The sequence below is a fragment of the Coptis chinensis genome, chromosome 7 (assembly GCF_015680905.1).
Source record: "Coptis chinensis isolate HL-2020 chromosome 7, ASM1568090v1, whole genome shotgun sequence".
NCBI classification, from domain to species: Eukaryota; Viridiplantae; Streptophyta; class Magnoliopsida; order Ranunculales; family Ranunculaceae; genus Coptis; species Coptis chinensis.
In genome coordinates, this window is record NC_141462.1 from 13797849 (window position 1) to 13864638 (window position 66790).

At 36.3% G+C, this 66790-nt stretch overlaps 6 protein-coding genes and 1 long non-coding RNA gene across 10 annotated transcripts; 5 read left to right on the forward strand and 2 right to left on the reverse strand.

Moving 5' to 3' along the window:
• Positions 1-2101: 2101 nt before the first annotated feature.
• Positions 2102-11309, forward strand: LOC147486141 (RNA helicase family protein). Its single transcript, XM_086570957.1, has 16 exons — positions 2102-2644; positions 2731-2882; positions 3650-3749; positions 3833-4048; positions 4181-4276; positions 4769-5044; positions 6691-6894; positions 7009-7140; positions 7768-7860; positions 8155-8369; positions 9003-9162; positions 9322-9595; positions 9676-9868; positions 9954-10140; positions 10400-10768; positions 10918-11309. Exons 1-16 carry the CDS (start codon positions 2375-2377, stop codon positions 11044-11046), a joined length of 3066 nt encoding a protein of 1021 aa, XP_086427083.1. The 5' UTR covers positions 2102-2374; the 3' UTR covers positions 11047-11309.
• A 5912-nt stretch (positions 11310-17221) lies between these two features.
• LOC147486142 (uncharacterized) lies at positions 17222-18034 on the forward strand. Its single transcript, XM_086573662.1, has one exon. It carries the CDS (start codon positions 17222-17224, stop codon positions 18032-18034), a length of 813 nt encoding a protein of 270 aa, XP_086429788.1.
• Positions 18035-18115: 81 nt separating this feature from the next.
• Positions 18116-19708, forward strand: LOC147486143 (uncharacterized). Its single transcript, XM_086573663.1, has 3 exons — positions 18116-18530; positions 18858-19282; positions 19400-19708. Exons 1-3 carry the CDS (start codon positions 18116-18118, stop codon positions 19706-19708), a joined length of 1149 nt encoding a protein of 382 aa, XP_086429789.1.
• Positions 19709-22752: 3044 nt separating this feature from the next.
• EMB2016 (mRNA methyltransferase EMB2016) lies at positions 22753-43951 on the forward strand. 3 transcript variants are annotated; one of them, XM_086570955.1, is made up of 28 exons: positions 22753-22991; positions 23076-23164; positions 23254-23377; positions 23766-24437; positions 24532-24900; positions 24994-25098; positions 25225-25407; positions 26269-26410; positions 26535-26716; positions 26799-26884; positions 26984-27032; positions 27295-27361; positions 27452-27933; positions 28021-28120; positions 30988-31121; positions 31459-31526; positions 31657-31873; positions 32222-32437; positions 32552-32707; positions 32804-32857; positions 32946-33157; positions 33272-33335; positions 34429-34757; positions 40049-40229; positions 40311-42728; positions 42810-42881; positions 43096-43136; positions 43541-43951. In XM_086570955.1, exons 1-27 carry the CDS (start codon positions 22917-22919, stop codon positions 43114-43116), a joined length of 6867 nt encoding a protein of 2288 aa, XP_086427081.1. In that variant the 5' UTR covers positions 22753-22916; the 3' UTR covers positions 43117-43136; positions 43541-43951. The 3 variants fall into 3 exon arrangements, with proteins under 3 accessions (XP_086427081.1, XP_086427080.1, XP_086427082.1); XM_086570954.1 differs by lacking the exon at positions 43096-43136; XM_086570956.1 differs by lacking the exon at positions 43096-43136 and having other exon boundaries at positions 33275-33335.
• A 4150-nt stretch (positions 43952-48101) lies between these two features.
• Positions 48102-49306, forward strand: LOC147486145 (uncharacterized). The gene has a single exon (XM_086570958.1). It carries the CDS (start codon positions 48125-48127, stop codon positions 49097-49099), a length of 975 nt encoding a protein of 324 aa, XP_086427084.1. The 5' UTR covers positions 48102-48124; the 3' UTR covers positions 49100-49306.
• Positions 49307-50838: 1532 nt separating this feature from the next.
• LOC147486146 (zinc finger BED domain-containing protein DAYSLEEPER-like) lies at positions 50839-53330 on the reverse strand. Its single transcript, XM_086570959.1, has 4 exons — positions 53317-53330; positions 51749-52116; positions 51347-51657; positions 50839-51256 (listed from the first exon to the last, which is right to left on the reverse strand). The coding sequence occupies exons 2-3, from the start codon at positions 52079-52081 to the stop codon at positions 51433-51435; spliced, it is 558 nt and encodes a 185-aa protein (XP_086427085.1). The 5' UTR covers positions 52082-52116; positions 53317-53330; the 3' UTR covers positions 50839-51256; positions 51347-51432.
• A 1487-nt stretch (positions 53331-54817) lies between these two features.
• Positions 54818-58657, reverse strand: LOC147486147 (uncharacterized). Of its 2 annotated transcripts, none has more exons than XR_015201161.1 (6): positions 58506-58657; positions 57943-57995; positions 57000-57076; positions 56553-56698; positions 56352-56431; positions 54818-55054 (listed from the first exon to the last, which is right to left on the reverse strand). It is a non-coding gene; the product is annotated as an uncharacterized LOC147486147 (long non-coding RNA). The 2 variants fall into 2 exon arrangements; XR_015201160.1 differs by lacking the exon at positions 57000-57076 and adding an exon at positions 57077-57138 and having other exon boundaries at positions 58193-58511.
• Positions 58658-66790: the final 8133 nt, after the last annotated feature.

Here is a 66790-nt window from a genome sequence, read left to right on the forward strand (position 1 = left end):
AATTTTCAAACAACCAGAATAAACATAATGACTTTAAACCAAGGCCAAAAATTTCGGACGACAAATCGATATGTTACTAAAATATTTCGTTTTTTAAGCAATCCAAAATCGAAAGAATTGACATTTCGCAACCGAATATTTAAGCCTTTTTAGCCCGATATATATCGGCAAATCCGAAATATATCTTTATTTCAACAATATAATCGATATTTTCGACTTATTAGACATATATCTTTTGACTTTGTTGACTTTGACCGATGTTTGACTGATTTTTTTTTTATTTTTCCGATATATATCACTATATATTGACGATGTTTCCTGATATATGGACACAAATTTTTTTTGACCAACCAACAAAAAGAGATATATCGTCTGATATATCAATATTTCCAATATATTTCATTTTTTGAAGGGTCCGAAATATCGCCCGATTTCAAACTTTAAACAGAAAAACCAACATTTATTCAATTCATTGCAAAATTTATACTTTCAAACAAGAATGTTGAGTTTGCAATCTTCAAGCAAAATATTCAATTTGTGATTAAAATTTTGAGATTCATGTGGATGTAGGGTTTTTTCTCTCTTTGTTGAAATTGAAATGGTGTGGTGAACTCGGATTGTAAATTGCAGGAACTATATGTTGACCTAACACGTGTATTACAAAAATTAACATGTTGTAATGTGGTGTTACACATCTTATTAAGTTTACTATACGAAAGTAAATAAATAAAAAACAAATTTCACTTGAGCATTGAGATGACATTTGATTGCGCGATTGCTTGATATAGTTAAAGGTATGTTATATAAAAGTATCAAAATGAAATTCTTTCCACTCTGAAGTTGAAAATCAGATTGGAAAGATTGCGTTCCAAAAATGACTACCGCTATACTAAAACAAACACAAATTTTAGAATTGTGGATGATTTAAATAAAAGTGAAGAAATAACATTGTAGATAAATATTCCAAAGTAAGATTTTTTTTAGATAGATGAGCACACTTGTTTTTGGAATGGGGAGTTTTCAAACAAAAAAATTATGTACTTAACTCATCAAACTTCTCCATAACAACAATTAACAACGCATAAGAAAATTCTCTGATGTAATAAAAACCACGAGCTAACAACTAGAACTTTTCTTAGAGCAACTCTAATTGTCTCACTCAAATTTGTGTGACCCATATAGTCTGTCAAAATTCTTTCCCTCTCTAAGTTGAAACAACAAGCATACCCGCCACGGTAAATCTCCATTTTAAGTTTGTTAAAGTATTTCAAGTAGGAAGATGATTATATGAACTCCACTAATAAATGAACTCCACCACTAAAAATAATTAATTAGTAACTGATTTTTGTTGGAGATGTTCTCTACACAATAGAAATCAGCCTCACAAAAAATCAATTCATTTGAAGATGTACATCCTTGTAAAAAATTGTTTGGAATGTCATGGAATTATCTAATGGTCCAAATTATTATAATTTCGATATAAATTTTGACATGGTTAAACAAAAGATGATCTTGGACATACCCATAAAAAAAACTCCCATACCCCCAACAACCGTCTCAATCCAATAATATCACCCAAATTAATTTGGAGTATTTTCAATAGGGGAAAAAAAAAAAAACATGCCTTTATTTTCGGCAATCTTTTTCTTCTTCCATTCGTCAAAATTTGATTTCGATTTTTTTTTCCATCCTCATTAAGTTGGTATTCATTCCTCATTACTTTGGTATGGTTGATTCAAATCAAATGTGGGTGCTTGCATGTTTGAGAGAAATATTGCTAAAGAAGGTTATTAGAGAATAAATCAAGATCATTTTTTTTTTTTTATAAAAGAAGAAGAACATGTTATTGTTATTTTTCATTTACAAGTGAAAAACTTAGAGTATCTAGGGTTTAGTATTGAGTCCTTAATAGTCCCACGATGTATATATTATAATAACTTAATTGTTTTGTCTTGGGTACTCCCTAATAAAAAAAGAATAATTTTTAGGAACATAAACGTGTCTATAACAATTTTATTTATTTATGGGTGTGTCTAAAATCACATTTATTTATGGGTGTGTCTAAAATCACACTTAAACAAATTCAACTGAGCTAAATTTTGGGAGTGTTCTTTATTATAAGATACATCCCTCCACCCAAAAAACAGCCCTCAATTCATCTTATAAGTTCACACTTTTAGAGATGGATTAATTTTGGACTCACTATTTTTTAGGTGGAGTTCACATAACCATCCTAATTAACGTATTTTAAACCGGGACCATTTAATCCTTCGTTCCAGTCTCACACTTGACGCTGCTTCTTTCATTCCCTCCGAAGTTAAAAAAAAAAAAAAAAACCTCCAATGCATTCGTGCAAGAAAGAGTCCACATCTCAATGCACTTAAAACACTCCCAACACATTTACTCTTCCATTTATAAAAAATTCCCCAAACCATTTTGCCACTTAACCTTTTCAGTTCTGTCCCAAAACACCCATAACATGTCTTACCGTCCCAACAACCAAGGTGGCGGCCGTCGAGGCAGCGGAGGACGCGGTGGTCGTGGGGGAGTTGGCGGTGGACGAGGAGGAGGTGGTGGGCGTGGTGAGCAGAGGTGGTGGGATCCGGTTTGGCGAGCTGAAAGGCTAAGACAAGTTAGAGCTGAGGTATGATTTAAAAAATAATAATAATAATAATAATCTTTATTTAATATTTGTAACTAATTATTTCGATGGGTCTGTTGGTTTGATAGAATCCAGTGGAAGTGTTTGATGAAAATGAGTGGTGGAGTAAATTGGAAGAAATGAAAGGTGGGAATGAGAATGAGATTATAGTGAAGCGGAATTTTGGGCGGGATGGACAACAAGCTATGTCTGATATTGCTTATCAACTAGGGCTTTACTTGTAAGTTTTAAATTCAATTTTGATTTTTAATCTTTATGATATAGCATGTTTGGTTTGTAAATGAAGTGCTAAGAGGCATAGTTATACTAGTTTTTAAAGGATGTAGAGTTATTTAGCTAATAAACAATTGAAAGTAAATTACACTTAACAAAATGACACCTTGGTGAAAAGAACAATGTGTATTGAGGGTCTGTTACGTTGAGGTGCGAGACGTTCCTTTTGGACAGTTTGTCTTTATGTGATGAACGTGAGCTTGCTTGTTTGTGTTTTTTGTTGAATATGGATGTTTTCGTTTCCTTTTTTCCTTGTATAGTGAACTATGCATGAAACCTTTAGATACTGAGAGGGTATATGAATTTAATTAAATGAGTTTTAGATGGTGTGCTATATCCTTCCACTGGGAGGTGGTTTTCAGAGGTTTCACGAGAAGTTGTACCTAGCCATGTTTTCGACCATATCATTTGGTCTAAATGTGTGAAAATTTGCACTTTGTTGTGTTATCATATAGTGAGATGGAGTGAGATAGGTGACTCTGTAAAATTTCACCGAGTTGCCTCCCTTTCTTTTGTCAACTATGACAAGGTTGCTTAAAAAACAAACTTTTTAGTGTCTTTTTTGTGGTCTTATGTGCTTGTGTTTTTAAGAATACACTGTTATTGAGTAATTTGAAGCACTTGCCTGTTTTTGAGATGGTTATTTCCCTAATTGGCCATATTTCTTTTTCTTCTGATTGCAACTTTTTGTGATATGCCATTTGTGAAAGTAAGCCATGCATACAACAAAGGGAGGACACTTGTTGTCAGCAAAGTTCCATTGCCAAACTATCGCGTAGATCTTGATGAACGTCATGGATCAACACAGAAGGAGGTGCAAATTGTGTAAAGTACTAATTACTTCAATTTTCTTAGGCATCAGAGTTACACTTTTACTTCATATGATCCTTCCTGCAGATTCGGATGTCTTCCGAAACCGAGATAAAAGTAGGAAGTCTATTGGCTAGTTCGTCAGGGGCAGCACCTGTTAATGGTTCCTCTAGTTCCTCAATTCAGGGAGAAAAACAAACATTACCAGCTCTAGATGAAGCAAATTCTGATCCTTTCTCTTATTTAGATACCGCCAAGGAGAAGCTTAGTGCTGAACTAAAGGAAAAGCAAGATAAAATGATGGTATGTTTGGTGATTCAACTCAACATCAAATTTAACGATTTGCCTTTAAATCCAGAAATGTTATCCCCTTGAACAGGTAGCTGAGTATTTCATATATTTCTATTGTTTTTGTGACCATAATCATTTTGGCAGGCAAATGGAAGCTCAAAAGCGATGCTGTCTTTCAGGGAAAAGCTACCTGCATATAAAAAGAAAGCTGAGTTCTTGAAAGCTGTTGCTGACAATCAGGTATTGTTGCTAATTTAGATAAATGCAGGGTTCTTGACCTTTCTTGGTGACAACTATTTTCGTTGACTGTTCTTAAATGCACACATATACTACATTCTGAGAACCAGCTTTAAAAAAATTCAGTTAGTTTTCCACAATGATGTAAGCTGGTTCAGTTATATGTAATCAGAGTATTTGTTTATTCCCATTGCCTAACAAGTTCTCTTGTTATTTTTCCATTTTATTTATAGCTATTAGGTTCTTAGCTATATTTTTAAATGGTAATCATGTTGGGGTTTAAAAATGTAAGGCCTGGGCATACATTTTAAAGACATGTAACAGCCCAAATCTGAAATCCGGCCATAGAGTATAGATGACCTGTACCTTTCAATGAAGGAGGCTTCTCACTAATTTTACTGATGTAATATATGGTTAGATTTAGGCTTTTCACTAATGTTACTGATGTAACATATGTGTTTGGTACCCATGCTTATGGCTTGCTTGGTAATATAGGTTTTAGTAGTCTCGGGAGAGACTGGTTGTGGAAAAACTACACAGCTTCCGCAATTTATTCTGGAAGAGGAAATATCGTGTCTTCGTGCTGCGGATTGCAACATAATATGTACTCAACCCCGTCGTATTTCTGCTATCTCTGTCTCCGCTAGGATTGCAGCTGAAAGGGGAGAGATTATTGGCGATACGGTTGGCTACCAGATCCGTTTGGAAGCAAAGCGCTCAGCACAAACTCGTCTTCTATTTTGTACCACTGGAGTGGTTCTGAGGCAGTTGGTAAGTAAATGTTTCTTTATTACATTATTTTTCTATGCATCATGGTAGAGCTAGTCCTTTGTTCCTTTCAGTATGAACTTAGATTGAACTCGTATGGATGTCCAGTGATGAGCTAGATCTGCACCGCTTTGCTCTATTGTTAATTCATAAGTCAAAGACAAAAAGAAAATGAGTTTTCAGATCTTTTCTGCTGTTAAATTGATTAAGTACATAACCAGATTTTAAATGCTATTAAGGATCATGGTTGTAGTGAAAACTTTAGCAGTGAGTTGTTGGTATGGTGGACCTTTCACATCGCTTGAACTCATGGTGTCTGTTCAAAAGTCGATTATTTAAACTAGTTTAGAAGTTTAACTTGGTAGTGTTTGTTGTTGTGAATATGTCAAACTTATATTTTTTATTATCACACTTTTCTTGTCAATTTATTTGCACAGTTGTACATCTTAAAACCAATTGGTGATGAGTGGAGAGGCCCATGAACTTTTATACTATAATGCCCCATGTGGGACTGTACTAAACATTTCAATAGTTCAGTTACTTAATTCACAAGCAATCTCATGTTTGTTCGTACACCACCATATAGAGAAAATATATATTGGAAAATAGTCACTATCTCAAAAAAAATCAGATTGCTGTCTTTTCCATGTACAAGACACTGTCTTGTAGTTAATGAACTATTTTGCTTGTAACACACTTTCTACAGCTGGGATTTTATTTTGTCATGTTCTTTTCTTCCTTGAGTTCCAAAAATTTCTATTTACTCATAGTAGTTTCTCCTTCATCTTGCATTTTTCTTTTGTCGTCTGTCGATATAGTTATTGTTTTATTGAATAAATATAATCTATGTAAACTTAAGAGTGAATACCAACGCATACAAAATTCATCTGTCAATACTCAATAGACAACAATATAAGAATCTTTTGCTCTACTGTTGATCTCCTTAACTACTGATTTACAAAATGTCGGCTAACGTGAAACCGTGTTTAATACTTGTCCTCATTGGCTCATTCTAAAGTAGGATGCAGGCAGAAGTGCTAAAGGAGATCTTTTTAACTAGGCCCATATTTAATTACATATTCAACTGCAATTGTCTAATGTCCTTAATAACTAGATATGTTATGGTTAAGGTGATTTAGAAATGCTATTAAATTCTTAACAGGTGTTGTTGTACTTTAATCTCATGTGAATTGATTTACGTCTTGCCATCTTGCTGTAAAGAGCATTATGATACTTCGTAACTTTCTATTTCAACAAGATTAATAACTAGAATAACAAAAGGTGCAAGTGTATCACTGCCTTTCCTTCTCAAGTTCTTGTACTTGCACGGGAATTGCTGCTCTTAGCCCTCATTCGTGGAGATTGTTGAGGTTGATAGGATATCTGATCAAAGATTTGTTTCTTTCCTATTGTATTATTTCTCAAACACTTACTACTATTGAATGACTGTCAAGGAAGCGATCTATGTTAAACAAGCTTAGGGGAAGTTGGGTTAGCATGTGACCATTCTAGAAAATCTTGCCATGCTTTTTTTCCTTTGATAATTATCCTCATGCAATAATCTCTTCCTGCTGATTACTAGCACTAATGGGTTCTGGTCATCACTGGTAATATATATTGATTTCTTTGAACTGGTTGTGAAACTACAGGTTCAAGACCCAGATCTGACTGGCGTTAGCCATTTACTTGTCGACGAGATCCATGAACGGGGCATGAATGAGGATTTTTTGCTTATAATATTGCGTGACCTTCTTCCTCATCGTCCAGATCTACGTGTTATTCTGATGAGTGCTACCATAAATGCGGAGAGGTTCTCCAAATACTTTGGAAATGCGCCGACCATTCATATACCAGTAAGTTGTGACCTTTTTTTTAGTGATTGGTTATGCAGTTCAGGTGATTTTGTTGAACACAATGACTAGATACTTTTTTCGTCAACATATTGATATATTGATATGTTTCTCCAGGGATTTACGTTTCCTGTGACAGAGTTATATCTAGAAGATGTGCTGGAGAAAACACATTACCATATTAAATCAGAGTTTGAGCAGAGGAGACGATCAGAATCCAAAAAAGATCCTTTGACTGAGTTGTTTGAGGTATGCCTAATTTTCTAGATTGCAAAGGTACAGACATGTATAGTGTACATATGTATCCACCACTGTGTCCCTGACCTACAAAACTTTTCAATTTCCATTGACGTGTAATGAGTGTATTAATATGTCTGAAACACAACATAAGACACTTTCTTAGTTGGTGAGCTTGCACAAGTTTTCTTTTTTGTGATCATGTTGGTGCAAAATCACTTTGAAAAGAACCATTCTGAGATTGTAAAGAAAGTAGTGAATACCGGAGTAGGGAAGAAACGAAAGCAAAACCAAGTTGAGAAGATAGTTGATGCTATTGAAATATTGTCTTATGGGAGACACTTTCAAGATAGTTGATGTTAACTGTAGACTCCTCTGCCTTGATTGCACTTCATTCATAATTGCCTATATAAATACAACCTTTGACCCAAAATTAGGGAGGGAAAGCAAAACAAGAAGCAGTGGGAGTAATTCTTTTTCATTTTTCCCTTTTCATTGTTTGTTTTTAGTAGCTATTTCATGATAAAGTAATGTCGAATTCGTTGTCTTATCGGAAGGTGGAAGAAAATAATTTAGTTATGTTTCTAAACACTTTCAAAGTATTTATTGCTATATTGATTTCGTTTTTTATTTTTGTAGGAAGCTGATATTGATTCTCACTACAAAAAGTACAGCAAACTTACCAGGCAATCTCTTGAAGCATGGTCTCCTACAAAGCTTGATTTGGGCCTGGTAAGTAGCCTCAGAACGTTCTGTCAGCCAGAGTTAGGACCTAGTTTTTGCAGGCATTGGCTTCTATGACCACTTACTTTGACATATAGCTTGCTTCATGTTTGAATTTTTTCATGGTGGATTGTATGGATGGATAGTAGATTTGGGCTTGAATTGGTTTCAATTATTTAAAGTATTAGATGTTGTTATTAAATGCCACAGTTATAGTAATCTACTGCCAAAAATGTCTTGGACCTCCAATCCTTATCATATATTCTGCTAATATGCGTCTATCTATTTTCTTAAAAAAATTAGGTGGAAGCTGTAATTGAGTATTTATGTCGTCATGAAGGAGTTGGAGCAATTCTTGTTTTCCTAACTGGCTGGGAGGAGATAACTAAGTTGCTAAATAACATTAATGAAAACAGCTTTCTTGGAAATTCCAGCAAGTTTCGTGTGCTTCCGTTGCATGGTTCGATGTCTACTGTCAACCAGCGTGAAATATTTGAAAGACCACCAAGCAACATGAGGCAAGCACCATCATCTCTGGTTATTGTGTTACTGTATTAAGTACATGATTATTTGTATATGATTGTTGTTTGTGTTTATCATATATATGTAGAAGTTCTATTATGGTGTAGCCAAAGTTCAATTGTATAAACACTAAGGACATTTCATATTAGCACGCAGCTAACGGCTTAGACCAAATCCCAATTCAAAATATTTGGGAGAGAACGTGCAGCGATGACTGCGATGTTAACAACGAACTAATGTGCAAACAATAACCCCCTAACATCCTTCTGGTGCCAAGTTCTTCCGAAATTGTTGAACTTTTTTGCCCACTGTTATCTAATATCTGACTTGGAAAGATGTCTCTTTCATAGGTATATGATTTTGGCACAAGTTGACAACTTATAACTATAGGCGTTTTTATACGATGGATGTTATCGGGGTTATTTAGCTAACATTGTAGTCATCGACTCATCGTCACATGTTGTATCAACTGTTTTGTTTCCCTTAAGTTTTTTGCGTCCTTCTGATTTCAAGTTCTTCCGATATTGTCAATCCTTTCGCCCACTGTTTCTAATATTTAACTTGGAAAGATGTCTCTTTATACTTAAATAAACGCATAATATTCCTTTGCTTTCTCTTCACACTTGCAGGAAAATTGTGCTAGCTACGAATATTGCTGAGAGTAGTATCACCATAGATGATGTGGTATATGTTATAGACTGTGGAAAAGCAAAAGAAACCAGTTATGATGCTCTGAACAAATTGGCTTGCCTGACACCATCATGGATATCAAAGGCTTCAGCACATCAGGTATATCACTGTGGTCTCTGTTACAAAAGTCAACTCATGGACCTGGCTTCAGCTAATCTAATAAATATGTAGTGAACTACGCCAGTGACCCAACAAGGTTTTTCTTCATGTTTCTTTGATGAAATTCTTCTTCATGTTTCTTTGACGAAATTTTGCCAGAGACGAGGACGTGCAGGCCGTGTGCAGGCCGGAGTTTGTTATAGGCTTTATCCAAAAATAATTTACGATGCTATGCCTCAATATCAGCTGCCTGAAATTCTTCGAACTCCTTTGCAAGAGCTATGTCTCCATATCAAAAGTTTGCAGCTGGGAACTGTTGCATCATTTTTAGAGAAGGCACTTCAACCGCCAGATCCTCTCTCGGTTCAAAATGCCATCGAGCTTCTCAAGACAATTGGGGCTCTGGACAACTTGGAGGAGCTTACTCCACTTGGTACTGTTCACAAATGCTGCAGTTTGAAATTAGGTTCTTATGTCTTTTTTTTTGGCTAAACTATTTAGTTTAATCAACAGGCCGCCACCTTTGCACTCTACCTGTGGACCCAAACATTGGAAAGATGCTGCTCATTGGATCTATCTTTCAATGTCTAGATCCCGCGCTAACAATTGCTTCTGCACTTGCACATCGAGACCCATTTGTTCTTCCTATAAATAGAAAAGAAGAAGCTGATGCTGCAAGAAAATCGTTTGCTGGGGATTCTTGTAGGTGAGTCAGTATGGTTGCAATTCTTGTACTTCTGTCGAGGATTGGGTTTGATGCCATTTAAACACTCTGGAACTTTTGCATGCAGTGACCATATTGCACTTCTTAAAGCATTTGAAGGTTGGAAGGATGCTAAACGCAATGGCACAGATAAGGCATTCTGTTGGAAAAATTTCTTGTCACCTATAACCTTGCAGATGATGGATGACATGAGAAACCAGTTTCTTGATCTATTAGCAAATATTGGCTTCGTTGACAAAGCCAAGGGAATAAAGGTAAAATGTGCAAATTTTGTTATATCTTTATGTGAATGGTTCAAAGTTCTATTTTTATCAACTGTTCTCATTCCATAACACTGGGACCAGGAAAATTCTAATTTTAGAAAATTGATCATAAGGCCACAGAAGTCTAGTACTCTCACATTTATCTCTTGCAGTACTTTGGAATGATCCTTTTCTTACTGAAAAAATTACAAAAAGAAAGTCCTAAATTGATGAATAGTTTTAATTTAAACTATACAATTTGTTCATGCAGGCATCTAATCATTACAGAGATGATTTGGAGTTGGTATGCGCGGTGCTTTGTGCTGGACTATACCCAAATGTTGTGCAGTGCAAAAGAAGAGGAAAACGGACAGCTTTGTACACCAAAGAAGTCGGAAAGGTGGATATACATCCTGCTTCTGTCAATGCAGCAGTCCATCGTTTTCCATTGCCATATATGGTTTATGGTGAAAAGGTGAAGACGACCTACATTTACATACGAGACTCGACTAACATATCGGATTATGCACTACTTCTCTTCGGAGGTAATCTAGTTCCAAGCACAACTGGTGACGGCATTGAAATGCTTGGGGGCTATCTCCATTTCTCGGCATCAGAGAGCGTTTTAAACCTCATAAAGGTAATAGCTCTAATAGATTTTCCTTTTTCACTTTAATAAGGTTCCTTCGTTTGATTATATGAGTTCCGTTTTGGTGGAACAAGCAAGATGAAACAAAGTTTCTATGATTATAATGGAAATCTGAATCATTTTTTCATGGCCATATGCAGAACTTGAGATGCGAGCTTGACAAACTTCTACAGAGAAAAATTGAAGAACCGGGCCTGGACATTTATGCAGAGGGAAAGGGGGTTGTTGCTGCTGCTGTTGAGTTGCTGCACATTCAAAACTCACGATAACTGAATTTTGACAGATTCTTGATACTACCAATACCATTATTCTTCCATAAATACATATTGTACTATTACAAGGTGTACAACTGCTATTTATTTGATTTGGGGCTTCTTCGATTGTCGTAGGGCAGGCAGTTATAGTATAACAAGGTTTATATGACCATACAAGTAATCCAGGCCATTTTCAGTCCGATTTTGTAGGTTTGGGATTCTGATAGTTTTTGGGTATATGAATAATACAATACATATAGGCAGCAATTGTATTTCTACTTTTCATCTTTTGTATTATGTGAAGTCATGTATTCTTGGACGAGCCCGTTATATGAATTCCACCACCAAAAGTGGATTTATAAGATGAATTGAGAAGATAGTCTTCTCATAATGGAGAATCTTTCTATAAAAAATCAGTCCAAACAAAAATGTTAAAATTTGCAAAATTTGGACCGTTGGATAATTTAGTAATGGTGTGGGGCCCACAAGGCCTCCATCCAATAGTTACTATTATCTTTTTTTAAGTTATGGCATGACAAAATAAGTCAATCCCAAAAAGTATGCTTCCTTACGGCCTAACACTCAGATCTATTGGATTTTATTTCCTCATCTTCAAACAAAACATCTATGCCCTATTCTTCCTACTGCCGCCACACTGTTGTCTGTCTTCCTTGATATTTTTCTGTTAGAACCACAAGCTGCAACACTTTCACTCTAAGAAACTGTACACACATACTTCACTACTTCTCTCTGCTTCAACAAAACTTCTTTTGAGGGTATGTATTGCAGATCGATAAGAATACAGGTGAGAAGGGAGGGTCTGTGTCTTTGCAGTCTACGTGTCCAACAAGAGGCAAGAGTAAATTTAGTGATTTGAGTATATCTGCTACTGGAGGTGGTTTGAGTACTGACACTACCTGTTTAAGTGAATCTAAAGGTTGTCCTATTCATACCCATTCAATGATTTTTGAAGTTTTGGTAAGTGTTTCCGGAAAATATAGGAGTTTGGTTGTATTATGAATTGTTCAAGTTGGTTGGTTCGTGTTGAAGGTGATTTAAAAAGCTGTAAGTGGCCTTCTTGGAGCCAAACAGCTGAAATTCCTGTTGCTTTTTGATGATTCTAACATTTTATTTGACAGCATATATAAATGATTCTAACCACGTCAGTCCCACCAGTTGACAGTCTCTGTTGAACATTTTTTTAGCTCTATCACTTCATTCAACTTCTGTTCCGTTCTTCCCTCCCTTCAGCTGTAATAATCAAAACAACACAGCGTCAAATTCGCCATTTGACAAGTAAAATTAAGTGCTTTTAAACTTATAACAAATGTAAGTGCTTATTAGTGGAACCATCACAAATAAGCAAGAAGTCAAGCTATAAAAAATCGTTGGTTTCCCAAAATAATGGCTTGAGATTTTTTTGAAGGACGAAACTACCCATGTGAAGTAATTTTTTCTTTAAAAACCATGAAAGTTGAGAAAATTACAAGGGTACATTTGTCAAAAGAGAAGCTGGAAAAATGTGTGCAAGGGAAAACTGACCTTTTCAAGAGCACCAAGACTTTAAAACAGTTTTACTCGGAGAAAACCATATATAATTTACAACTGACGTTTGCCATCAAGGCTTCGTTGCCATACCAGTTCCTTTCAGACAGGGGTCTTCTTATATGGCCGTTGGAACTCAAGGTGTAGAACGAAGGGACACCTATGCATCACTTGATTTTCCCTTTCCACCTGGGTTTAAAGCTAAGGTACATTGACACTGGTATGTGTATCACTATTGGACACACATGTGAAGTGTCCGACACAGTGTTTGGAAACTTATTTATGAAGTGTTTGCTGTTTTTGTTGTTTATTTCATTAGAGAAAACCAAAGTTAAAAGAACACAAATCTGTAAAGTATAGTTTAGTCATGGTCTGTTTATTAATTTATTTGTTGTTATTCATATTCCTGTCATTGCTTCAATATTGGTTGCAAAATCTAAATGTCATAATATGTGGTACTTTTATATATGTGGTCTAATTTACTTCCGTTTGCTATCGTCTGATTTTTATTTCTCATTTGTTTTTTTTTTGTTTTTTTAATTTCGGCGTGGTTTACTACTGTCTAATTTTTTTAATCCCTTTTGTTTTATTTATTGCCACCTAATTTTTATATGTGTTTATGCCTAATTACTACTACCTTTACATGCGAAATAATCACTGCTCGTGGTTTACTACCGTCAGCTACCCTCTAATTTTTTAAATCCCCTTTGTTTTATTTATTGTCACCTAATTTTTATCTGTGTTTACACCTAATTACTACTACATTTACATGCGAAATAATCACTACTATTTTGTCTTTTTTTTAGGCACCCTTTTTCACTGCAGATTCAACTTTCAATGGTATGTTATCCCCACCTATCTTTTTATGTTTGTTTCTATAGGTTTTATTGAGTATCTATTTCTATTTGTTTCTGCAGGATCCCATAGATAAGGGTAAACGTCCAATGGACCCTTATAAGGATCCTTTGAGCAAGAAAAACAATATTTATGTTCCAGTTCAAGATGGACTCTACCTTCAGCCACCTACTCCTCAATGACCTGCTTGCCCCCAGGTATTGATAACTTCTATTAACATACTTTGAGTTACCCAAATTGTCCTAACACTCTTATTGGTTTCACATCACATTTTTGAACTCTCTTCCAAATATTTATAGCTTCCTACGCGACCAATTCTTGACAAAGGAAAATGCCCTATGGACTCCTTTAAGGAACCTTCAAACCAAAACAAACATGTCTTTGTTGCCCCCCAAGATAAGCTCAATCTTTAACCGCCTCTTGGCTTCCAGGTATTTCTTGCTTGCATTGCCTTATTTATTATTTTGTTTTATAAATGTCCTTTATCTAATCTCCTGCCATCCGGTTAAAAAAAAAAATGTAATGGCCTGATATATCATGTCCACAAGGTGTTTCACTGCCATTTAACATACTGACTTTATGAATCTCATTTCCCCACTTGCGAATTATTTTTCTACAATGTTGCTTATGTATATTGCATTGTCTTATTTCTTCTTTTGCTTTATAAATGTGCAGCGTCCATCAGATAGTGTTCCTCTATCTCATCGATCTCCCGCCATCCAGTTCTCATGTAAGATGAGCTTTAATTAAAATGTAATACTATAATTGCTCATGCATTATCCAAAAGGTGTTTTTGTACACTATAATCGTAGTAAATTCACTGCCATTTAATGCTTGCTTATATGTATAATATTTACCCACTAACTGTGTTGCATGTGGTCATCCATCTATTCATTTACAATTTGCTTTTATTTTTGGGTCTTTGATCACTTATTATCCTTGACTACTTTATTTATATCTTTACATTCCACGTTTTCTAATTTTAATACTAACTGCCATATTTGCTATTATCCATGCATTCATATCTTTACTATTCGGTTGATTATACTTATAATTATGTGCAGATAACAAATAGAATGCTAGGACAGCGTGCTCGAAGGGAAAGAGAAAAAAATACTAAACTAATTGGCAATTGTCATGTCATTGACCACCAACTGATGGGTTCAACATTGAATGGCTCTCCTTCACTCCCACAAACTCCACTTCAAGCTAACAAGCATCAAACATCAAGCACTTCTCCCGCCATCCGGTTCTCATGTAAGATGAGCTTTAATTAAAATAATACTATAATTGCTCATGCATTGTCAAAAAGGTGTTTTTGTACACTATAATTATAGTAAATTCACTACCATTTAATAACTTCCATTTAATGCCTGCTTATATATATAATATTTACCCACCAACTGTGTTGCATGTGGTCATCCATCTTTACATTTCACGTTTTCTAATTTTAATACTAACTGCCATCTTTGCTATCATCCATGCATTTCTCTTTCTCCCAATCTATTCGGTTGATTATACTTATACTTAGGTGCAGATAACAAATAGAATACTACGACAGCGTGCTCGAAGGGAAAGAGAAAAGAGCACTAACCTAATTAGCAGCACAAACTTCACCATCCAAGGTGCACAAGTAGTCACACGTCATGTCATTGACCACCAACTGATGAGTTCAACATTGAATGACTCTCATTCACTTCCACAAACTCCACTTCAAGCTGATAAGCATCAAACACATAATAGTCCAGTTACACCTCATGCAACACCATACCGACATCTTTCTTCTTCAGAGTCTCTTCGGAAATCTCTATCATTCCTTAATCCTGTAAGGCTATTTATACTCCCCGAAGAACGTGTCACATCAAGTGCCCATGCTGATTCATCGGATCAAAACAACACGTGAGTACTTCACTTAGCGGTTTCCTTAATCAAAATCTATATATAACTCACCTGTGCAAGTTTCATTGCAATACATGTATCTCTTCTGCTTCCGTATCCTTACCTCATGCAATTCCACATTCAACCAATGAGAACTTTGTACCAACACCATCTCACCAAAATGCAAGGTTAGTACGTGGTTTATTACATCTTTCTCTTGGTTCTTTGTGGTTTGGTTTATAGTTTCAAAGAAAACCATAAGATCCTACCTAACATCACAAGTTTCTTTGCAGTACGCGTAACTGTAGGTCTTCTACCTCATCCTTTGTCCATCCAACATCACATTCGACAAATGCAGCTTCTACATCATCATCAACTAACCGAAATTCGCAGTATACTTCTTTACACTTATTGAAATTGGAATACCAAAAAAATGGCACCTTTGTCTAAATATATACAATTATTTCTCTTGCAGACAACAACCATTTGGGGATCCTGCACAATATTGTGAGGAGCTTCACCATAATGGTTTTGACCGTCCAATGTATGCTAATAATGGTGACATAAGTGATGATGAAGATGAAGTTGAGAATATTGTTTCTAACCATCTGATTGAACAAGGAAGACACTCCTTGGGGAGAATGGATGTTCAGTGTCCATTTTGTAATGCACTCCATTGGATGGATGAACGACTAAAAGATTCATCATTATCATGTCCTCGATTCGGGACTTGTTGTTCGCAAGGGAAAGTCAAATTGCCTCCACTACGACCATTATCTCTAGCCCTTAAAGCTTTATATGATGGAAATGATTGCAAGTCAAAGTCATTTCGGAAGTACATGAGACAATACAACCAAGCTTTCGCATTTACGAGCCTTGGAGGAAATGAGCGTGTCTTTACTGGACGAGGTCCAAGGCCTTTTACTATACATGGTCAGTTACATCATAATACTGGATCTCTAATTCCTGACACTGGGCGGCAGCCAACTTATTCTCAGCTTTATATATATGATCCCAGTGCTGCATTGGATATACGTCAACTTCGTAATCCCCATTTGAACACAGATGTTCTGAAGATAATTCATGCAACTATGCTCCAGTATAATTGTTTCTCTGCTACTTTTCACCACGATATGATGTTCTTAGATCCGCCTCTCTTCAACGTGGTGAGAACTTCAATGTACCTCGCTTATTTGCATTACATTAAGCTACTAGAGACGACGTCGTTACAACTTGCCCAACCGCGGATGAGATTGTCATCATTTTACCCGGGATGGCAGCAAGCGGGATAATATGAGGGATATTGTGATATATCTTAAAGGAAGGCAAGAATTCATACAGATCAGTGAATGTCATCCAGCTTACTTGTCTTTGCATTATGTGCTAATGTTTCCTTATGGAGAGCTTGGGTGGTCACCTGATATGAGGCGTTCAAATACTAATGACCGATTGACACAAATGGATTTCTACTCTTATCGGATATTTGAACGCCCTGGAGAATATTCTGCAATCTTTCGCGGGCACAAACTGTTTCAAGAGTTTCTGGTGGATGGATGGGCGTTGATCGAACGTAACAAAATGAGATATTATAGGCTACAGCAAGACAAGCTTCGGGTTGAACTTTATCAAGGTATCACTGATGTTGCAGCTGAAGCTTTCGACCCAAACCAGATTGGAAGATGAGTGGTCTTACCAACATCTTGTGTCGGCAGCCCTAGGCACATGTTCGAAAATTTTCAGGATTCAATGGCCATCACACGTTACAATAAACATCCTGATATATTTCTCACAATGACTGCAAATCCGATCCGCACTGGGACGAAGTTGTTGAGGCATTATCTGAGCACCAAACTACAACTCATCGACCAGAGGTCGTGGCCCGCGTGTCTTTGAACTAAAGCGAAGGACCTTGATGAAGGAAATTAAAAAGAAAGGTGTGCTTGGTACTGCCGTTGCACATGTCTACACCATTGAGTTCCAGAAACGTGGGTTGCCCCATATGCATGCACTTATATATCTCCAACATTCCGACAAGATCCGTATACCTGCTCAAGTTGATCGCATTGTATGTGCAGAGTTTCCTAATCCAGAAACCGAACCTGAGTTATTTCGGACCGTCCTCACATGTATGGTTCATGGTCCATGTGGACTAAATAATCTTAACTCTCCGTGCATGGTAAATGGTAGATGCAAGCATCACTATCCCCGGACTTTTGCAGATGCTACCACCATGGATAAAGATGGATATCCTATCTACCGTCATCGTGACAATGGTAGATCATATATTGTGAGGGGTCATACAGTTGATAACAGGGATGTTGTTCCTTATAATCCTTATCTTTCTAAGATGTTCAACTGCCATATTAATGTCAAAGTTTGTGCTGGGATCCGTTGTGTTAAATACATTCACAAGTATATATTTAAAAGGCATGACATGACAACAATAGTGTTGAATGAGTTAGATGAGATCCAACAATACTTGGATGCGAGATACATTGGCCCACCGAAAGCAGTTTGGAGATTATTAAGTTTCCATCTATGTGAGGAGATTCCCACAGTTGTGCGCTTGGCACTTTATCTCCCTGGAATGCACCGCGTAGTTTATAAAGCTGATGAACCAATACATGATATACTATCAAGGGCGGAGCGCCAAAATTCAACTTTGACTGCCTTCTTTGATTGTTGTGCATCAGATTTAAGAGCAAGAAGCCTCACTTATCAATAGTTATCCGAAAACTATGTCTGGAACAAACAATCTCAGACTTGGACAAGAAGGATACGAGAGGGGAAATTTGCTATTGGTAGAATGTATTTCGCCAGTCCTAATTACGGTGAGCGATTTTACTTGCGCTTACTTCTAACCGTTGTAAAAGGACCTCAATCATTTGATGAACTGAAAAGGATTGGTAATGATCCTCCACTTCCAACTTTTAAAGACGCATGTGTTGCACGTGGACTTCTGGAAGATGACAGTGAATGGGTGCAATGTCTACAGGAAGCTTCAGTCATGCAGACTGGATATCATCTTCGCCGACTATTCTGTGTTATTCTCGCAGAGTGCAATCCTTTGCAACCCCAAATATTGTGGAATGATTTTTGGAAAAATATATGTGATGACCTTCCACATAAGCTTTGCACAATGTTCAACATTCCAAAACCTACCCCTGTTGAAGTGCAAGATTACGGTTTATTTCTCTTAAATGAGATTTTGATAGAGTCAGGTAAATCACTGGTTAATTTCCCTCTAATGCCGCTGCCTCTGTTAACTATAAGATGGAACTTAGTTGTTGTAAACCGACTCATATGGGACCATCGACAATTTCAGTTTGATCCTCAAAATGCAAAAGCACATGGCAATAGGGTTCTCCTAAATGCAGAGCAACGCTTTTCATATCAAACAATGATAGATTCCGTTTCCCAAAATCTAGGGAAACTCTTCTTTTTGAATGGAGTAGCAGGAACAGGCAAAACTTTTGTTTACAACACAATTCGCTGCTACGTGTCGTGATGAGGGCATATTGTTATTATGGTCGCTTCATCTGGAATAGCTTCATTACTATTGGCTGGCGGTCGTACTGCTCACTCGACCTTTTGCATCCCACTAGATATTCTTGATATCTCTGTTTGTGGGTTTAATAAGAATTCAATGTACGCCGAATTATTTAGGGAAGCTAAACTTATTATTTGGGATGAAGTCCCAATGCAAAATAAGTTTTGTGTGGAGGCAGTTGATCACACACTACGGGATACTCGCGACAGTAATAAACCTTTTGGTGGAATAACAGTTGTACTTGGTGATGACTTCCGTCAATGCCTTCCAGTTATACCTAAAGGGGTTCGAGAACAGATTGTGCGTGCTTCCTTGTGGTCTTCCTTCCTCTGGAGTCACATTCATGTTCTAACTCTTGCCCAAAACATGCGATTGGAAAATGGAAACTCTACAAATATTGCGTTCGTAAATTTCTTAATGGAGGTACCAAACTATGTATTTTTCTTTGTACTATTTTGCTTAATATTGATATTCATTTGCATCATTCTTTGTACTATTTTTATTCGTACTAATATTCATTACTATTTTCTGGTTAATTAGATAGGAAGTGACCCAAGCGAGACAGTTGAACTACCATCAACAATTCATCGATGTGCAAATCTTCAGGATCTCATTTCTACTACATATCCTCAGCTAAATCAACCTACCACAGTTACACCGGAATATTTAACTGAGCGCATAATTCTATCTGCACGTAATGATGATGTCAATTATATTAATGCAGCAGCTTTAAATATGTTCCCAAGAGAAAGTACTCTCTTTCTAGCTGCAGACAAGATGGAAGACGAGGATGCAACGAATCCAGCCAATATTAATCAATACCCAAATGAGTACCTAAACCTCACTTGATCCAAATTGGTCTCTACCACCATTTCGCCTCAACCTAAAAGTCGGTTGTCCTATAATGTTGTTGCGAAATATTGCTCCCAAAGATGGATTATGCAATGGAACCCGATTGATGGTGGTCCACTTTATTTTACCTCACGCTCTTCTTTAAGAATTTTGACGTGGAAAAGCGGGTAATCATGCATTTATTCCAAGAATATCTTTGTCACGCCGCCTTCTTCGATTTTCCTTTTCATATGACAAGAAGACGGTTTTCGCAATGCGTTTGCTTATGCAATGACTATAAATAAGTCACAAGGACAATCGGTGAAGTATGTGGGGATTGACCTTCGCACTGAAGTTTTCAGCCACGGTCAATTATATGTCACACTATCAAGGTGCACTTCTTCAAACAGAATCAATATTCTCCTCCCTCCAAATTCGGAAAGTCACACCCCAAACTTTGTTTACCCAGAAGTCTTACTATAATCTGTAAGTTCTTTTCACTTATACTCACGTGTTGAGTAGTTTCTCATTGAATTTATAATCATCAAATTGATACATTTGTATTTGCTCTTACTTGGTTAATTTGCTTCGTTCAAATTATGTAGGTTTTGCGAGTTGGTGTGTAATTACATTTTGTCAGTATTGCGTTGAAGAACTTTTTGCGAATCTTGGTTAGTTTTTTTTTTTCCCTAATTTATTCTTTTTGATATTACAACACCTGAATTTATAGTTTTATACAAATCTATTTCAATTCCTACTAAATGGTGACGTATGTTTATATGGTATTTAGCTGAACGAAGAAATTTCAATGCTCATATCTTCAAACTTAGTGATTTCTGCTGATTCTCAGGTATGTTCCTTTTCATTTTTTCATTTTTCCTTCCTTGGTCTTTCTCTACTTATTGTGCTGTTTAATTTTTTCATCCATGAACGTGACGATGGGACCTTGGCCAATCACTATAACCTAGTGATCTCTGCTGATTCTCAGGTCAAGTGAAACAGGTAACATCTCTTCTCTTATAACTCAATCTCTTTGATTTTCAATGTAAAGATTCAGTTAGTTTTAAAATCGTTTAGCTAGAGATGAATTATTTGTTTTCTTCTATGTAAAAGTTTAGTCTAAGCTTCTTTTGGTGTTGTTATAGGTATTTATTTGCTTATTTATTAAGGGTTCTATTTTTTGGTTTTGGGTTTGTCGAAAAGTATTAATTTTGATTGATTTGAGCTTTGATTTGGTTTTGTTGCTTTTATAGGTATTTTAGTGCAGGTAGCATTTCAGTGGCTATTGTTTGTTCTTTGATTTATTAGTGTTGTTACAGAAAGTCGCGTTTATAGAACTACCCGAATGGAAACTTTAGGAAATATGGTATATGTATACATTGTAAATATCATTTGTTAAGGGTGTAGACCTTTTGATAGTTATGGGACTCGGATGTATGTATTTTACTTGTGTTTTCGGTAATGACTTTGTACGAGGTGCTTTGATAATCTGGTATTAGTCGAGACATTCAAATACTTTGGCGTACTAAGTCATAATGTTGAAGTGGTCTCATTTTTTGTAAATCGCTTATTTGATCGCCTCGCATCCGGCTTTAGACGGTTAAGTAACTGGATTAACCAATGAAAAATATATGATTGTGATTTTCAGATTATGACAGATTTATATTTATAAAATGTTAAAAATACAGACGAGATGCTGTCGAAATTTTACTATAAAAACCATGTGTCATAGGTTTGTAATTGTTTGAGTTTTGGGGCGTTACACATTTGCTTGTTCCAAAACTAGAAAATAGTCTAGAGGTGAATACAATCATTCATTGTTTCACTTCTAAATTGTCAATTTCTTCTTCCCTTCAGTATATATAATATTTCCTACTCACTCTATTTAACGAATTTAAAACAGATAATTACATACTTCTTCGATGAAGTTTCCTCAAGGCTTGGGATTTATGATAATGATCTTGACATTGGCGAATGAGAATGAGATTTCTGGAAGAGTTATGATTGTCAACAATGTTATCCTCAGACTTTTTCTTTTTTTTTTGTATTTGGCGTACTTTTGTGGGTGCTTTTTTTGGTACTGTTTTGATGTCCTCATTCAAATTACTTGTGGGAGTCTGATTATGTATCTGTTTCTCATATTGTTCTTATTTCATTTGGTTTAATTGGTGTTCTTCTATGTTTAAGTCTATTTAGATGAATGAGTCTAGAGCATCTATACAAATCACTATCGGATTTATTGAATGAGAATTGTCTTTGCAGCTTTTTAACATGATCCAAAACATTGGAAAGTTATAAAATAATGGAGAGGTTCTATCCAAATTACCCCTCAGTTGGTTCAAGTTAGTGTGATGTCGAGTTTTTCAGCCTAATAATCATTCAATATCCATTATAATAAAATCAAAATGGGGGAGGGGGTGTGTTCAAGTTCAGGCTACTTCTACAGAATTAGTATCGCAGGCGACTCTATCAGTGCCGTACTGCACATGCATACCCTAGTTGACCATAAAGGAGCAGTACTTTGAAGTTTGAACAACCCTGCCTTGTCAAAAAGGTGCAATAACTACAGACGTTCATATTGCTTCCGCATTCAGTCAATGGCTGAACATTTGGCCTAAGCTAGTACCAAAGGTGGGCCTCGCAGTTGTAAAGGGCTTGTCATAAACTTATCCTACCATAATAATCTGGAGGTATCATGTCTCCCCGCGTAAAATAGGAAGAAGTCCCATCACTTTCTTGATATGTATTAAAAAAACTCTCAGATTAAGCAGTAAGTAAGCACAGCCTCATTGATGTGTTAATCAGCTTAAACTTAATTACAGGTTTTCATGTGAGTAATTCAACGGAAAATAAGCGTATTCTCCACTAAAATCTAGCTGCGTCTAGTCATCATATTTTTAACTCTGCTTAACCATAGGTTAAAAAAAATGTATTTGCTAAATGGACCGGACCATAGCCGAATACTTTTGGGGCGGATTACAGACGTGTTCAAACAAGAGTCATTGTTCCATCAAATCTTCTGTCCCGATCGACAACCTCTTTTTTCTTCTCTTCTACTGATTCAGACGGTCAGACGGTCGGACAAAACTCCACATTACACGGAGAATAAACAAACATAAAAACCTCAATTTTATTTTTTTCAATACCAAAACCCTAGACATAAAAAAGAGCTCAACACTCAAATTATTAAAAAAAAATTGGAACGAAAGAGAGAAATTCCGAAAAAATGGGTCGTCCAGACCCATGTGTATTATTCTCCCAAACTTTCCTTCACCCACAACTCGACGAATTCGTCGACGAAGTAAGTTTTTTTTCTCAATCCTATTTACCCAATTACTTGAATTAGAATTAAAAAAAGAAATATTATTTTTTTTTCTTACTGCAGGTAATATTTGCTGAACCAATTGTTATAACTGCTTGTGAGTTCTTAGAACAGAATATTCCATCATCTTCTTCACTTGTTAAGCTTGTTGGGTAAGTTGTCTCGCCCTGCCCACCTTAATAGTAGTTTTGATAATGCATTGTTTAAATTGTGTTGGTGTTTGGTTATATGTGTGATACAGGGCTACTTCACCATCTTCATTTGCTTTGGAGGTTTTTGTACAATGTGAAGGGGAAACGAGGTTTAGGCGGTTATGTCAACCCTTTTTATATTCACCTTCGTCTTCGAATATGCTTGAAGTTGAGGTATTTATCATTATGCCAATGTTACGATTACTAGTCATTTAGTTTTTGCAATATTAGGATCATGTAATACTGTGACAACTTGTATATATGAGAACAAGAACCATGTACCTAGTATAATAAACTACACCACAAATACACACACCGAAGAAAGTGCCAATGTTACAATTGCTAGTGCTTTAGTTTTTGCTATGTTAGGATTATGGAAATAATAGTGTCAGAGCAAGCACTGTTTCTAACGGTTGAAGTTTTATTTCGTATAACGGGTTGTAAAGTAATAGCTGTGGACTGTTATATGTAACAATTGTTTTTTGCAATTTAGACACTTTTTATTGTTTAGAATGATGTCCTTGAGTGAGAGATTACCATAAGATTAACCTTCTTGATGCAGGCTGTAGTAACTAACCATTTAGTAGTAAGGGGAAGCTACCGAAGCCTTACTTTGGTGGTGTATGGAAATACTGCAGAGGATCTTGGGCAGTTCAACATTGAATTTGATTTGGACAGTTCATTGGCAAATCTTGTCCGTTCGCCAACTGAGGGAAAACTTGAGGATCTTCCTCCTGCATTGCGTTCGACCAAGTTGACGCTGGAGGAGTCCATTTGCCGCCCAAAGTTTTTGTCGTTACCAGTTGCTGAGTCTGAATTTTCTTTTGAAGTGGAACAGTTTTTACAATTGTTAGTCAAGATTTTTGATGCGTCTAACAGTGTTGATACTACCCAAAGAGTTTTAAGTACGGTCATAGCTGCAGTGTCTTCTTACGTCACTAGTGATTTAGGCTGCACAGCAATAACTCGGAACCAATGCAAGCAGACTGACATGCTACCTTGCGGAAAAGAACTTGAAACTATTCGTACCGAGGCTAAACATGAACTTCAAGAATTGTATAAAATTCTTCAGAATGAAGCAAGTAGTTTATCTGATGACTTATTGGGTGAGGGTGTTGCTATTAAGTCTGAGCTCGAACTGGACATTGCTCCTATTGATAACTTACCAGATGTATTCAGTTGGTATGATCTCTTTAATAGGATTTTTTCAAGCAATGGAAAATCTATTCCCCAGGTGAATGTCTTTCTGTCTCAGAGTGCTTTTGTGACCGTAAGTCCATAACCATCTGGTGAGAAAATTCTGATTTTGACTGTTTTTCTTATTTCAGACCAAGAGCATGATTCTAGGACTGAGTATGGTTTATCTGCTCTGCTCTTGTAAAGAACATTGTTTTCATTTTTTTAATGGCGGTGGGATGGAGCAGCTGGTTCGTGTTTTCCATCATGAGACACAAAAGTCTACAGCCGTTAGATTATTGCTTCTTGGTATCATTGAGCAGGCTACTAGATATGCTATTGGCTGTGAGGGATTTTTGGGCTGGTGGCCCCGTGATGATGAGATTGTGCCCGTTGGCAGTAGTGAAGGTTATAGTCAAATATTGAAATTATTATTGCGAAAGCAGCGACATGATGTTGCTTCTCTTGCTGCATATCTTCTACATCGCCTGCGTTCTTATGAGGTTGCAGCCAGATATGAGGTACAATATCCTACTTTTGAGTTGAACTTGCTGACTATATGAGTATATTCTTAGCTTCTCCGGCAGTTATTTCTGATATTGTTCTTCTGGCAGTCTGCAGTGCTATCTTTACTGGCAGGTTTATCTGATGTTAGTAAGGTTTCAAAGGTTACTCTGGACATGCTTGACAGTACTAGATTGCAGCTAAAAAAACTCATGGTTAGTGTAAATCTCTCTCTCTCTCTCGCATGCGCGCACACACACACACATAGATCTTTATTCCTCCTGATTCCTGTCATACTATTATTTCTGTCTGTTAGTCACGTTCGACAATTATTGATGTAGAAAATGTTAAACTTTCGTGGGCCGATTGAAGATCCTTCCCCAGTGGCTAATGCAAGAAGATCCTTGATTCTTGACCAAACTGAGGGACTGTTATCTTATAGAGCAACAATTAACTTGATTGCGCTATCAAATTGTGGTTTTTCGAATGTCATTATTGACCCCCATTTGCTGTCTCTTCTCAAGGTATAGTATCTATTGTATTTTCCATATATATCAAGCAGTAAGCAAAAATGCTAGTGGTCGGATAATAATGCTGTTTATGCCCACGGATTGGAGACACTGATTGAACAATGAATCTTTGTTCAAAGTGACACAGGTTATTTGAATAATGGTATGGTTAACAAAAGCATGGTTTGCCTGATCAGTTCCTAGAATGAACTGATATAAGGAGTCACAGCTAAGTTGTTGCCATGCCTACTGAAAGAAAGGTTTTTTTTCCCCATGATATGTTCTTTCTCTTTTCTTGATTCTGGTGCTTCCGCCTGATATATGTGTGGACGTTATATGTAAACATCGAGTTGAAATTGTGCACTAACCCATAGTGCAAATTGACGAAAAACACCATTTTAACCATGAGGCCATCTACAAAAAGGAAACCGGCTTTCCATTTCTTTTAGGGTGCATAACAAGAAGTGTCTTAAAGCTCAACCAGCTTAGAATTTTAATATAAATTGGTTCAGATAAGTTTATGTCGTCTGAGATGAATATGGATCAGATACATATTTGACAAAATCCTAAATCCAAATATTGATAATCTTAGGAAATTGAAATGCTTTCGCTATTTATTCATCTTTATATCATGTTCAACAATTTTTAGCAACAAATGTGACTTAATCTGACTATAATTAGCTAAAATAATGAATGCAAATTCGAGGTAGCCAATTTTAAAAGGGTCAAATATTGTTTTGACTGTCAAAACCCAGCCTTGAATCTGATAAACACATGTAGGAGCGGGCAGAGTGTCAACTGAGACCTAGTTTCTTTTCTTTTGATTTTGAAGATTTAATGCTACTGACACTAACAATGATTTTATGGTTTGAACAGGAGAGGGGATTTTTTCCTTTATCTGCTGCTTTATTGTCATCTTCTGTTTTACGTTCACAAAAGGGACATACATTAGACATGTTTTTGGACATTGCCTCATTAGTTGAGACCATACTCCTTTCACTTCTTTCATGTCGCTCAGGTATTGTTAACACAACCTTTTGTCAATTTTAACTTGTTTTTCCCTATAAACAGCAGGGTACGTGGTACCAATTTTCTTTCTTTATTTCTTTATTATTATTATTTTTCCTTTTCTTTTGTGTTAGGCCTATTGTTCCTACTACTTCAGCCTGAAGTTGCTGCTGCATTAGTTCATTCCCTAAAGGGCGTCGAAGATAATAATAAAGGAGAGTGTCTGCCTCTTCGATATGCATCTGTCTTAATAAAAAAGGGCTTCTTCTGTCTCCCTCAGGATGTTGGAATGATAACTGAGCTGCACCTTAGGGTGGTTAGTACCGCTGTTTCTTGTTTCTGGTTTCGCCTGCCTCTATTCTTTAAAATGTGTCTCAGATCAGTACTTTTGATTGCAGGTGAATGCCATAGACCTTCTGCTTGCATCAACTCCACAATCTGATGATCTCTTATGGATTTTGTGGGAACTGTGTGGGCTTTCCAGGTATACCTGTCCATCTCTATCTTTTTGAATGTAGGGCACGATAAACATTGATCTTATTTGAACTGTATTGTTATGGGACCCTAATGACACCATTTGCAGGTCTGATTCAGGACGGCAGGCTTTGTTGGCCCTCGGGCATTTTCCAGAGGTACATCTTTTGTAAATTCTCCATTTGGAATATTAGTTCTATACTTCAATAAATAATATATAGTGGCCACATTTTAGTTCCATGCTATGATGGTAGTCTATATATGAGCTTTTTTTCTTCGTCATCTCAAGTAAATGTATGTTGGAATATTCTAACAGCTTCCCTTTGGTTTATCAAAGAAGTAATTATGGTTTTTTGGTTAATTGATTATGTATGTATCACGGTTGTGTTTTTCCATAAATTTTGAACCGGTGCTGTGCAGGCAATTTTAATCTTGATGGAATCATTACGGTCTGCGAAAGAAGTTGAGCCAGTATCATCGAATAGCGGTGGGATGTTTACTAGTGGCTTCTTTTCTTTACATGCCTTATTTGTTTTAGCACGTGTCATGGTTATTCAGTTGAGATCTGGAAATGCAGGATCTTCCCCACTCAATCTTGCAATCTTTCATTCAGCTGCGGAAATTTTTGAAGTCATAGTTACCGACTCCACTGCTTCTTCTCTTAGTTCTTGGATTGAGCATAGTGTGGAGCTTCATAAGGTTTTACATTCGTCTTCGCCTGGGTCTAATCGGAAGGATGCTCCAACAAGGTTATTGGAGTGGATAGATGCCGGGGTGGTTTATCAAAGAAATGGGGCTATTGGACTGCTACGGTATGCTGCTGTTTTGGCTTCTGGCGGCGATGCTCACCTTACTTCAACAAGTATTTTGGTATCTGATTCTATGGATGTTGAGAATGTTGTTGGAGATCCTGCTGGTGGTTCCGACATTCAATTTATAGACACTCTCCTTGGCAAGCTTGTTTCAGACAAGTCATTTGAAGGAATTACTCTTCGTGACTCTTCAATAGCTCAACTGACAACAACATTCCGGATTTTGTCATTCATATCAGAAAACTCTGTATGTGATCTGACTTTACCTATGCTTACATGATTGATTGGTATCTCTCCTGGCTAATATCATTTTTTCTTTTTTTACTTGCTGAAGTCTGTTGCTGCTGCTCTTTATGAAGAAGGTGCGGTGACACTTATCTATGTAGTTCTTATCAACTGTAAATGTATGCTTGAGCGGTCCTCCAGCACCTATGGTACGTACCTTGCCCCCTCCTTTATTAATGGGCTGGCTTACGTTTCTATTGAAATATTTAAGTGAGACATATTTCAAATGAATTTAATATTGTGTTGCTCAGTAAATGGCTTTGGAGGTTTGGGGAGGAAAAAAAGAGCCTTTGGAGGAAAGTTATAGTGTCTAAGTTTGGGGAGCGGAGTTTAGGTTGGGAGAGTGGCCCTGTTATCATGCCCTATGGGTGTGGCGTGTGGAAAGGTATTCATAAAGTAGGGGAGGCTTTTCACAAGTATATTAGATATGTTTTGGGTAGTGGAGAAAGTATTTGTTTTTGGGAGGATGTTTGGTTGGAGGAGAGACCCTTGCTGCGGGTGTTCCCTCGATTGTATGCCTTATTTGACTTTAAAAATAAGCCGGTTTGCTAGTTCATGATGAGGGTAGATAATGGTTCTGTTGCTTGGAACTTTGGGATTTATGATGCTCTCTCTGATAGGGATGTAGCAAGTGTGGCTGCACTCACAATGAAGTTAGACTTTATTCCTTCTATGAGACTGGAAAAAGATAAAAGACTTTGGCATATTGACAAGAAAGACGTATTTTCTTGTAGATCCTTTTAGTGGGAATTTTGACTTAACCCCCCAAAGTTTGGTAGTGTTTTGACTAAACCCCCCATTTTAAAAATCATTTGAGTTTGCCCTCCACTCCGTCAATTTTGTGTGTAACAGACATTGGTATTTTAGCTATTGACCATTTTACCCTTATGAAAGAGAAGATTCTGCCTATCGAGAAGAAACACAAGTATCTAGAAAATGAATTAAATCAAATCGAGAAGAAACACAAGTATCTAGAAAATGAATTAAATCAAATCGAGAAGAAATACAAGTATCTAGAAAATGAAGAGAAGATCAAGGAAATGTGTCATACCTTCTACGCGGTTCTCATTCTCAACTAATAAATCATCCACTGAAATGGACTTTTTGTTTATTGGTGTTTTTATGCCACTTATCAAAATCAAAGAGACAGTCTTATGCGAAAGATTCTGCCTATTTTGCATGTCTGTCTCATCAGCCTTCATGTTTGGCTTTGTACAAGAGCTCTGCAAGATAAAAAGAAAGGGTATTTGTTACGAATAAGCAAATGAATCACTGGCAGAACAAATCGTTTACTACTTTTGATGGTCGATTTAATACGAACATATTCAAAAATGTTGGTCGGATGCCACCAAGAACCTAAATAATGTTACTAGTTTGTTTTACTGAACCATATCATATTTGATGGTACGGAGAAGAGAGACAGAAAACAGTATAACACTCACATGAGCATCACTCCCTTTTTCACTACACCTTAGTTTCCTTGGGGCATGCAATAAAATCAGTAAAGTGTTTAGCTGAAGAACTCTCATCAGTAGCTTCATTATTTTGCTGAGAAGGGTTTGCATTTTTGTTGATCATGTCTAGCACCGTTTACCTTTTAGATATAAATTTAACAAGATTTAATTCAAAGACGACAAAGCACCGAGTATCTAAATGCTGCAGAATAATATAGTGAACAAGAAACAAAATGAATAGTGCAATTGAGATTGGGAGGGGACATACAGAGTGCCTTCTCCAAACATGCTGCCACAGATTCTTGAGCTCATTCTTCCTTACGGGTTTAACAAGAAAATCGGGGTCTGACACGTTTCCTTGAGCCAATATGTAAAATACGAGAGAGAGAGTGCAAGAATTAAATAATGACAACTTTTGGGGGGTTTTCGCAAAGTTGGGTTTAACGTGTTAATGTGGGGGGCAATCCAACGGCTATTTCATTAGGGTAAAATGGTCAATAGCTAAAATACCAACGTCTGTTACACACAAAATTGACGGAGTGGGGGGGGCAAACTCAAATGATTTTAAAATGGAGGGTTTAGTCAAAACGCTACCAAACTTTGGGGGGTTAAGTCAAAATTCCCCATCCTTTTACTTTAAACTTCATTCCATTGTTCCTCATTGGGGTCTGAAAGTCCTTAATAATTTTCCGAGTCAAATTATTTGGGGTTCCAAAGTTCCTTTGAAAGTTGCTTTTTTTGTTTGGTGTGCATCATTAGGTAAGATCTTGACTATAGACAATCTCAAAAAAGACACATCAAAGAGGTGATTGTTAATTTTTGCCCTTGTGTTTAAGAGATGGGGAGTCTGTGAATCATATTCTCTTGTTGTGCCCTTTCTTTAGGAGAATCTGGTGTTCTTTTTTGTTTGAGTTCGGTGTATCTTGGGTGTGTCCTGGTTTGATGAAGAAGGTCTTAGCCTCATGGAATTTGAGAGTCTATTCTCGGAAGGGTTGCTGTCTTTGGAGCATGCTTCCTTTTGCAATCCTATGGGGTATATGGTTGGAGAGGAATGATAGACATTTTGAAGCTACTACAATGTCTATGGGGAAGGTGGGTTTGGCCATCAAAGCGCGTTTGTTTTTCTAGTTGAAAGTGCACGATGAGTTTCGAGGCATCCCTTTTGATGTTTTCGTGTGCAGATGGGAGTCTATTATGAGCGGTTGATAGAATTTTGTATGTTTTTTTCTTAGTATTTTGTAGCTTGTACTATAGGATATCTCATCCTTTTTCTGTTCGATAAATATATATAAACTATACTTTACCGATCAATATATATATATATTTCAAATGAAATTAAAAGGGATTTATTTTCTCCCTCCAAAGAGAAGGCAGTGAATATTGATTTATCATGTAGTACATGTTCTTAGATTCGAAAAATCATCTATCTTTTTCTCCCAAGAAAAATATACTTCAACTTTTTCGTGCATGGTCAGTGTCATACGATTCATCTTGAATGTTTTCCTTCTGTTCAGATTGGAAATACTAAACTCTTAGTAACCATAGATGGTGAATGTGCGCAGATTACCTTGTTGATGAAGGCGCGGAGTGCAATTCTACCTCAGATATGCTTCTGGAACGTGGTCGTGAGCAAAGCCTAGTGGATCTGATGATTCCCTCTATTGTATTACTCATTACACTTTTGCATAAATTGCAGGTACTTGATATTGGATTTTGTTTTCTCTCATAGGCTTTTGTGTGGATAAAAGCTAGCATTTTACCGATAGAGTTGTAACTACTTAGAGTGGAAACTTCAAAGTCCGTTTTGAATTTGTACTATATCTGTTTTGCCTGATTTCCCGGTTTCTGTTTAAGCATGCCTCTCAACTTGTATCTTTTCTGAGTTGCAACTTTGCGTTCTTGCAATTAGAAGCTATATCTCCTGAAAACAGAGTTGAAGCAATTTTTCAATAGACCCTGTGGTTGTTCGTGTTGAATTCTTGTGTTCTCCAGTTTCTTTAAACCTTGAAGATTATATTCATTCTTGATTATAGGAAGCTAAGGAGCAACATCGCAACACAAAGTTACTAAATGCTCTTTTGCGCTTGCATCGAGAAGTGAGGTGATTCAATATTTTCATTCCTGTTTATCTTCTCCTACTCAAATGTTGGTTTTTACTTTTAGTTGTTTTTCTCTCTTCTTTGAGATGTCTTGTTGTTTGATGGACTTTCCTTTGGGCTTTATGATTGTAGTCCTAAGTTAGCTGCTTGTGCTGCTGATCTCTCCTCCCCATACCCTGGTTCAGCACTTGGTTTAGCAGCCGTATGCCGTTTACTTGTATCGGCACTTGCATGTTGGCCAGTTTTTGGTTGGACTCCTGGCTTGTTTCATTGCCTGCTTGATAGTGTTCAAGTTACTTCATCACTGGCCTTGGGTCCAAAAGAAGCCTGCAGTGTTCTCTGTCTTTTGGTATGCAAGTTCTGTTTTTTATAATTTCTTACTTGATGTGTACTTCTTCACCGTCACAACTGTTTTTAATTGTTAAACTTTGAATGAAGCCCGCATTATCAACAAAATGTTCTGTTGATGTGTGTGTTATCTGGGGGGTGGGTGGGTGGGTGTTGTTTAATTCATATATAAACAATTATATTCTGTTGGTTAGTTGTCATATTTCGTAACAATTATATTTTGTGAACTGATTCAGTCTGACTTTCTTGCAAGAAACATTTCGTTTCTTACCTCTGTGAGATATCTCATTATATTTGAATTTGGGATGGTATATCTACTTTATGTGACTCTTCTTGTTTGTATCACAAGGGTGACTTATTTCCAGAAGAAGGTATCTGGCTTTGGAAGACAGGGATGCCCTCACTGAGTGCTCTTAAATCATTGGCCATCGCAACAGTTTTGGGTCCTCTGAAAGAAAGACACGTTGATTGGTACTTACAGCCTGGACATGTTGCAACACTGCTGAGCCGATTAATGCCACTGCTCGAAAAATTTGCCCAAATTGTTCTGCATTTCGCATTCTCTGTATGTTGGTTAGGACTAGGGTTTTCATTATTATTTTCTTCTCTGACGTTTATTTAAGAATGTTGGTTTCCCTAATATTCTTACTCAATTGCTATCAATTTTCATGTTAACTAGGCTTTGGTGGTCATACAAGATATGCTTCGAGTTCTTATAGTTCGTATTGCGTCCCAAAAACCAGATAGTGCTATCATTCTTCTGCGACCTATCATCTCGTGGATACATGATCACGTTTCTGAAGCACATTTTTTGTCTGATACAGATGTTTTCAAGGTGATATATGCTACTATTGTTGTAGGACAAGAATATATGTATTTACAGAATGTATGTTATATATCTTGTTCTCAACATTCTTTCACTGTCTTCCAGGTTTATAGGCTGCTTGATTTTCTTGCCAGCTTATTGGAACATCCGTGTGCCAAGGTGTATATCAATGTACTGTTTAGTGTGATTTATAAGTCAACATCACTTATTCGTGTGTTTTCTTGCTGACGCTTCTTTTCCTCACCAGACATTGTTGTTAAGAGGTGGTGTTGTTGGAATCCTAATCAAAGCACTCGACAAGTGTTCTAGTTCATATGGCCCAGAAGGGAAGTTAATTACAGAAAGCAGAAGTTATAATTGTGGCTTTACTCTGCGTAATTGGTGCTTTCCTGTGTTCAAGTCCATTGCACTGATTTGTGGTTCACAAACTTCCTTGCAACATTCTGGTGTATATGATAAGTAAGTATATTTTGTGACTGGTTTTTATATTCTTTCCAATCCATATCTTGTTGGAAAGTGTGTTGATTTGTCTTATTCAAATGACCTTATTTTTTGTTTCATATTCTGATGCAGTAGTGGAAAGATGAGTGTTAAAGATTGTTCCTCAATTCTGCACCACCTTCTGAAGTTATGCCAGGTAACCTTTTTGAACATAGTGTCTGATCATGACTCACAAGGTTCATATGAATATTTCTCTTTTAGCGTTGAACATTACAATGAATAATGAGTTTTTATTTGTATTGTTTATTTCTCCTTTTATGTAAGATATCCTTGCGTCTTAGTTTATTAACATTCTGTTAGAACTGCGATGAGTAGAATCCATCAAGCAAAATAAAGGGATAGATAAGAAACAATGTGTTGTATCCAATCTATCATAAGCTGTTATCTAAAATCGAACACAACATCTTATTTTTCTCCCCTGGTGCAATAGATCCAATTTATTTGTTGGTTTCAGAGCCATGCTAATGCTCTTGAGGCATTTAGAAAGCTGAGAGTTATACGTAGAGGCATAGGTTGGTTTTCACAGAAGTAGTCAATTTGCACGAGGAAGGATCAAGTTTAATGGGAACAAGTTTAGATTGGAGGAAGGAAAAATTATTTAGAAAGGCAAAGAATAAAAGTATACTTGTTAGACTCCATGTTACATGGACACGCCATATTAAAAAAAAAAAATCATGTCGGATATGTATCCACATGTCCGTGTCAGATAGAACACAGAACACAGACACATATTGCATCTGATATACCTCAATTTGAAATATATCGCTGTGTAAGACACATCGTATCAGTGTCACATAAGGACACACATATCCTTGTCAATGTAACTTAACTTAGACTACATATAGTTTGAAGTCAATAGTTTGTTCCCAACTGCCTTTAAAACTATCCAGCTTTCTCTTGCTCAACTTTCTAAATTCATGGTTGGTAATCCATTTATTATATGATATATTTTCTTACTAGAAAAATAAATGAAACACACAAAAGTTCTTCAATGAAGGGGATCTGTTGTGTAGAACATCTCTTCTTCAAATGCGTCTGTTTCATGTAATTCGGTGCTTCATACTTATTCTTGGATGTATCTGGCACCTTCTTTAATATTTTTGCTGTATGTAAGTGACCATTTCCTCTCCTTTGTTTTTTGTTAAGGCTGGCCCTTTCTCCTCTCACTATTTGACCTCATAATAGATTCGAGTTTATATAATGATTTGGGAATGGATATCCTTTTCCAGGTCCTTCCAGTTGGAAAGGAGTTGCTTGCTTCTCTTATTGCATTTAAAGAATTGGCTTCTTGCAGTGAGGGTAGAAGTGCTTTTGCATCAATTTCCACACATTTCCAGTCTTTTAGTCTTGATGAAGTTGAGTTAGAGAGTAGGCATGAGCAGGATGGACATGATGGTGTCATTGATAACTCTGATGGGAGAATGAGTCCACCTTTGCTTTATTTCTGGAGAAATATATCTAAATCAGTTGGAGGTAGGGAATGTTTGTCAACTCATGCAATTGAGTCTGTTGGTGCATTGTCTTTAGGTGCTCTGTGTCTGTGCGTGGAAGGCAAGAGGTCAGTTCCTTCCCTTAATTTTTTTACTTATTTATTTAATGTTGTTTGTTTTGTCTGTGTGAATTTTTAATACCCTTTTTGAAATACTGATAAGTTTTTTTAGGACCATCATTCTAGTTTATGTATTTATGTTTGGGCTAATTTGAGTTCTGCTGTAGGCAATAAGGCAAATTTAACAACCACCTGTACAAAAGAGGTTGTGATGTATGTTGTTGGCGGAAGCTTCAACATTTGATAAACATCAATAAGATTTAATAAATCAAATACTTAAAACTAGGGTTTAAACCTTCAACAAGAAGAACAATTCTCAAAGAATTAATATTCAATTATAACCAACCTAACAATGAAGGCCTAGATGCCTTTATATAATAATCCTTGTTCCTAATTCTATATGGAAACCAAAATAGAAACCTTACTAAATAACCTGGATCTAATACAAATAGGAAACTATACTAATTCAATAAGACTACTAATAATATAATTAGAAGCTTCTATTCCCATGCATCATGTTGTTTTATTTTCTGCAAAAATAGCACGGGCAATTACAAGCCATTTGACTTTAAATTTATTTTTTTATTTATGTTGAGACATTATTTGAACAAAGTATAATTACACTGATACTTTTCTTGCAGCTAATGTTCGTACATATTCTTTGCATGTGTTGTTGTTTAGGTCTAACTAGATTTTGGATCCGGGCATACGCTTGGGCTCTTTTAGATATTTTACTCACCTAAAACACTTTTAGTAAAAAAGAAAAATCACTAAAATCCCTCGGTAGTTAGATTCCAAAACTAAAATTCCATGTAAGCTATGTTCATGGTAAGCTAATAATTCGGTTAGTTCCCTTTTGAATCCGATACTCGTAAAAATATGAGAGAAACACATAAGATTTGTACATTTGGAGTATTTCTATAACATGTCATTGGACATTTGATCTACTTCTTTCATAATAATAGTTAGAGCTAGTGTTTATTTGTCATGTAGTATATATAGAACTATAGAAGTGAATTATGTACATGAGTAATTTGAAAATACTACCAAGCTCGACACAATGATCCCCGAGTAAAATTTTTGTGGACCTAAGAAACATTCATTTTGAACAATTTGTAGCTAGATGGGAAGATATTATATATAGAGTCTTGAGTAGGTAGTTGGTTTATTTTTGGGTTGTTTTTATATTTCCGTTGTAATGGTAGGTTATCTCGACCTACGTTTTCTTTGAAAAATACAATTTAACTTTTACCGAGCAAGAAAAAAAAAAATGATCCTCGAGTTCTATGTTACCATGAATTTTGCATAGATTCACCTAGGATTCTCAAATTTCTATATTTGGGTCAAACAACAGCTTTTCAATAAACTCCATGACTTTTTTCAAACATTTTGTACTCCCCAACATGTTCTTTACACTTAGATAATGCTCCATGGTTGCTCATTGATTCAAACTGTAACATCCCCTTATCAAATAGGACACCACATGCTATAAATATTTGTGCATCGGGGTGTTAGTCCCATTTCTTTGAACTAATTAAATAGATCAATGACATCTTCTCCACACCCATTTTTTGCGAGACCCATTGTCATGATACTTCTAATAATGTAGTTGAGTAGCAATGTAACGTTTAGCAGTGCATAAAGATTTAATATTTGGAAAAATTTGTTTTTGGTTCTGCGGGTAAGAAATAAGTTCTACACTGTCTTAGTGTGCTTATACAATCAACCTAGCTAGTTAAGAGTTAAAACCCCTTCTGATAATTAACTTCCAAAAATTTTCAACAATAAAAGCCTTCTAAGACAGATTGCATAGTTACAAAAAAAAAGTGACAAGTATATGGCAATAAAGTAGGGAAATAGACAAATAAAACATTATTTGTACAGGGACATAGATAGAACACTTTCTAGGATTACTTGTTTGTTTAGCAACTCCCATAACAATATTTAACGGAATTAAAATTGGCGCCACAAAGGAAAGCGCTCGTGAGTGGTAATGCTTCGACTCCTGAAGTTCATAGATGTGTTTCTTTCAACATGTTGAGTTAGCAATCCACTAAAGACTATCCGTTTCGTTAAAAAAGTATGAATATTATTGACAAAGTTTTGCAATTAAAGAACATAAATTAAACACTGCCCGGAATGATGGACTCTTTGTTTATCTTATTCTCCCTTTTATATTTAAATAAAAATATATACTAAAAAGTGACAAATATATGACAATAGAAGTAAGGATTAAGGAAATAGACAAATAAAACATTATTTGTATAGAACATAGATAGAACACTTTCTAGGATTGTTTGTTTGTTCAGCAACTCCCACAACAATATTTAATGGAAATAAAATTGCCGCCACAAAGGGAAGTGTTCTTGAGTGGTACATGCTCCGACTCCTTAAGTCCATAGATGTCAAAGAGCTTACATGTGTTTCTTTCAGAGCATGTTGAGTTAGCAATCCACCAAAGACTATCAGTTTCGTTAAAGAAGTTTGAATATTATTGATGAGGTTTTGCAATCAAATTAAAGAACATAAAATTCATAAACACAGTAGAGTAAAACACTGGCCGGAATGATGAACTCTTTACTTCTCTTCTTCTCCCTTTTTCTAATTTTTATTACTAATAAAGGAAAATTGTAAGTTTAGTGGCATATTTGGAAAATTGTAAGGAAAATCATATTGAAGATTTGAAGATGCATACAAATAGTAGAATGAGTTATCAAGTGCTCTTTTATGTACTTGGCAAAAGTAAAAAGGGAGGACCTGATTTCATCATATTTTAGCAAATCTTTAGATCTAGCCAAACTTTCAAATAAGTATGTGCTTTATAATAGACACTAAAAGTGTTTGATTCGTAATAGGAAACTAACTTCTACAAATCACCTATTTTCACCAATTTTTTAGCAATTTTTTTTATTTGGTAAAATATAAAAAAAGTGGAAATACACTCAAACTCTCCAAAAAAAGGTTCCATGTGGCATTGTAGGTTATTAGAAAATGTTATCTCTTATATTAGAGTGCCACCTAGGAGAGAGAAAAATCTCTTTTAGAGGTCTCTACTTTAGTGTATAGATAGTAGATAGTAGATGCACGTGGTTACATATTCTGTTAAAACATTTTCTGTTTTGAAGATATAATAAGAGCTGTCTTCACATAAGGTTTCCCTTGTGGTAATACTATGGGAGGACATGACATGTTGATTAGTGTGTTTGGGTGGTTGTCAAATCCCTGAGAATCCTGAAAATTTCCTGAACATTTACTTTTCAATGGATTTTCCTTTTTCCAAAGGACTATCACCCCTATGTAAATATGAAAGTGTGGCACATCATCTTACCTTGTGGTATTACTGTAGGAGGCACCGTAAGGCATCTTATGGGATCACCATTCTAAACCAAAAGGGAAAAAAGACACTGAACAAAGTGCTATTAACACTTCCCCTCTTTTGGGTGCAGGCCTTTTACACTTACTAATTTCCTTTTTTCTAGGTCCCAACTCCTAACTTCCAATTCATATCCAACCCCTAATGGCAGGCCAAGGCAGGTTGAACTTGAAGTTAATGAAACAACTGAATACCCAAGGAATGAGGGCAAAGTGTATACTTGTTCTAGACACTTCACTTTTGGCCAAATCTTCCTTTATCTTGTATTAGTTTCCAATAAGTGTTGGGGTCGTTAGAATTGCATTTATAGCTTGCTGTATCTTTTTCAACTTGAGCTTTACTGTTTGATGGTGGCCGATGTAAGTGGCAATCCAAACTGCCATTTTAAATATGGTACCATTTAGTGAAAGCGGTTTTATTCTTTGTCTGGACATTCGAACCAAACAAAATAAAAATTCATACAACGTGTCAGTCACTGTCAGTACTTGTGGTATAACATCCTAGGATAAAATGTAGGGGATGACCAGGAATAGTGCTCTGGCTTTGGGAAGGTGAAACACCATTTGACTTTGACATGGGCTGAAAGAGGGAATATCAAAATCAACTTAGAAGATTGTGCCGTCTGCTGTAGGATTTGATAGGAAATGTTGGATGACCAACCATGTGATTACATGTCGGTTTAGAGACAGATCGGTCTAAAGCTCATTCTTAATCATATTGGTCCTCTAGTCCATGTGTTCATTATCTCGTAGTGTCTTCCCTGGCATCACGTGTAAAGATGACTCCATAATCAGCATCTACTTCATTTGACGTGACCTTCAGGTGGAAGTGACTTGGCACTTTGTGGACCCCAGACCACTAAGTCCTTGCTTTACTCATGTAGTTTAGGTGTCTTATTAAGACTGCTAAATATTTGAGGACGCCGTGTAGGGTAGTGTATCTTCTGAAGTTCGAAGTTCTTGAACATATTGAGGTAATATATGGAGTCTTACACAAACAAACTAAAATTACTAACTGGCAAACGCAAAACAGTTTTGTTTTGACATTGGTCGCAAGCAAAGTTGTGTGAGTGGGTGTGGGTGGCAAACATTCATTTTAACATTGGGGAATCCAACTCAAAACCAATTGGTGATGAGTTGTGAGGCCCAGGAACTTAGATACTGTTATGTAAGGCTTCCAATTAAAATAAACATCTCAATTCACCCCCTCAAGTGTAGCCTTACTTGAGCCTAACATGTGGACAGACATACTTGGGTGACTTAGAGTAAATGGGCCCTTTGGGCCAAACACAGTAGTTTGCTCTGGTATCATACTAAATATTGGGGTATCCAACTCAAAACCAATCGGTGATGAGTGGAGATGGCCAGTAACCTATACACTGTTATGCAAGGCTTTCAATATCCCATGTGGGACTAAACTAAACATCTCAACAATAAACTAAGTAGAAAAATTTACTGGTATTGTTACTGGCATCCCTACAAGTGGACTCTAGGATTCGTAGGCCCGTGTAGAGGAATCTTAGTTTCTTTTGCTCTAGTAATTGATCATAGTTCACACTCATAAATGACACAAAACATGTTTTTTTTTAATAATTTGGAATGGGCCTACTGGCAATTGAGAGCCCATAGTCTATTGGACTATAGGCGTACACAACTTACATTTTACAGAAGGGAGTGATAGTCTGGTAGAGCACTTGCTCATAAGCATCACGAGCTTCTGATATCTTTCACCTCCAATTTCGTACATCGTCGAATCTTGATACGGCTTTGTTAGTATTTATCAATTTTGTATGAATTGAAGTTTAAAGTATTTCTGTAGTTTTTCAGCTTACATATGTGCTGAGTTCAGTTATCCCTTACCCAGATGATAACACTACACATAAATTAAATACTTCATGATCTAATCCCTCATTTCCTTTGTTGATCAGTTTGAACTTGGAGCGTATCTCTGTATTGAAACGCCTTTTTGGGGTTTCCTATGATCTGCATGGCAATGAGCAGTATCCTGAAGAAATGCTCAAGGAATTTAGTGAGTTGATAGGTTTGTTAGATATGAGGGATGTTGATGCTGAACAGTCCACGTCAGATATAAGAGCTACTTTATCTCAGGTGTTGTATTTGTCAATCTCTTATTATATTTTTGCTTTTTTTGTTCCCCTAAATACAATAAATATTGCAACCCATGTGCAGGTGAAGGAAATGGCAAAACTTTTGTTGCTACTGTTGGAAAAGCCTGTAGGTTCAATCAAAGTGGACGAGATCATATGTACTGGAGGCTTCTGTTTATTATCAAGTGATATTGTAGATCATTTCACGTTTACATCTATAACCATGATGAACATCATCAATGAAGATCCCAGATTATTAAATTTAAGGATCAGAAAGTCAGACGATATCTTGGAAAAGACTGAGGATTTGTTTTCTTTCAGTGGACTTGCAGACAAGTTTCTTTGGGATTGCCCTGATTCTCTACGTGATAGATTATCCACGCCAACTCTCCCTGCAAAGAGGAAAATGCCACCAATGGAGTTGCCAAATAGGCGTTCTAGAGGAGAAAATTCAGGGACCGAGACTACAGGGACAAATGCATTTGTGCGTGGTCTGGGCCCACCTAACACTTCTTTAGGTCCTACTCGTAATACCTTTCGCCACCGCAAGCCAAATACCAGTAGACCTCCTTCCATGCACGTTGATGATTATGTCGCTCGAGAAAGAAATATTGATGGTGCAAGCACTGGCTCAAATGTTGTTAGTTCCATCCAGCGAGGAGTTACTGGAGGGAGGCCTCCATCAATACATGTGGATGAATTCATGGCAAGACAAAGGGAGCGTCAAGTTCCTCTTGCTTTGGCTGGAGGAGAGGTGGCTGCTCAGACAAGGAATGTGCTGCCCCCTGAGAATGACATTGATCCAGAAAAGGTGGACAGATCTCGCAAGCTTAAAGCGGATCTTGATGATGATCTTCATGGAATCAACATTGTCTTTGACGATGAAGAATCAGAGTCTGATGATAAACTGCCATTTCCTCAACAAGATGATAATCTGCAGCCTGCACCTGTTGTAGCCGAGGGAAGTCCACCTCGATCAATTGTTGAAGAAACAGAAAGCGAAACAAATGATAATACTCATGGTCCTAACATGGGTACGCCATCAACATCTAATGCTGATGAATATACACAGAGCGAGTTTTCTTCTAAGAGGTCAGTTTCCCGGCCACTGTCTCGGGAAGCAAGTGTTTCTTCGGAGAGAAAATTTGTTAATGCCAATATAGATAAATCATATTCGCGTGCGAAGCCTGATGATGCAAAACATTCTGCTCAGACTATGGCCTCAAATGGGTTTGATTCTGCGACTAAAAGGTTTTCTGGATTCCCCCCACCATTCTACAAGGGGTCTCCTTCTGGACAGTTAGGGGGAGATTCAAGAATGCCTCCATCAAATTTCTATCAGAGGAATATCCCCCAACATGCACCTAATGTTCCGTTGGTTTCTGGTTCTCAAGGACTTTATAACCAGAAATTTGTGCCCAACCAACCACCACTACCTCTAACACCCCCTCCAGCAACTGTTTCATGTGCTGTGTCTCAGAGTCCTGAAAGTGTGCTCAGTCACTCCTCCCCCTATGGCCATAATATTAGAGATGGACCGCCACCTCTTCCCCCAGGCTTCCCATCACAAGCATACGAGGTTGGTGGTTCTATTACAGCACCAGCTTACAATATGAGTGAAGATAGATCTGCTATTCACAATTATGCTGTGGGCCTAAATCTTCCAACTAGTTCGTCCTCATTTGTGGACTCCAGGAACGACCCCTCGCAAATGCAGCCTATACTTAATAGCTCTATGACGGTATTAGCAGCTGCACATACAATGTTTGACTCCAAGTATTCATGGGCTTCAGTTCCTTCTGCTAGTAGTGCTCCACCACTTCCTCTCACACCTCCACCATACTCAGCTTCTTCAATCACTCAATCATCTGTAAAAAGCTCAACATCACAGTCTACGGGGTATAATCAGACAAATGTTGGAACCATCCAGCTTCCTTTAAAATCTAATTCACCTTCAAGTGATGCTCAACTAGCAAACTTGTCCACGTCAGGAGGAAATTTAACTTCTTATTCACCACCCCAGCTTGTCGCACTGAATGGTAGGCCTGCATCTATACCTGTTACGCTCTTTAGCAGTTCAACAATCTATCAGGGCCCGAACCTACCTGGTCTTTCACATAGCATCTCTGCCACACAATCTTCTGTCCTCTCAGTGCAACCACGTCAGCAGCTGCAACCACTGCAACCACCTCAGCCTCCTCATCCTCATCCTCAGCACTTTAGGCCACCCATTCAAGTTTCCCAGCAGCAATCAGAGGTCTCTTTGCTACAGAGCCCTATTCAAGTTCAGACTCATCCGTTTCAGATACATCAACAGCCCCATATATCTCCGATCCAGGTTTATTATCCTCCCCAACAGCATGAGAACCTTCAACATACTCTGCTGCAACAGCAAGTTGGGCTCTCTCAACCCCAGGTTGTGCAGAAGCAAGGAGATAATGTATCGCAGCTGCAAGTTTCCGAGATGTCAGTACAACAATACTCTCCTGAAGAAATCCAGGTATTGTGGAATAGATGGAAGTTATAACATAATTTTCGTCTTATTTCACCTTTCTAATTATCTTTGTTATTTTTATGGCAGTCTTTGATAAGTGACAGGGAAAAACTATGCCAGCTTTTAGAGCAGAACCCAAAATTAATGCAGATGCTTCAGGTTGTTTTTTTATTTTATCTCCTTAATTACAACTGTTGCATTGACATTTCAGCATTTTCATAATTGGTATACCTAACAAAGTAAAAAATAAGGAATGCAAGGAAAGTAGGAAACAATGTTTAAAATCAAGTAAACACCAATAGCCAAGTAAACCATGTTTACTCGGTTTTATTTTTCCTGCCAAACCAACTGCCAATAGCTACATTATGTGCAGTGGGGAAAGGTATCTTGTTGAAGCAATGGGAATGCAAAAAGGTGATCTTGACGTATTGGCGATTAGGAGAAACTGGATGGATTGAGATATGATTGGTTCATTTAATATATTTTTTTTAAATATTTTTTTTTTTGAATCTTTGGATTTTCATGCGTTAGTGTTCGTACTTCATACCTACGTTTTAGGGTTTTCATTTGTATGTTTCATGTAACTATATAAGAATAGAGGTATAATCTAATACTTGAACCAAAAGGTGAGTTATAAGAGCACATAGGATGTTTGTTGTTTTGTTGTATTTGGTTATGCTGAAATAGTAAGATGCTGCCTCTCCACTATAATCTCTACCATTGCAGTTATGCTTTGAAAACCTTCGAAATGTCAGCAGGGTACGTTTAAAGAGTACTTTTAGCAAAGAGTTAATTTTGGCTTGTTTTTTTTATTTCAGGATCGATTGGGCCAATTATAGCAGCATGGAAGCATTGTTTTTGCTTGCTTTTTTCGCGGGCTTTTTAAAATAGTTCCTGGAGTTCCAGTTAATTCCAAGTGATGTTTGTCAGAGTTTCTTGTCCTTGCCATGAGAACAGCAGCTGATGTTTTGGCAGCTTGTTTTGTATGTAATATATATGTTGTTTCTCTTCACATTTTTTTTTTTTTTTTTTATTCATTTTGTACTATATTCAATTCATGTAGATAATTATATGGGGCTTTCCCCGTCTCATGTTAACAAATTTTGTCTGGTCCTTGTTACGAAATGTAAATACGTGAGCTTTGCATCATACCCTCAATTCTCTGGGTTCTTCAAATGTGAGGTCTCTGACTTCAGAGTAGGAAAGAAATTTATGTGCTTTGGTGATCCTGATTTCTGTGTACTACTACATTTTTATTTTTGATAATCCGTGTAATACTTCACTTTGTTTCACACGTCTTGTTTTTTGCATTATAGCTTCCAGTAAGTATTTGGTCTCAGTTGCTTGTTAGGCATTTGGTTAAATTGGAGTTATAACGAAGGACCTAGGCAGTACTCACTACTCAGTAAAGCATACCCTCTTATTAACATGCGAAGTTATTTGGAAGAACGTTTATGTAATACTATCTGATAAGAATTCTATTTTCGGTGAAACTTTTGAAATTCACTAGTGTATATTCTTCTCCTTTGCTTTTGTTGCACTGACTCCACTGAGTGAAGTTGATAGGAAACTTTTGCGTAAGAAAACCTATGGGCGGAAACCTTTTGTTCTCCATTACCTTGAGACTTTAATTGGTCTCAACTTACATTTAAACACCCATTATAAAAGAATGTGAGTGGAGCATGATGCATTTCGTGTTGGTGAAAAATCACAAGCCCAGAAAATTCTCGAGTGCAAAAAGTTCGGATCACGCCAAAATAAAGCAATTCTCACCCTTACAAGTTTAAACTACGGAACTGCCCACTGTGTTTAGAAGGTTGAACTCATTAACTAGGACAATTAGAGGCCTTTCGGAGTTTGAATCATCGGTATTAATAAGAAATCCTTCTTAATAATTTGGTTTTAATTCTTGTCTTATGATACATTATAATCATAATTCTGGATTGTTTGTTCTCATACTTTGTCGTTAATTAGATTGGTCATGTGGAACTCTTTAAAGAGTTTCGAATTAACATTTTTCCCTTACAAACGAACTTTGTAAATTTTTACAGCAGCCAGTGCTGAGCACTCCCAGCGGTCTATTGTGAGACATTGAAACAGTTCCTAATAAAGTATGGCTAAATTCTGTTTTATCGTAATGGCTAAAGTATTAACGCGGCTTGTGCATCGACTCGCCTAAACTTTGGATTAGTGAGATAGTCTAATATTTGCTTGCGTTTAAGTTCTCTGCCTCGATCCACCCCAGGACTTGTTGATAGTTATTATTTATTAAGATAACGAGAGGATCTTGATTAGAATGCATAGTACGGTCCCCAAGCCATCGAACTAAGTCTGCTCGATGTCTCGTTCTGTTCTTGATTAAAGGCTGTGAGATAATTGATGTGTTTGTCGAACATGTGAAGAATAGATAAAATTGATAGCTCGATATAGAGTCGATGTATATATGTGAATGAAGTTTGTTAAGCTTTTGTAATGAGGGAATTTGTTTGCACTTTTTTATTATTTTTTCATGTGATTTTGTCAAATAGATTAATTAACAAACATTACCGCTTACTCCTGTTGGCAAAGAATTTGATTACTTTTGCATTCATAATGGCTCCATTAGAATATTTTGCTGTTTGTAAATGTTAATGCACTGTCATCTTTTTGTTATTCAAAGTCGAATCGTTGTCTATGGATTTAGCATTCTTTTGTTGTCGACTATCAATATCGCATAATCTTCTTTACCAAAAAAAAAACATAATCTTCTTTACCTGCTATACTGAACCTAATACTATAACTAGGCGGAACTTTGGGAGTCATTTAGCTTGATGAAGCCTTTTAACTCTGACTCACTGTCGCATTTTACTAAATTAGCTGTGATATAATAAAAACTTACATGATTCGACTTTCGAGAGTATTTGTACAGTCTCTCCGACTCTCCCTATACCAAGTGGTCCAAGTAGGGGCAGAGAATTTTTTTTAATGCTCCCTATGTTTTGAAATAGGTTCTAGTTATCCCTAGTTCTTTGTGAATTAGGATAACTTCTGATTTATGGCGAAACACTTTGAATACAGATCAATCTGTTAGGTAATTCTATCCTATTAGGTCCCATCAAGGCTAAAATGACTCTACAGTGATTCAATGAATAAAAAGTTCAGTTCGATCACCGTGGCTTTGGAAGAAAATGTTTGTGGTTGTTTCTCCAAGTGCTTTCCCAGGACGAAATTTTTGGCTCTGTTCCCAGCTGACGACGCAAAGTTTTCATCCTCCCTTGTGACTTGTGAGGACAATTTTAAATCATCAGGTTTTGCAAAGTTCACATAATCTGTCTGTATTTTAAATATTTTCGAGTAATCCACGCCACTTAAAGACCTTAAATGAAGGGATCCGGTGTATCAAAAATCAGCATGTACTTATATTTTTAAACCATGTGAGTGACCATGTGTTAACTAGTTGATTGCATATTACAGTAACTTCAGAAGCTGGTACTTGGCATGATATGTGACATTTGTGCTCCCAACTTTGAGATGGCCGGAACTTGTGAAACTCACCACACTAGTACATACGTGATCCAAGAAATAGCTCATAATCCGAGAAGCCCTCATAATCACCGCCAACTGAACTAACCAACACGAGACCACTTTCGTGATTAACCAAATAAAGATTCATTTAGGGAACAGCTATCAATATTCAATTGGGCAACTTATACTCTAGATTAATCATTAATAATTTCAATTTCTATGAGGTCTATTGAGTGTCACATTACTATCGGGGTGGATGTTTAAATTATTCTTGATCCCGAACACAAACAACACACACACTATTTTCAATTGATATTTATGAGATCTTACGAAAAAGTCAGTCCTGCAAAAAAAAAAAAACGATCATGGTAATTAACTTATCGAGTTATAGATAAATCCCATGCAACATATAAGAACTGTAATGTTCATTACTTCTCTGTAAATTGCAATAGTCAGTATTAAATTAGTCCTCTTCTTGTCCTTTTGATTGTTATTAAAGGAACTTCCTCAAATCTACTTGTACAAAATATAGCAAGTAAACAATCAGTACACATGGACGCAATGTTGTTTATAAGCATTGACTAGACGAACGCATTTGCATCACTCGTATTCATGGAGTAGTAGGGATCGGACATCGGCAGTTTCATGCCGCACGTGTAATAAAAAAAACTGCAAAATTAACGAAGAAGCTAGCACAAGAATTAATCCATGCACGTCCTCTGTCTCTTCTAGCTCTACGTCTGCTTCGCTCATGAATCAGAATCAATGAATCATGACATGGATTAGATAATTGTTACTAAGCCACTACCCAACGAATAGATCCCATTGAAAAGAAATGTGAACCAAAATTGAATCATGTCAGCTTATCAAGAAATTCTGTGAAGATTTTGCGTGATACTTTGACCATGGATGATGATCCGATTATCTGATATATACGCAAACTACATACTGTGGGATCAGAAATTGATACTAATACTTCCATCTGATTATTTGAGTTTTTGGTCCCCAGTGCTCTGTACTGGTAATTTTGTAATATACTTGCAAAGAAAATAAATAAATTAAGAGTCATGGTTTACCATACTAAATCAATACTTTTACAGGGCAAAGTATCAAATCCTGAGGACTTGGAGTGATGCGCATGTTTGGTACAAAATGTCTCTTGCGCTATGCTGATCGGATTGAGGACCCACCATTATAACAAAACTGGCTTTTAGGCCTGATTGTTTTGTTCATTACTTATTAGGTCTCACAAACTATACAATTGCGCGCTCTTTAGAGCTTTTTGTTTTGGGTCCATTTTTATACGCAATGAATATGCGAGAGAGCATGCACGCACTGTGTCCGCATGACTACATCTGATATTCTGATCACAGATAGTACATCGCAATATTCATCCAAAATATCTACATTTGATTTATATATTATAACTAATACTGTAACTTACAATAATTTGATTTCTTTAGAAATTGAACTGAAATACTGAATACAGGGGATTCTTGATAAATAACACCATTAGTTTAAGTGATACTGTAGTTGATATGGAGGAACTGAGATACACGATAACAAATCATCCACCACATAGAAATATGAACTTTTAGGGATTAATAAATGTGAATTTCTTAGTATAAGTTGTCTGCCCCTTGAAGGAACCTAATTGGCATTTCCCTAGGCCTTGCCCCCTACAAATCCCTCTATCCACCCAATTACATCATGCCACATGTCTACCAAGCAGACACTCCCTATCCGCCTACGGGAATGTTAACAAATCAAGCCGTTCATTTCGTTCTCAGACACGTTAACCAAACTCAAGACACACATGCACACCCCTCGCATTAAAACCTCTGCCTTCCTCTTCCACCACAATGTTTCATAACCAAAAATTTTCCAAGGATTGTGAAATGTTCACAACACAAAGTCACGATCAAGAATTTCTACAATGCCCTCTTCCTCCCAGGCCAACTGTGATTGAAAGACGATGGAAACCCAACGTCGAAATTGCTCCAAATTGTCCTAGGTGCAATTCGTCGAATACAAAATTTTGTTACTACAATAATTATAGCTTAACGCAACCTCGTTATTTCTGTAAGTCCTGTAGAAGATATTGGACTAAAGGTGGCTCCCTTCGGAACGTACCAATTGGTGGGGGTTGCAGGAAAAACCGTCGAAGTAGGTCAGTACCTGTTTCCACTAATAGAGGCGCAACCGGAACTTCGAGTTATGGGAGTGAACAATCAGGTATAGGACGTTCAAAACTCCACCAAGATGACCCGAATGGGGATAGTTCTTATGGAAATGGATCAGATGGACGTGATGCACAAGGGTCTGGTTCTTCAAACATTGATCTTGCACTTGTCTATGCCAAGTTCTTGAATCAACAACCTGATTCTAGCCCTGATCTTATGCCAGCTGACTGTCCAAGAGATTTCGATTCAACTTTTGATTTACTAAGTGTTTCGGATACGACTCCAAATACGCATGCTCAATTCTCACTAGAGCAATGTATTGATGGAAGCAATGTACCATCCGATCCATCACCTGAGACTAATTTAAGTGACGGGCCCGATCAAATGTTTTCAGGTGAATACGAATTGAATTATGAGGAACCACAGAGAATTTCAGTCTCTCAGTCTACAGACATGGAACTAAGTAGTTATGGACTGCAACCATTGGCCCCCTCGGACAACCTGGTAGTACAAGATATGTATTGGTCAAATTCTCCGATTGGTGGTGCAAATTTTTCGTGGCATGCTACAAATTTAGAAGGGTTCCATTCAGTTAATGTTACTGATGATCACTCACTTCATTCCAACTCATTAGATGATAACTGGAGTTCGTTCGATCTTTCAAATTTCGATGCTTTCACAAGGCCTTGAAATGATTTCAGAGGTAGAATTTTTTGTTCATTGCCTTAATTTTCTTTTCTCCATTTTACTAATGTATACACAAACATATATACTCTTCACTCTCCAGCGAAAACTTATGAAAAACTTTTTTTTCATAATACTCTCCATGAAAAACTTATGAATGTAACATGGAGACTCACAAAAAGTTTATTAATAAAACTATACACTTCTCACTTCCATCTGCTTATAATTCACTGTTCAAAACCCATTTCCAACTTTCATTTAATATATTAGATGTGTTCGAGGTGGATACCAAACAATTGCTTTGGTAGCAATTTGCCAAAAAAACAAACCAGAAAGTTATCTCCAGGTGTTCGCAAATTTGGTAGCAACCAATTGTTAGTCACAAATTTGCGTCCAAGTTTGCGGATACGGCGTTGCACTAAACCTGGCGCACGCCATTTCAGCTGGCACACAATTGGGCGCCACTCCCACTAGAGCGTGTCATTTCAACTGGTGCGTTTGTAGGGTCCCAGATCACGTGTGACCAGTGTTTGCTACCACCTAGAGACGACACTGTTTTGCTACCACAATTCGGCAAACTTGTTCACAAAATTTATCAAATTGCTACCACCGGCCACCTGGAAATACTATTAGAGACATATGATATTACTATCAGTCTAATCCAAGTTTCTAAAAATAGTAAAAATTGTTCTCCACAAATTTAAATGCGCGCCTTCTCTTGTATAATAGGAATCTATGTGAAACTTGAGAATCTATGTATAGACTCCCCGATGGCCCTAGCATGTTCGGTAGTTAGGTGCTTGGAACGTCGAGTTGCATACACTGCTCTCCTTAACCCTTGGGCCCTAGCATGCCTTTCTCTTGTATAATAGGAACAGAGATGTTTGTTTCTACTCTTAATTTTCTAGATGGGTCATTACTGTGTTTTCACTTTTCAGACTTTAGATGGGCCTGGCCCATTTGATGAAATGCCACAATGCTTGGGCCTCACAAATACAAGGGCTAGGTCAACTCTTTTTTTTTCCCGATAATTTGGGCTAGGTCAACTCGGCAAACAAAACCTTTGAAGAGTGATGCAAATTCCATCAACCCTTTGATGTCAATATGGCATCTAAATTTTATAAAATATTTATTTCACATTTGTGGCACTGAGTAGTGAGTACTGACTACCTGGTAAGAGTTACTATCAAGTGATGACTGGCCTGTGCTTATAGCGTAGGTCATCCTTGGAAGGAAAATAATAATAAAAATAGTAACGAAAAAAGAGATGACTGATGTGTGATATATTAGTATTTCCCCGTACCGTATGGCACAGATGCGCGCACTCCACCCCGTACGACATAGATATGCATAGGGGTGGCAATGGGTCGTGTTGGGTCGGATTCGTGTCGTGTCATACTCGGGTCACGTGTTAGGAGAGCAAACCCAAACCCAACCCAATTACTAATCGTGTCAAGTTTGTCAAACCCAAACCCAACCCGCATATGTAACGGGTGACCCGCTAAGTCAGTGGGTCAATTTCGGATCGGGTTAACAGATAACCCGTAAATTCTTTTTTTTTGGATAAAGAATATTTTTTAATCTAAATAATAAAAGAACTTGTAAAAGTGCGCAAACTGCGCATAGTTGTTGAAACACATCTACTGAACGCCTTAACTTGCAAACTGCACATAGTTGTTAAAATGTTTGGAGTCTTTATTATCACGATAATTGTACATACGAGCATTGGTAGAACAACAAACATGACTTAACACAGATCAATATTATTCTGATTTCTGAATCAACTCAAATTTACCATCATGAGATAATGTTATCTCAAATTGTGGCAAGAAACATGTTAGTGAAAGCTAAGCATCATATACACAGAAGTTACAAAGGGTTGGGCAAGAATTTGTTCCCAGCCAGACTATTCTGCCATCAGAAGAAAAGAAAATGCAATAGATGTCAAACTCCTACAAGAGCGCAAGAATATTAAATACCACTAGACTACTACTCTACTACATAGTGACTTCAATCTCCAAATTAAAAGCCACAAGTTAAACTTTAGCCTTCCTTTGTATTAGCCACTTTCTTCAACCTCGCCCACAATTATTCCATTCTTATCAGTCACGTTCAAATTTGTGACGTCCTCGCACAACTCGTCCACATTGGGCTCCATATTATCTATATTAGAAGGAAACCATTTGATGTTAAAGAAATTAACATGGCAGGACATAACAAAAAACAATAGAAAAAAAGAAAAGAATCACACACCTGACAGTCCAAATATCCAATCACGAGTGTAAATTAAAGCCTCAACATTTGCAGGCTTGAGGGCACTACGAAACTTATCGACAACCCTACCACCAATACCGAAGTCGCTTCGAGGCAACAGTTGATATAGGAAGGGACAGAACATCACGAGCCATTAAAGAGAGATCAGGGTATCGATAGTGATTTCCCTTCCAAAAGTGAAGGACATCCAACTCTAATTTCCTATCCAATCTTGGTTCATCCAAGTATAACTCTAATTGATTTTTTTTGGTGTGAGTAGACATTTCTTCATCATCAAATGTGTCAAAATCCTGGATCATAAGATATGATAGGTGGTATATAGTCACAACAATATAAAATTGATAGAAATATAATTAAAGAACCATATAAATGTAGTTTTACCTCCATAACACTATCAAGGCAATCTGGAGAATGATTTGATGGATTCTTTGAAGTGGTACTGGTAGACTCATTAGCATTTTGCATATATTGAGCAAAAAGAGAGGATAGCTTAGTAGAAACATCATCTAATTGAGGTGAATCCTTACCAAAAAGCCTATTGTAACACCACTTCACAAATTCTAACTTGTATCGAGGATCTAATATCACAGCAATGGCAAGAATCCCAGAATAATCTGACCAGTACTTCTCAAATTTAAGGTTCATTTCAACAGCCATGGACCGCAGAAAATAATCACCATCTTTTATAGCTTTGGCCAAAGTGTCTTGCACCATAAACACTTGGGAAAGAACAAGTTTGATGTAGGATACTTGTGTTCCGAAAATATGCAAGTCCCTTATAAAAATATGCAAATCACCTTATGTAAAACATTACATCCCCAAAACAAGTGCGCGTGTGTATTCTCAACCCTACTCCAAGAAGTTCATAAAACACACCCAAAAGACAAATCTTCTCAACCCTATAATTTCTCCAACAGACAATCAGTATTAACTCACTAAATGAATAAAAGCATTACGGTAGTAAATAGCACTTTCAAGCATTAGAAACGTTGAATTCCAACGAGTTGGAACATCTTGACGCAAACCCTTTTTACGTTCCAAAGAAACTTGTGCAATACAATTAGAGAACATTTGCTTTCTTTGTTGTGAACCTTTCAAATACTTTACACTTTCTCTAATCTTCACAAATGAAGAATCAATTACTTTTAACCCATCTTGAACAATAAGATTTAGAATGTCGCCTGACAACAACTAACATGTAAATATTCACCGTTACATAATAAAGCATTCTTCAAATTAAGTTGGTTCTTCAATAAACCAATAAATGAATTATTAGAACTAGCATTGTCTAAAGTCATAGAAAACAACTTCTTTTCAATTCCCCACTCGATCAATAAATTATAAATTTTCTCAGACAACGCAATACCAGTGTGGGGAGTAGGCATGAAACGAAAGTTCAAAATTCTCTTTGTAACTTCCAATTAGTATCAACAAAGTGGGCAGTGAGGGAAAGATAACCATCAGTGCTAATGGAAGTCCACAAATAAGAAGTTAGACTAATTCTTCCTGGAATGGAATGCAACAAGTCTTTAACAACTCCTTTCTCTGTCTTATAAATATTTAGGATGTGGTCCTTAGCAGTATTTCTAGATACTAACTTGATTCCTTCATCAATATAACTCAATGCATCCCTAATTCCCTGATATTCAACAAACTGAAAAGGTAACTATGGCCATATACATTTTCTCTCGAAACTTTTCAAGATCAAACTTTTGGGTCCTCATTGACAAAGAAGATTCGGAATTAGACAAAAACATTTGTCCTAAGTCAGCGGTATTTCTCCTAATGCAAGACTTAATATGGCTTAATCATATTACCAAATCCCATTTTATGTCACACAAATAAACGACCCCACACTTACGACACTTAGCCCCCTCGGCTTTCCCATCACATGAACCGGTAACAATTCAAAACAATTCCAAACTTTGAAGTTTTCTTACGAGGCTTACCATTGTTTGTATTTTGTTCAAAGACAAGTGGCTTGAACTGCAGTTCACAGGAGTCCTGGGTCTCTACGTCTACAAGATCAATATGAGTTGGCGCCACATTGTGTTGTTTAGCAACTTCAAACTCCATCTATAAGAAGGAAAACAAGCAGCAAGAATAAACAACTTAGTTAGAGATGTCAAAAAGTGAATCTAATAATACTATACGTACTGTTCACGTTTTATAAAATGGCTACATTGAACTGATTGAAGTGTTAACATAATGATATAAAAAAAGATTAACTTAATTAATAATTTAGAGAGGGGATTATTCTTTCCAGATGTTATTGGAAGCTTTTTCATACCATTGCACCAACCACATAAAATAAGCTAAGTAAATAGAAAAATAAAAGATGAATTACCAGTAAATCAAGGTAAGGGGTTTGAGAAATTTAGGCAGTAGCTTAATGAGAATTGGGGTTGAATACTTGAATGTGAGTATGTGACTTTGACGGCTTCATTGTTCTCTTTATAGAATTGAGACTAGGGTAAGATATCTTTTATTGAATATTTGAATGAATCTATAATATTCGATCTATATGTTGGATTGCCGGTTGATCCTTCTCAATCCAGGTGGAGGAGGAGGAGATTCTGGTAAATTAATTGTTGTTGACTTGTTGTGGAAAGAGAACACGGTATGTACTTGCGTCTTGCGCACCTTAACTTGGGTTACTAGACCAGAATTCCAGAAACGTTATTTTGGTTTTTATGGACCAATTTGGAACATTAACGAGTTTGAAATGATAAGCTCAAAGTTTCGATGGAATTTCGTACGACATTCAGTTTGTTTGATCTTTATCTTTTTAGTATTTTCTTTTAGGTAATTGGTAAATTGGGAATTTGGGATTATGATATTTAATAAAATACGGAAACATATATGTTTAAGACTTTAAGGACTTAAAACAGGTCTTACGGGTCACGGGTTGATGACCCAACTCATTGGACCCGGGAATTAATCGGGTATACTAACGGGTTATTCGGGTTAACATGTGTGACCCTAACCCAACCCATTTATTTGACGGGTTTGGCGGGTCAACCCTTAAATGACCCAAAAGCCTTTTTCTCAATCCAAACCCGCTAATTTCGTGTCGGGTTAGCGGGTCGTGTACAAAACTGCCACCCCTAGATACGCACGCCTTCCGCGCCCCCCGACGCACATCCCCCTATTTTTTTTTAAATGAGCTCATACTCATATTTCCAAAGACCAACAATCCATAAAAGTCCAGCCCAAAAATAATCTAGGCCTTTTTTGTGTGGGTGGGTGAGGTGAGAAAAACTTTTAAACTCATCCCAAAAAAACTTGTTAACTTGTCCCAGAAAAACATTTTAATGGCTATAGTTAGGGGGTGACATAACTATGTATTACCTTATGAGGTAAAATTTGTCAACCCACTCTATCTTTCTTTGTTATATAGACTAGCTAGTTTGGCACGGTATTTTTATCAAATCTCTTCCAAAGTAGTAGTTAACGTAATTCAATCAACCTTCTTATTACATGAGTTTTGCTCATGTTCATCCTTACAGTTACAACTTTGTGCTTAGCTTCCACCCACCCAAGTCAGAAAATAATAATAATAATAATAATAATAGTACAAAAATGAACAAACACAATACACTTCTCAATGTTGATCAATAGCAATAGTCCTTTTTTTGGGTTCTCATAGCTTCGATAAGTTCACCCGCTGTAGTAGGAAAGAGCAACCTACAATAGCATTACCCAGACCAAAAAAACTTAGATATGAAAATATGCTTATATTTGTTTATATAGAATTATAGAATTAGATATATAACATACAAAATTTATCTGAAAAAAAAGATAACACACAAAAACAATATATATTTGTAAAATGTATCTTAAATACTATATATTTGATTTGGTTACCCAAAGTTAAATCCTGTTAATCTACAATAGCATTACCCATACCAAAATTAGATCTGTAAATATGCTAACACATTTGTTTCTATAGAATTATTGAATTAGCTAACACACAGAAAACAATACATATCTGAAAAATGTATCTAAAATACTAATAATACTAATAAAATAAATAGAAAATTATCTAAATGATTTGGTCACCCAAAGTAAAATCCTAGCAAGTCTTTCCCCTCCAGCTAAGGTCATCATGGAGGGGCACATTAGAGAATGAAAGCCCCCCTTTGTCTCCAATGTATCAAACATCATAAGATGGATAGAAATAGCACGGGAAACATATATGTCCACATGTACACGCGTTCGGGCTCAAGACAAAAACCGGCCTTCGCAAAGATCTTGTATTAGCTTTAAAAAAATCTCTAAAATGGTGTCTTCACTGGTGTTGAAGGATAGTCATCAAATGCAATATTATATCAGATAAAGGTCAAAGGTAACGAATAGAGATGTAAAAAACATGTTATGAATGCAGCTTTTCGAACGTTAATAAGATGTCATAAGACATGTGATATGAACCCATTATCCAGGTAACCCCACATGATATCTTTAGAGACACCTATTTTCCGTGCATGTGTTTTCTTTCCGAGTCTGGATGAGCGACAATTGTTTTTCACTTTCTTACTAAATGGTTAGTCTATGGACTTTATGAACTCACTGTAGAATCTCGACATAAATACTATGATCCCTTCAATAATTGGCATGGTATGTATTCATAATATATACATGCCACGCAATCTGCTCCTCAAGATTATATGTTGTAAATCAGTGTAGAATGAAAATAAGATACACACTGGTAGTCTTGAAATCATTCGACGCGCAATAAAGAAAGTATTCTTCTCAAATCCTAAGTACATTGTATTGGCACTAAAGGATAAATGATAGGTCATCACATTCCTAAAAGAAACTACTTGAGCATAATTCTATTACTAAATATTGCATTCCTTTTCATGAGCCAAACACAAAAGACTACCACCCACCCACCCCCAAGCCCAACACTACACATTCCCAATCGATGATAAATAAAACTGAGAAAAAAAAAGTAGTATGATAAAATAAAGCAAAGTGAGACCTGCATTGATCTAGCTGTCACATGCTTTCTTATCTATGCCATATGGGAGGCTCCACAGGACATCAACATCATCAACTTACCTGAAAAAAAAGAAGAAGCCATTTAAACAAATCATAAGAAGAAAAAGTTTCATTAACAATAGAAAACATCATATTGCACGACTTACAAAGTTCATACATGAAATCATAAGGTAATATGTACCATTGAGGCAGAGTCCTTGAACGTACACACCCACCAAATATATAGCAAAGCACGCCATCTATAAGTCCTTAAATCATCTTCACTATGAAATCGGCTTCCTTGAAATGAATGGGGTTTGAGTTTTACCATTGCACCATATGAGAGTCCTGCAGGAAAAAATATACATTTTATCGAGGCAGACACCATTGAACATAGTTCCTAATTTTGGACTTGAGCAATTCCAACTTATGATAGTGGTGCACTATCAACTCATCATACATTTTTGTGACTTTTGGGTTACAAAATTGAAACAGCTCAAGTCTTGATAGTGGTGGGCTATAATGTTATTAAATGAGAAAGAAAAAAATACTGATTTTGATTGTCATGGATACTCCTCCAATGTTGTATTAAAATGATAGACTTTTATACCGTATACATATATCTAAAATAATGGTGTAGGCAATATACCTTTAAGTTGTTAGTTACGAATACTTTTCAAAAGTGATTTATACTCACTCTCAATTTAGGGAACCCATCACCCTCACCTGCAAATTGGAGGTTAGAGGTGTAGTTGCATCAACTATAACAAATTGCCCAACGGGGTAACCTGTACAAATCAATTTACCGTTGGCTTTGATCTTCATGAAGTCAGTGCGCAAAATATAATTATGTAAAACCAATGTAATATTATTCTTATGGCACATTCGGCACCTCACCAAAGCCACATCCCATTACTTCATACAAAAAGCCATTCTGGAAATATAAAGATTAGTAGATTCAAATTAAGAATACATACATGAACATTAAGAATCCAAAGCTCAAAAATGAAAATGCACAACTTCGACTAAACTTTGTCTGGTCCATATATTCCCATGGTATTTGGATGAAAAGATTAAATATTGCGTAAGAAAGTTACATTTTGCAACCAAAGGATGATAACATATCAAGAAAACAAAAAGTGAAGAAGACCATTCAAAGTTCAAACAGTAGAAGAACACATTCAAACAAATAGAATATAACATTTGGTCGTAGACACCTCTAAAAATTTATTAAGCTCCTGAAGCTAAAAAGTGGAATAGGTGACGGAAAACCACATTATAAACAACTATCCAAAAAACAAAGACAAATGGTATTGCAAGGAAAGGGGCCTCGACATTAAACTCAAGAAATCAGTATAAAAGTACACTAAGAAATATATTCAATCTAGAAGTGATACAGAGAGTTATATCCACACAGCATCATTGTATCAACCATTACACAGGCAAAGGTTTCAATGTTTCAATAAGCATACGTATGCATGATTAGTACTACCGTAAAGTCCACAAATAACCATAAAGCAGTTTTTTAAAACGGTAAATAGAAATAAATTTCGGGAGAATTGAGGGGATTCAAAATTGAAACATAGACTTACCTAAGTTTCAGATGTAATACCACAAATGCTCCTTTTCCTGAATTGACATTTTCCTGAGCAAAAAGGAAGAAAAATTTAACAATACGAAGAACAAAGAGAAAGTAAATAAGAAAATGAATATATGCTTTTGTTCATCGACTTTCTGTGTGACAGAGTATTAAAATTGAAACTACTTGCTGTTTGATGGGAGAAATTTTTTTAAAAAAAAAAAAATACAACAAAAGAAAATGATTAAAATAAAGCGGCATACCTAAGAAGAAGAAGATAAAATTAGAGAGGGAAAGTGCTTGGTTACTGGTGTTATGTGGGTTAATTTTAGAAGGTGAAAAAGGAGTAGAAGAGAGAGAGAGATTGAACATTGTAAGTGAGAAAGTTACGTAAGAAGGTGGAAAGTTTTATTGTGCTTCAATTTAGAACTCGAATGGAAATTAGATACTGAGAAGTGAGAATGAGTGCAATTAAGAATCTAATTACATCGCAAAAGAAACGAAGAGTTTTGAACGAAGAGTTTTGTTTGTTTAATTTCACAATTAAGAATCTAATTAATATGTAATCCAACTCACGCTGTCATCATGGCACTCGTCCCGACCCTCGATTTATACCTCTAAAATCGAATCCTAGCCGCGAGTCAGAAACCGAACTGTTTTTTTTTTTTTTATCGGTAAGTTTATCTATTGTATAAGAAAAAGGAAAGTTACAAAAGTGTGTGAACTCCAAGAGGATTACTCGATCACTAGCTACATACTGATCGATAACACCTCATATCAGGTTCATGTTAGGGCATCTCCAATAGGGTGTGTATTTTTACACCTCCACATAGGTTCCACATAGATATCATTAGGAGTTTACACTTCTCAATTAACTTTATTATATGGTATGCTAATTTACACACAAAGGCTTCTCCAATGGAGAAATTTTAAGAATTTGTAAAACTTGATTGTGGACGTTATTTAGGATGACGTGTGAGATATCTACAAGCTACGTCACTTTTATCTCTTCCAAAATTAAAGCTATGGTTGATTTATATAAACAACTATATGTTGCTGAAAATTGAGGAAGAGGGAGGATGATCGAGCTTGAAGTTGGTCAAAGACTCGTGATCGCTGAATCACGATAATAATTGATTGTCGTCAAAACCGACCAAAATTTCAATACAACAACCAATGATCCGAAAGCAAAATGCAATAGCTTTCATGGAGCTTTCTCTGATTTGTTTTTATCCACACATGAACCATCTATGTTCTTAAAAAAACCCTCATATCTTCCTCCAGCTTTCAAATATATACCTTAATTAAAGAATCCATAAATCAAATTAACCACGCCAACTACTTTAATTTTTGGATGGGCTCATCAAGCGCTTTCTCCAACTTGTTTGCAGGTTGGCCCAATTTCCCCAACAGGTACTTGATCGTCATTATGTGAGAATCCCCTTTCTTTTGAAACGGAGTCCAACTCTCCCTTGAGTTCAATTCCATTAAAGATACCAAACCAAGTCTCTACTAAAGTGAAATCTGCCCCTTTAATTCATAAGAATAAGGATGAGTGAAGTCGTGTTGTCAATTGATTAACTAAAATTTAATTGCTGAAAACGTGTAGATATAAAAAGGGAGAATCGAACCAAACAAATTATTTGGTTTCAAGAAAAAAAAATAGGGAAAAAGTAGATAAAAAAAAATGGGGAAATTAAATTGAGAAAAATATGTTTGGTCAAATTATTTAATAAAAACTCAATTTATTAAACAGAAAAACTAAGAAAGTTTCAAACTGAGAAAGATGGGTCAAACGTCATTTAAAGTGTCGTTCATTTTTTTTTTATTCAGACGTTTCTTTGAGTGTCACCCAAGTGTTTTAGCCACCTACGATCTACCCCCCCCAATTGATTTTTTTTTTTGTCATTAGGGGTGTAAACTTTAAACTTTATGCTGTTTACACACCCTATTGGAGATGCCCTTACAAATCTATACAACCCATTAGGATTCTCCCTATACAACTACAAGAAAAAAGGCTTTATATCGCTGTTAAAAACAGTCACAAAAAGTCTTTTGACACTGTTTTTTTTTTCCAAAACCGTGATGGAGTGAGAGTCATTTATTTTTTTCCCAAAATCGTCACAAATATTTATTCCATACTAGCCTCTCTCTACCATAAAAAACAGTAACAACTGCTCAAAAACCGTCACAACAAATCAGACAATTTGTAATGGTTTTAAATAAACAGTTATGCATTCATCATTTTTAATGATCATAAAACAATAAAAAATAGTAACAACTGCTCAAAAACTGTCACAACAAATCATATAATTTGTGACTGTTTTAAATAAACTGTTATACATTCATTATTTTTAACGGTCATAAAAAGTACCATTAGTCATGATGGTTTAGATAAAACAGTGATATATATATATATATATATATATAACCCCCAAAATTGGAGACCTGCAATAAACTACACACATTAATAAACTACATATCTGGATATGATCTATTAAATTTCAAATAACACTCATATATATTGCTAATTTCATTGAAACATTCCAATCCCATTGGATAACCAATATATATTTGTACTTAATCATAAAACGTAATGAAATAAATAACACGTTTCCAATCTAATTCATATAAATATAATCAGTCTAATCCAAATCCAAATGAAAAAATAACTTAATCTCGTCAAATTCGATAACCCACATATATGTCTTCAACCTTATGGTTCATTTTCATCTTGAGAATAGTTCATAATACATTCTTGAATAAACATAACAAAATCCATTCGAACTTTCGTCCTTGTCGGTGAAAGTCTTTTCATTGCTAAGATTTTTTTATCTGAAACATAAGAAACATCATTAATATATATGAAATAAAAAAACACGGTTGCTAAAGAGTCCATACTTTTATTATACTTTTTTACAAAAACTAGAATCATATTTTTATTACCAACATAAATCACACCAAGAATTTGTTCATAATACATAATTTATTCACAAAGAAAATAATAAATAACTCAAACACTTGATTTAACATCAAGTTTCATAATCTAATAATAATCCAATTTACTTAACCAAAATAGTAATCTACCTACGAAACCAATCCATAACAAACAAACTTAAGCGAGCTACCAATGCAAGTTTGTGTTTACTAACTCTTTCCTCCATCGAACGTTACTAACTTATAACCTAAGAAACAATGTGAAGAAGAATATGTTAGTTTGTTTAATAAGTAACATTGCCTTACCACACCCCACACCAAGTGCACTAGGTGAAAACATGATTTTTTTGACTCCTGGTCCGGATAGGAATTGACGGGTACTAATAGTCAAGAATATATTTGACGGGCTTTTTATTAAATTGACGGTCCATAACCGTCAAACAAAAAATTGATGATCCAAGCCCGTAAAGAAAATTTTCACCGAAATCCCAGTCAAAGCGCGAATACCTTCCCCCCAAAATTTTCGCTCCTTTCCAATTTTCTCTCTTTCGGTTTCTATTTGGTTAAAACTCAACCAAAAACTCACCGTCATATACAATCTCCTTCCATACCTCACAAGCGCAGCTACTTCTTCGACTCCATTTGCAAGCCTCATGGATAACTTCAAACAACTTCCGCCAAAGCTAACAAACTCAGCAAGCTTCAATTTCACCGGTTTGTTTATTTTATTTAGAAAAGATGTTATTTTTTCTTTAATTAGTATATTGGGATGATGCATCTTTCTCATGAAGTCTGTTTTCAAGTTTGTGTTCTACCCTTTGAAAGTCATAATCCGGCCATTCTCTAAAACTCACAGGACTCTTCTAATTTACATCTAACAATGGTAAAATATATAACTATAATATGAAATTTATATTCTCGAATCATTAGGTGTGACACAAGAAAGTTTTATTTTTGGATTCAAAGAATAGAAAACCATATATTTTTCCATGTAATCAGAATAAAGAATGATATAATTGTGAAATAACAATCTAAGTACAGTATGAAATTGATGGACTTATTATGTGACACAATGCACGACCGACATGTTTAAATAAAGTTATGTGCTACAAGTAAATATATATTCTCAGTCTGAATAGAGGGGAAAAAATAAATAAATTAATATATAGGTGTTGGCTGGAATGACATTAACTTAATTGGTTAATTGCCGGCGCAGTAGGATATTGAAAAACAATGTCACCGGTAGTTGGCGATGATTGCGCCAACACTGCTGTCAAAATAACGTTTGCAAAAATACACAGAAAGAAATAAAACTAAGCATTATGAAGTTGAACCTAATACGTGCATGCACAATATCAAGAAACAAAGTAACACAAGCTAAGAAAGAAACATAATGAATATACAAGAAACTTACTAGTGCCATTGCTATTGGTGGACGAATTATAAGGAGGAATACCAAATATCATTGTGGCTTGTTAATTCAATAAGGGAGAGATTGATGGAGAAGATACGTTCTACTACTCTAGTTATCTAGTTATCTAGTTATCTAGGTATCATAACCCTTGTTTTTTTTTTCCATTCTTGTAATGGGTTGCGTCAAAACTCTAACTTTTTAAATTGGTCGTTTTGCATATACACTACTACAGCTAGTTTTGATCGAATTTTAGTTAGTTTGCATCTCCTAAAGGTTTGTGTTTTTTTTCTTTGTTTAAAAAGACTTATTTGTTTTAAGAAATGAAACACATATCATTATCGTTGTTATTGATATGCTATTGTTAATGCGAATTAATATTGTATAACGCTGTGATTTTTTATTGCTTTATCAAAAAAATTGAGTAAATTATTGTTGTTAAAATTGAGTTTTCACCATTCGTTTTACTGAGTAATGGAAGTTTTCATCCTTTAATTGAATGCACTTCTTGGTGAAGATGTTGGTTTGTCGTGTTGAGGGTGTTGTCTATCAATTCTAACAATTTTTTTTATAAACTATGTTTTGTTTAACATGGTGAGGGTGTTGGTTTGTCGAAAATGTTATTCGTGTGGTGATTGTCTAATGTAGGGGCAGAACTACGAATTTAGAGAGTGGGGGCATAAACATAGTAAAAAAACTTAGTTGCATATCGACTCATGAAAATTTTGATTATATGGCTTTCACTACCACAAGTTTAATTTAATTAGTATGTTCTTGGTGATGTAATATTACTCGTTTGTGCGTGTGTGCTTTGCAAAGTTGTATTAGTTAGTTAGTATGACACTTTATTTGATATGCAAGTGGTATTTGTATTGATTTTTTTGTTGTAAAAGATGTCTATGAAAGTGCCAAGCAAGGCATGGATGAAGGCACCGACGCGTTATCTGAATACATTGAAGGTGCTCGTTCATTCATTAAATTTACCCAAAATAGTTTGGGGAAAAAAAATGATTGGTAATGTTTGTCCTTGTATTGACTCAAGGTAAACCAAGAGAAGAGATCACCGAAGATATTTTTACCATTTGATTCGTAAGGGTATAACAAGCTCTTACACATCATGGGTTCAACATGGAGAGTGTTCTTCCAGAAAAAATGGCAATGCTACTGTAGCTAGTACCTCAACTTGTGTCGGTAATGAAGAGATGCTTCCAAGAATGGTGGAGATGGTGAACGATACATTTGGGCATAGTCAACCTAATGACTTGGATGCATGTCTGGATGAGGTGGATGAGAATCAAGATGAAGATGATGCTCTTGATGGTGATATTTTGCTAGATGATATTCAAATCAATATACATGAGGATGTTCGGTACAAGAAATTGATGGAAGATGCATTACAACCCTTGTATCCTTCATGTGAAGGTGAACATTCAAAGTTGTCAGCGACAATTGAGCTATTGGGGATGAAGTCTAGACATCGGTGGTCCAATAATAGTTTCACACGATTCTTGGGGATTCTTAAAGAGGATTCTCGCGGATAAGAGTACATTGGTACATTAAAACGGATAGTGCTAAAAAAGTATGATAAAGGCATTGCAAGGTATGAAGTGTGAGGTTATCCATGCATGTCCAAATGATTGTATTTTATAATCGGGGAAGGAAAATGAAAATAGAGTTAGTTGTCCCATATGTGGTGCGAAAGCGGATGGAAGCCAGCTGATGAATCCAAGCCAAGGGCTAAACCTTTGCCAATGAAGAAGCTAAGATATTTTCCTTTAACAGAAAGGTTGCAGAAGATGTATAGTGTGCCGTGGCTTGCTGAGAATATGACATGACATGCAAAATCAGTTCCAAACCAAAGTCATATGCGGCACCCAGTAGATTCTTCTTGTTGGAAGTCTGTTAATTATCGGTGGAACGATTTCCCTGCGGAGCCACGTAATGTTCGATTAGGACTTGCAACAGATGGATTTAATCCATTTGGTAACAACAATAGCATTCATAGTTGTTGGCCTGTAATGATCGTCCCGTACAATCTTCCTCCATCCTTGTGCATGCGCAAAGAGTTTGTAATGTTAACACTATTGATTCCAAGTAATCCAGGAGATGAAATTGATGTTTATTTGCAGCCGCTTATTGAAGAACTCAAAAACTTGTGGTCCAAGGGGGCTGAAACTTATGATTCTTGCAGTAAGAAGACTTTCAACATGAGAGCAATTTTATTGTGGACTATTCACGATCTTCCAGCATATGGTCATGTTTCAGGACGTAGAACAACAGGAAGGTACGCTTGCCCAGTTTGTAGTGAAGGGATAGAGTCAAAATGGTTAACAAATGGGAAGAAATTTTCTTACATGGGGTGTAGGAAATTTCTGAAAAACAAAAACCATCCTTTCAAAACACAGAAATCCCAATTTAATAGGAAGGAAGAACATGGAGAGCATCCCCGCCGTTTGGTTGGTTCAGTAGTGAAGCAGAAAATGAGCAAAATTCCTTATGTATACGGTAAGGTGAATGGTAAAAAGAGGAAGAGGGGTTCAAACGAGGTTAAGTTGACTGGTTGGTTGAAGGATTCCATCTTTTTTAAATTGGATTACTGGGAGGTATTTATTACCCTTTATTTTCAATGTTCTATGTAATAGCACTGTAATTTATTGTTGACCACATCCATGAACTTCTTCTTGCTGCCACCATATCCTTGAACTTCTTCCTATTTTTAGGCTTTTTCTTGTTGCCGGTACCATCCTTAGACTTCTTGCTGCCACTAAAAAAAGATAATATCACCTTCCCTTTGGATTTTCTGGTAGTACCTCCATATCCATTTCCTTATTGTTGGCCTCACCCATTGGCAGTTGATCAGACTTGTAGGTCTTTAGGGTAGTAATGCCAAGTCTCTGTCTTTAGGCCTCACCCTTGTTTCTGTATTATGCCTTTTTGATATTAAAATAAATGGTTACAGCAAGACTAGTTGACCAGTCTTTTATCTCAAGCATGTCCTGCTACTAGTTACTAGTATTGCAATTATATTTTGCATATACTAATACTCTTCTCACATTTACTACAACATCTTCCTATTCCACATAATGTAGATGTGATGCACGTTGAAAAAAATGTTGCAGATAATCTCTTCTCTTTAATCATGAACACTAGTAAGTCAAGGATGGTATGGCAAAGACGTGAAAGATCTAAAGGCTATGAAGATCAAAAAGAAGTTGTGGCCTGTGAAAATTAATGGGAGGTTATCGTATGCTAAGGCTCCTTATTGTCTTTCCCGCTCGAGATCCTTGATTTGTAGAACTTTGCACCAATTGAAGGTTCCAATCGGATATAGTGCAAATTGGAAACATAATGTGAACTTGGATGATTTTCAATTGAAGAGTCTAAAGTCACATGATTATCACATCCCTTCTACAGCACCTATTGCCGGTGTTGTTGATGCATGCGTTCAAGAAACATAAGCCGCTATGTGCAGCTATTCGACAATTTTCTTTGTTCTTTAATGTCTTGTGTTCGAAAGTTATTTGTCGTCTTTGAACTTGAAAAAATGGGACAAATGTGTTGTGGAGTCACTATGTGTGTTTGAAAAGTATTTTCCGCCATCTTTTTTGTGTCCATGACACACCTTGTTTTGCATTTGGCGGAAGAGGCTCAAATTTATGGACCGCTTAGATATCGTTGGATGTATCCATTTGAGAGGTCGTTGTTACTTCGAAACTAATTATGTTATTCATTAGTTTTTGTGTATATTTACATTGATTAATTACACACCACAGATGATGAAAACATACAAATCGTATGCGTAGGGAACCAAAATTTCCGTAAGGGTGTATTGTTTGAACAATACCTTATGGATGAAGCAATGAAATACTGCATGGAATATATCCCGTCAAGCAAAAGAGAAATACATAAGCAAGAAGAAAAGGCTGCTTTGGATGATAAAACTGAGTGTGGCTACCCTATTGATAAAAAGGGGAAGGACTACTTGCTTCCGAGTTTGCAATACCAGCAAGCACGCAAATGGGTTTTGAGAAAGTCAAGTAAAAATGTTGAGTGGGAAAGGTAAAATTAGATACCGCTGCGCTTCAATTTCATTTATTATGTCTCTCTACATTTTTAATAATAAATGTACATTGTTTACAATTACAGGAAGTACGAGACATACCTCCAAAGCTTCAAATCTAGGGGTAAAAGTCGTAGGGTCATTGCATCATCAGAAAAGGAGATGGAGTATATTCCTTGGCTAAGGAAACAACTTGAGAAAGAAAAAAAAGAGTCTAAATTTAAAATGCTTGTCGATGGGCCATCCTTTATTGCAAAGTCATATAATTCCCTACGCAGTAAATGGATATGTTTTTGTGCATGTGATGATTCGAGGTTTAACTCAACAACCCAAAATAGTGGTGTCTCAATGAAGGCTTTTACTAATTTGAGCAAGTGCCAAAGACAAAAATTTAGTGGAAGATGAAGCCACTTATTATGGAATATTAGGCGATACTTGAGCTAGATTACCATA

Coding starts and splice junctions, on each gene's coding strand:
- LOC147486142 (XM_086573662.1), top strand. CDS start 17,222: ATGAAGGAAATTAAAAAGAAAGGTGTGCTTGGTACTGCCGTTGCACAT.
- LOC147486143 (XM_086573663.1), top strand. CDS start 18,116: ATGTATTTCGCCAGTCCTAATTACGGTGAGCGATTTTACTTGCGCTTA. Junction 18,531..18,857: donor TGAGATTTTGATAGAGTCAG/GTAAATCACTGG, acceptor CATCTGGAATAG/CTTCATTACTATTGGCTGGC. Junction 19,283..19,399: donor TCGTAAATTTCTTAATGGAG/GTACCAAACTAT, acceptor CTGGTTAATTAG/ATAGGAAGTGACCCAAGCGA.
- LOC147486146 (XM_086570959.1), bottom strand. CDS start 52,081: ATGGTGCAAGACACTTTGGCCAAAGCTATAAAAGATGGTGATTATTTT. Junction 51,658..51,748: donor GCCTTGATAGTGTTATGGAG/GTAAAACTACAT, acceptor CTTATGATCCAG/GATTTTGACACATTTGATGA.
- LOC147486141 (XM_086570957.1), top strand. CDS start 2,375: ATGCACTTAAAACACTCCCAACACATTTACTCTTCCATTTATAAAAAA. Junction 2,645..2,730: donor TAAGACAAGTTAGAGCTGAG/GTATGATTTAAA, acceptor TTGGTTTGATAG/AATCCAGTGGAAGTGTTTGA. Junction 2,883..3,649: donor TATCAACTAGGGCTTTACTT/GTAAGTTTTAAA, acceptor TGTGAAAGTAAG/CCATGCATACAACAAAGGGA.
- EMB2016 (XM_086570955.1), top strand. CDS start 22,917: ATGGGTCGTCCAGACCCATGTGTATTATTCTCCCAAACTTTCCTTCAC. Junction 27,362..27,451: donor GCCAGTATCATCGAATAGCG/GTGGGATGTTTA, acceptor CTGGAAATGCAG/GATCTTCCCCACTCAATCTT. Junction 33,158..33,271: donor CATTCTGGTGTATATGATAA/GTAAGTATATTT, acceptor ATTCTGATGCAG/TAGTGGAAAGATGAGTGTTA.
- LOC147486145 (XM_086570958.1), top strand. CDS start 48,125: ATGTTCACAACACAAAGTCACGATCAAGAATTTCTACAATGCCCTCTT.